Source organism: Prionailurus viverrinus, chromosome B1 (assembly GCF_022837055.1).
Source record: "Prionailurus viverrinus isolate Anna chromosome B1, UM_Priviv_1.0, whole genome shotgun sequence".
NCBI lineage: Eukaryota > Metazoa > Chordata > Mammalia > Carnivora > Felidae > Prionailurus > Prionailurus viverrinus.
In genome coordinates, this window is record NC_062564.1 from 137,937,344 (window position 1) to 138,009,432 (window position 72,089).

The window sequence follows — 72,089 nt, forward strand, 5'->3', positions numbered from 1 at the left end:
AAATTTTACATATCCCTTAAAAGTCTAGCACAAACATAACCTTCTCTGTGAGTGTTTCTCATCCAACCAGTTTGAATGCACCATTCTCTCCTGTGTGTTACAGTGCACAATGGTTCTCAACCCTGACTGCCAGTTGAAAACGCTAAGAGCTTTTTAAAAAGAATGTCCATACTCAGGCCCCTCCTCAAACAACTGAATGAGCATCTCCGAGGGGAGGAGACTAACAGAGACTTTTTTTTTTCTTTAAACTCCCCAGGTAGTGTTAAATATGTACTCAGGACTAAGAACTTCTGCCCTGGCACTTTATGGAGCCAAGACTCCAGCACTCACCCTGAAAGTAAACACTGAATAATTGATTGCAAAAATTAAAAAAAAAAAACCCTTTCCCACGTTTTATCTCATTTTGTGTGCAAAACCGACCTGTGAACTGGGCGTCATTGCCCTATGCTCGGAAAAGAAAGGGAGTGTCAAAGTGCTAGAACTCACAAAGGGTGCCTTTGCGCTTCTTGGTTCTATACTTGGTTTGACCATCTCCCCTGAGTTTAAAACTGGATTCTGTGTTCCCCGCCCATATCCTAACGAGACACCTTGTGCACAGGTGGTGTTCAACCGTGAGTTATCAACACAATAAAAACTGAGTGTCCCTCAGTTACCCAGAGCTCCATAGGGCAGTTTGCCAAATGTCCTCCAGGCAGCGTTCCCAGATAGTAATTTATCTCCTTGTATGTCTAACCCCTTGTTTGCCCCTATCCACATCACCTCACTTGCTTGCTCAAAATGCAGATTCCTGGGCCCCTGGAGATGACATTCAGGACTATCTGTGTGTGTGGTAAAATATACATAACATAAAGTTCACCATCTTCATCATTTTCAATGGTACAGTTCAGTGGCATTAAGTTCATATTGTTGTGCAGCCGGCTTCACTCTACATCTCTAAGACTTTTTCCATCTTTCCAAACTGAAACTCTGCACCCATCAAACAATAACTCCGCGTTCTTTTCTCCCCCAGCCATTGGCAACTTTCATTATTTCCGTCATTATGAACTTAACCACATATAACCACATTAGACACCTCATATAAGTGTCATCACCCAGCATTTGTCTTTTTGTGACTAGATTCATTTAGCATAATGTCTTCAAGGTTCATCCACATTGTATCATATGACAGGATTTCCTTATTTTTTAAGACTAAAAAATATTTCATTTTATGTATATGCCATATTTTTTTAATGCTTTCTTCCATCAAAGGACATCTAGGTTGCTTTCACTTCTTGGCTATTGTGAATAGTCTACGAGGAATATGGATGTGCAAATATCTCCTTGAGATACTGTTTTCAGGGTTTTTTTAATATATACATACCCAGAAGTGGGACTGTTGGATCATATTGTAATTCTATTTTTAAGTGTTTAAGGAAACTCCACGCTGTTTTCGAAAATGGTTGCACCAATTTACATTCCCACCAATAATGTGCAAGGGTTCCAATTTCTCCACATCCTTGCTATTTTCTTTCTTTCTTTTCTTTTTTTTTTTTTTGATATGGGACATCCCGTTAGATGTGAAGCGATATCTCATTGTGGTTTATATTTGCATTTCCCTGATGATTAATGATGTTGAGCATCTTTTGATATATTTGTTGCCCTTCTTTGAAGAAATGTCTATTTAGGTCCTTCATCCATTTTTTAATTGGGTTGTTTGGCTTTTGTTGTCGAGCTGTAGGAATATATCCTGGATATTACCCTTTTAACAGATATATGATTTGTAAATATTTTCTCCTAATTCTATATATAGCCTTTTTACTCTGTTGATTGTTTCTTTTGCTGCACAGAAGTTTTGAAGTTTGATATATTCACATTTGCCTACTTTTACTTTTATTGACTGTGCTTTGGCACAGTGATTCCCAAAAAATCACTCCAGAATACAGTGTTATAATGTATCACATGTTTTCTTCCAGGTGTTTTATAGTTTCAGGTCTTTCATTTTGAGTTAATTTTTTAGTTAAGTTTTGCATATGATGTAAAGTAAGGGTCCAACTTCATTTTTTTGCGTGTGGATATCCAGTTTTCCCAGAACCATTTATTGAAGAGACTATCCTTTCCCCATTGTGATGTCTTGACACTTGTGTTGAAGATAAGTTAACTGCATAAGTAAGAGTTTATTTCTTGGCTCTGTATTCGGTTTTACTGGTCTATATCTCTGTGTTTATGCCAGTCCCGTATTGTTTTGCTTACTGCAGATTTCTAATATGTTTAGAAATCAGAAAGTACAAGGCCTACAGCTTTATTTTTCTTTTTCAAGATTGTCTCACTATTCAGGGTGCTTTGGAATTCCATATGAATTTTAGGATAGATTTTCCTATTTTCCAAAAAAAAAATGTCATTGAAATGGATTTTTATAGGGACAGCATTGAATCTGTGGATCACTTTCAGTAGTATTAACATTTTAACAATATTCAGTCTTCTGATCCATGAACATGGGGTGTCTTTCCATTTATTTGTATCTTTTTAAATTTCTTTCAGCAATGTTTTGTAGTTTTCAATGTACAAGTTCTTTGACTCTTTGGTTAAGTTTATTTCTGAGTATTTTATTACTTTTGATGCCATTTACAATAGTATCATTTTCTTAATGTCCTTTCCAGGTTATTCATTGTTAGCATATAGAAATGCAACTAATTTTTGCATGTGAACATTGTATCCTCCAACTTTGCTGAATTAGCTTCTCAGATCTAACAGTTTTTTGGTGGTGTCTTTATGGTTTTCTACATATAAGATTATGTCATCTTGAATAGGATGATTTTACTTCTTCCTTTCCAATTTTAATGCCTTTAATTCTTTCTCTTGCCTGATTGCTCTGACATATAGTACTATGTTGAACAGAAGTGGTGATAGTGGGCATCCTTGCCTTGTTCCTGAAAGCTTTCAGTTTTTCACCATTGAGTATAATGTTAGCTATGGAATTTTCACATATAGCCTTCATTATGTTCAGGTTATTTCCTTCTAATATTAATTTTTTGAGTAAATGAAAGAGTATTGAATTTTGTCAAATATTTTTCTGCATCAATTGAAGTGAACATGTGGGGGGTTTTCCCTCGTTCTGCTAATATGGTATATTACCTTGACGGATTTGTGTGTTAAACCATCCTTGCATTCCAGAGATAAATCCCCCTTGGTCATAGTATAAAATCCTTTTAATGTGTTATTGAATTCAGTTTGCTAGTACAGTAAAACCTTGGTTTGAGAGCATAATTCATTCTGGAAACATCCCTGTAATCCAAAGTACTCGTATATCAAAGCAAAGTTCAAGAACCATTGGCTCAGTTGTGATCATGTGACATTCAGCATCACATGCTACTTGTATTGCAAGACATTGCTCATTTATCAAGTTGAAATTTATTAGAAATGTTTGCTCAGGGCCCCTGGATGGCTCAGTTGTTAAACATCTGTCTTTGGCTCAGGTCATGATCTTGTGGTTCTTGGGTTTGAGCCCCATATCAGGCTCTCTGCTGTCAGCACAGAGCCCACTTCAGATCCTCTGTCCCCCTCTCTCTCTGCCCCTACCCTGCTCATGCTCACTCTCTCTCTTGCTCCCTCTCTGTCTTGCTCTCAAAAATAAGTAAATAAGCTTAAACATTTTTATAAAAAAGAAACGTTTGCTCATCTTGTGGAACACTCGCAGCACAAGTTATTCACAATCCAAGTTTTTAGTGTATTTTGTTGAAGGTTTTTACATCAGTAGTCATCAGGGATATTCGCCTGAGTTTCTTTTAGTATTTCGTCTGATTTTAATCTCAAGGTAATGCTGGACTCATAAAATGAATTTGGACATGTTCCCTTTTCTTTAATTTTTGAGAATAATTTGAGAAAGATTGGTGTTAATTCTTCTTTAAATATTTGGTAGAATTATCCAATGCAGCCAGTTAGTCCTGGGTTTTTCTTTGTTGGAAGGTTTTTTGGTTTTTTTTTAAGATTTTTTTAAATGTTTATTTATTTTTGAGGAGAGACAGAGTGTGAGTGGGAGAGGAGCAGAGAGAGGGAGACACAGAATCTGAAGCAGGCTCCAGGCTCTGAGCTGTCAGCACAGAGCCTGATGCGGGGCTCGAACTCACAAACCATGAGATCATGACCTAAGCTGAAGTTGGATGTTTACCGACTGAGCCACCCAGGCACCCCCAGGAGGTTTTTGATTACTGATTCAAAACCCTTAGTAATTATAGATTTATTCAGATTTTTAAACTCTTCTTGACTCAGTCTTGGTAGGTTGTATGTTGGCAGGAAGTCATCCATTTCTTTTAGGTTATCAAATTTGTTAGCATATAATTGTTGATAGGAGTCTCAGTCTCTTATGATCCTTTTTATTTCTGTGGTATCAGTTATAATGCCTCCTCTTTTGTTTCTGATTTTTGTTATTTGAGTCTTCTTTCTTTTTTTTCTTAGTTTAGTTAAGGGTTTGTCAATTTTATTGATCTTTAAAAAAACCTCTTAATTTTGTTGATTTTTTTCTATTGTTTTTCTACTCTCTATTTTGTCTATTTCTTCTCTAATCTTTATTATTTCTTCCTTTTGGTAACTTTGACTTAGTTTATTCTTTCCCTAGTTTCTTGAAGTGTAAATAAAGTTAGGTTATTGTTTTGAGATCTTTTTTTTTTAATACAGGCATTTTTCACTGTACAATTTATCTCTTAGCTGTGTTTTGCTACAACCCACAAGTCTTGGTACGTTGTGCTTTTGTTTTCATTTCTCTCAAAATATTTTCTAGTTTCCCTTGTGATTTATTCTCTGACTCACTGGTTCAAGAGCTAACTTCCTAATTTGAGGAGGTGGGGAGATGTTTCTATCTCAACGATTTGAAGGCCAGGGGCAAAGTAGGGCAGAGCTCTCCTTATGCACAGCATGGACTTGAAGACCCAGCCTGTGAGATGCCCAGTTTGGAGAAGGGTCATCAGAACCAGCTGTGGAGACCATGGTGCTTGAGCATCTTGATCACCATCTCCACTTGAGGCTTGTGTTTATTTGTGGTTTTGTGCAGACAGAACTTTGGTTTGTGGTGCAGTGACTATCCCCAGAGCATAGCACAGATGTATCTGTACCTAATCTTGTCCCCAAGCTCAGAGAGAACTAGCCACAGGCAGAGACAGTCCATTTGGTCTCCTATTATTACTTCCTCTACCTACCCTTTCCTTGGAAACCACTGCTCCCTTTTCTTCCCTCTACTCTCTTCCCTCATTCAAAGGCGGGGCGGGGGGGGGGGTGGAGAAAGAGGAAATAATATACCATGTGATTTATATGTATTATCTCATTGAAGCCTCACTAAGTATTACTATCCCCATGTTACAGTTGAGAGAACGAAGGATCCGTTAAGTAACTTGCTCAATCAATGTTAAATAAATAGACAGTTAATAAGAGGAAGAGATTGTGGGTGCCTGGGTGGCTCAGTCAGTTGAGCATCCAACTCTTGATTTTGGTTCAAGTCATGATCTCATGGTTTGTGAGTTTGAGCCCCTATTAGTGCAGAGCTGCTTGGATTCTCTCTCTCTCCCTCTTCTCTGCCTCTCTCTGTCTCTCAAAAAATAAAATAAATGAATTTAAAAAAAGAGGAAGAAATTGGACCTTGAAATAAGTCCTTTTGGATCTAACACCCAGACTCTTCCCATTGTAGCTACCTTCCCATTCATTCAACAAATACCCACTAGGTACCTTCCCTATTTTGCTCAGGGAGCTACAAAGGAAAACAAAATATGGTCCTGGAATCCAAGGAAACCACTGCTAATAGAGAGGACAGATACCAGACCTGTAATTACAAATGCTTTTTTCTTAAGTGCTAAAGAGTTGTAAATACTACGGGAGCACAGAGAAGCAGGGATTCTAGGTTACAAGTAGAGAGAAATCGCACATTTAGGACAGGATTTCACTAGGAAAAAAAAAAAGAGAAGGAAGAAGGACATTTGGGTGGTTTAAAAACATAAATGCCAGATAGGAAATATCTCAGGCTCTGCAGGCTAGACAATCTCTGTTGTAGCCACTCAACTCTGCCACTGTAGCACAAAAGCAGACACAGACAAAAGTAAATGAATAAGCATGGCTGTGCTCTGAGAAAACTTAATTTACGAAAACAAGAAGGCAGATGGATTTTGCCTGGAGGCCATAGATTGCAGACCCCTGAAAAATCAAAAGTGATTAAAGCAGGGAAGTAATCACATTTTCACTCTCAAAAGATCACTCTGGACAATGTAGTGGAAAGAGTTTATGTCTTCCCTATTCTTTCTTCAGAATAGCTCAGAGCAATGTGCACTACAGTGGGCCACAGGCTTTGGATTTTTTTAAATGAGGAGAGTAATGGGTTAGGAAATTTTCACACAACTTTCTCACTCCCTCGTTCTACTCATCTTCCCAATTCCATTTCATCCTATGTATTTTTTTTTTAAGTTATTATTTATTTATTTTTGAGAGAGCAAGGAAGGGGCAGAGAGAGAGAAGGAGTGAGAGAATCCCAAGCAGGCTCCTTGCTGTCAGCTCAGAGCCCAGTGCAGGTCTAAATCTCACAAACTGTGAGATCACGACCTGAGCTGAAACTGAGTCAGACCCCTAACCGACTAAGCCACCCAGTGCCCCTCCTCCTGTGTATTTTTATCTGTCCCCCTTTTGGGTATAAATTTGCCAGATTTAGCAAATGAAAACAGAGGACATCCAGTTCAATTTAGGTTTCAGGTAAATAATAAAATATTTTTTACTATAAGTATGTCTCATGCAATAGTTTGGACATACTTGTGCTAAAAATGTGTTCATTATTTATCTGAAATTCACATTTAACAAGGCTTCGTGTATCTCATCTGGCAATGCTGCCTGGGGGCACCTTTGTTACCCACAACGGCTCCTCCTCTTGGTGGCTGCTGAGCTGAAAGACAGAACCAAGTCAAAGAATAGGAAAAGGAAGTGTTTTATTTGTAACAAGTAAAGGAGATGCTGGGAATATTTCCCAAAGCAGTGTCTCCCTGAACAACAAAATTAGGGAAGTTTTAAGCTAAGGGCGCATACATGTTCATGAAGGGGCTTGAGCAGTGGGGAATTCAGCACGGAATTGGGGCAGAAGTGGTCTTAAGGTGATGGAGTCCAGGCTGAAGTCACGAGCGCTCAGAAGGGTCAGCATCATCAATTCTCTGCTTTTAGTTGGTCTAGTATATGAGTTTTCAAATGGGTTTAGCTCCTACAAAGAGGGCTTAAGAATGTGTGTCCGGCCGATCTTTACTTTGAACCAACACTGAGAGTTTTACCACCGATTTTTTTGTCCCTGATACGATTAGATTATCTCCTATTCTTATATTCTTCCACAAGAGGGCTGGAGGCCTAAATGATTTTTTCTTATGTCAAGAAAGCTATGTGTTGTCTTTCTTTTCTGGGGACCTTTCACTCTTTCTGCCTACACTTTCAGTCTGAGTTGCTCTGAATTTTAACATAAGAGAATGGGGATCAGGGCTAGATTGGGTTGTGAGTGACAGGTATGTGGGCAGCAGCTACACGCAGGTAGGGCCCTGGAGTGAGGCCTAGTACAGAGAGTATCAAGGTAGATTCCAGCCCAGTCCAGAGGTTGAGGGAAGGAGGATGCTGTTGAGAGGTTGCTAACAGGCCTGTGGATGAAGGCTGGGCTGGGAAGTAAAGCAAGGGTAGATGTGGTACCTTTTATAACCCTTTCCATTTAAATAGAGCTTTACCACTTTATAAAAGTGACTCTCACAGGAACCTTGTGAGGAGGGGGCATGAGATTTTATAGTCAATGACCTCACTTAAAAATGATAAAACCAGGGGCGCCTGGGTGGCTCAGTTGGTTGGGTGTCTGACTCTCGACTTTGGCTCAGGTCATCATCTGACAGTTCATGAGATGGGTCGGGCTCTGTGCTGACAGTGCACAGCCTACTTGGGATTCTCTCTCTCTCAAAATAAATAAATAAACACTTTTTTTTAATGATAAAACCAAAGACTCAATATAGGTCAAGCGAGTTCCCTTGGATAACCTAAGTTCATGGCCCAGTTGAGACTTAAATAAGGACTTCAAATAAGGATGAAACTTCACTTTCTCTGCTTTCTGAATGCTTGCTCTATAGTCCAAGAAACGAATAACAACTGTAAGAAGCAACACCAGCCTCAGCAGCTAACATTTACTGAGCATTTGCTATGTGCCAGGCCCTGTTCTAAGCACTTTGTATATTTGACCCACTTATCTCTCACAGTATCTCTATGAAATAGGTATTATCATCCCCATTTAACTGGCGCAGAGAGATCGAGCAACTAGCTCCAGATGAGGCAGTATGAGAATCCAGATCCAGGCATTCCTGTTCAAGAGCCCAAGTACCTGATAAAGACACTCTCCTTAACTACTTCAAACTCCTCTGAACCCTGTCCTCCACTAGGCTTCGACCTCGCCCTCACCCTATCCTTGCTGTGTCTAGTTGTAACAAGAACCTTGCTAAGTCAGTTTAGAGAATCCACCCCCTTGATATCTAATCCCCCTTGATATCTGATCAAATTCCTCACACCCCACCCTCGATATCTCCTCGGCCTGGCCTGTCTTCAGCAGGAATCCCTTAATGTCTTAGCACTTTTCCATGCACTGACCTCTTCAGTCTGCTCACTGGCCGTCAATCCCCAGCCACCTTTGCTGTATTTGGAAGTAAGCCCCCTCCCTCTCCCCTCTTTTCTCTTTTCTTGACACCCATCACAACAGTTCTGAATAAACAGTTCTTACAATTTTGACAAGTATCAGAATAACAAAATTTTTAACTAACCCCTGGGGTGTGCTGCCTCCTCAGGTCAGAGGGCTGAAGACACGAAGAATCACAGGTAGGAGGATGGAAAGCAGGAGTTAGCACAAAATGAGATAAACTGGGTGACAGAGCACCTCATCCGTCCCAGACTCCTCCCTCTCATGCCTTTGCACAGGATGTCACTGAGCTGGCCCCACCACTATTCCCCACACTTCCTCACCCCAAAGTCCTATGCACCCTTCATCACCCTATTTAGATGTCACCAGGTAGAGGTACCCTCCACTTTCCTAGATAGTGTTTAGAACTCCTCTCTGTGAGCAGCGGACTTCTCTCTTACTGCCAGTACTAGAGAACTGTATTGCCATCATTCACAAGCCTGTCTCCCTTAATATGCTGTGAGGGCCATGCCACCTTCAACCCTAAACTCAAAACTTTTTTTAAATTATTTTTTTAATGCTTATTCATTTAAAAATATTTTTTTTAATGTTTTATTTATTTTTGAGACAGAGAGAGACGAGCGTGAGCAGGGGAGGGGCAGAGAGAGAAAGAGACAGACAGACAGACAGACAGAATCTGAAGCAGGCTCAAGGCTCTGAGCTGTCAGCACAGAGCCCGACGTGGGGCTCGAACCCACAAACCACGAGATCATGACCTGAGCTGAAGTCAGACGCTTAACTGACTGAGCCACCCAGGCGCCCCTGTCTTTATTCATTTTTGAGAGGGAGAGCGTGAGCAGGGGAAGGGGCAGAGACAGAGAGAGAGAGAGAGAGTCAGATTTAGGTGTTGCTAAATTCAAGATTTTTTAAAGGATGCCTAATTTCTTGGTGGCTTACACAATAGAAGTTTATTGTGAATTTTAAAGAACAATTACTGATCTGCAGGAGGGCTTTCATGTGGTAATTTAAAAACCCAGGCTCCGGGCTCCTGGGTGGTTCAGTCAGTTAAGCATCTGACCTCAGCTCAGGTCATGGCCTCACAGTTGGTGAGTTCAAGCCCTGCGCTGGGCTCTGTGCTAACAGCTCAGAGCCTGAAGCCTGCTTCGAATTCTGTGTCTCCCTCTCTCTCTGCACCTCCCCCTTCTCTCAAAAATAGATAAACATTAAAAACAAAAAACAAAAAACCCAGACTCCTTTCATCTTGCGGCTCTACCTTCCAGTAAAAGCTTGAAGTTCTCTATATTCAGCAGGAAGATGAGGTAAGGCGATGAAGGGCTGCAGATGCAAGCTGGAGGTAGCTCCCTTCACTTCTGCTCACATCCCGTTGGCCACAACTCGGTCACGTGGCCACAACCTAACTGCAGGGGAGATTGGGAAGTAGAGTCTCACTGTGTCGCCTGGAAAGGGGGACATGGGCAGCAGCCAAACTGCCTAGGTTTGAATTACGGTTCCATTACTTACCAGCTGTGTGACTTTGGACAAGTTACTTAATTTTTCAGCCATAGTTCCATCATCTGTGTAAATGAGAATGATACCTACAGGGCTGAAATAGGAAATAAGTGAGTCAATATACATAAAGTACTTAGGACAGTGTCCAGCATCTAGTAAATGCTGTGTGAAGGTTAACTATTACCAGCATTAATATCCTCTGATCAAAATTCTCCTGCACCTTCCCCTCAGAGCCACAGCAAAAACTGAAGTCTTTACAATGGCCTATGAAACCCTTACATGAGCTGAACCCAGTTATCTCCTGCTTCGCTCATTACGAAAGCCACCCTGACCTCTTTGCTCTTCCTTGAACGTGCCAAGCGCATTCCCACCTCATGCCTTGACATGCAGTCTCTCTGCCCAGAAGGCTCTTCCTGGGTTTCTGAATGGCTTACTATAAAACTCCCTCAGATGTCTGCTCAAATGCCGCTGCCCTGACTACTCTGTCGAAAACTGCTAACAGCCCCCTCCTATACTTCCCATTTCCCTACTATTTCCCTACTACTATCCTCTATTTTTCTGGGCCATCACAAGGGCAGGAGTTTTGCCTGTTTCCTTCCCTTCAGCATCCCTACCACCTACAATAAAGTGTGGCACAGAGTAGGCCCTCAATAACTGTTTATTCAACATTCAATAAATCAGCAAATGAATGAATGGCGATTCTCCACGGACACTCTAACATCTCTGGCCTTACTAAATATCTGTCACATGGCGGGGACTATGATTTCTGTATTGTCAGACATCCAATTCATCTATTAAGCACGTGCAATACACAAACACTCCGAACCAAGGGACAAATAACAAAGAAACTTGTTCTCTTATTTTTTGCTTTCACAGGGATGAATTCCTCCCGGTGTTAGCGTTAACTTTTGCAACTGTGTCTTGTTAGTACTTTCCTGTCAACTTTTTCTATGTGTCAATTTGGGGAAAGAGAGGAATGTAGACAGGAGTCAGTTTTTCAAGATTTGCATCAAGTCAAGCAGCACTTTGTTCCTCACAGCGATGTGAGAGATGGCCCTCCTTTGCTTCAAGTAACACTAACAGAATAGGTGAGAGGTCCGGTATCACTTCTCCACCCAGGGGCTAACTCTAATTCTTGCTTCACACTGAGTGTATTTAAAGACACGCTTCACAGAGTGTGTATTTCCCAGGCTGTGGAAACACTGAAACCGGTTTCAGCTGGTCTGGGTGGAGACTGGACTTGCTACTCACAAGTCTATTGAACCCACCTGTACGGCAACTGAACCTTCCCACAGAACAAAACAAGCTTCAATATGTCTGGCTGCTGCCAACAGCAATTAAGGGCAGGGTCCTGAAACTTCATTTTCAGAGGAAAACAAAGTCTGGGATGCCTTTCACTCCCCCACCCCCACCCCAGCCTCGGCGGGGTTCCTGAGCTTTATTCTCCCAAAGCACCCCTTTGCAATGCTTAGCATTGGAGGTGGTTTATACTTTTCTGTCTCCCCGCACTATAGTCAGCTCAGGAAGGGACCGGCTCTCTTGGGTCACATTTACTACATCATTCTGGATGCGTGGCTCAGTAAGTGCTCAATAAATACGTGTCTTGACCACCAACTGCCTGACAACCTCCCAGATGTGATTAATGCGTAGGGAAATGTAATAGGGCACCATGTTTAATCAGAATACCTGAGTCCCATCCTTGACTCTACCTTTTCTAGCTTTGTGACTCTGGAAAAGTTACCTAGCCTTTTTGAGCCTTTATTTCTTCATCTGCCATCTGCAAAATAAGAATGATAATAATGCTATATACTCCTCTGGGGCGTTTCTAAGAAGCAAATGTGATGACGGCCTTCAGAGTACTCCAGAGACACTCAAAGCACATCAGCCACAATCAGTTTACGTGGGCAACATACTAGCGTTGGTGCTATGAAAGAACTTGGTGGTGGAAAACCAAATGAGAAATTCCTCATTCGCTTTTGCTTCTTAAAGCATTCAGCATCATTGCCCTCGCCTCCTTCGTGAAAAGTTTCTACTGCACCGTCTCCAGGTGTGGTTTTCTCTGTTTCTTCTGCCTTCTTTGAGTCTTCCTGCCATCTTATTGCCTTGCTTTTCTCTTGTGTTCACTCAATATTTCTGGAGGGACTGCCGTGTGCCAAGCACCGGGCTCCCAGCAGGGACCAGAACAGATGTACCGTCTGCTTCACTGGGGTTGTTAAAAAGAAAACCACAGGCCTGAGACAGAGTCACTTATGCCAGGCCAGGTCACCAAACTGAGGCTAAACATTCAACATCACTGCAGTTTCAAATTCCCCCAGAAATGTAATTCTAACAGGTCAGTCGGGAATTTTTTGCCCCAGTGAGGCAACCTGGCCCTCTAGATCCCAGAGAGGAAGATGAGGATAAGGTAATCCACATGATAAAACCCCTGTTCTTGCCCCCTTAAGAAATAACACTTACAGACCAGGTGAAAGGGACCATGCCTGAAACAATTCTGCCTTTTCTTTTTCTCACAACTTCCTTGCCCCAGGAAGTTATTAAAACCTTCATTTTTTTACAACTCCTGAGAGTATCTCTCTACTTACTAGGTGAGGTGCCTGATTCATGAATTGCTTAATAAAGACAATTAGATCTTCAAATTCACTCGGTTGAATTGTGGTTTTCAACAGGGTGCCCCCAATGCTGGAGAGACGGGCGTGCAAGTCACCCAGCGAGAATGGGCCTGCAGTGACAGCTCACAACAGGGGCCCCGGGTCTTGGGGAGACAGGGAAGGCCACTAGGCCCAGATCTGAAGGAGGAGTCTATTCAATCAAATTTTGGAGTCATTTTCAGCAGATTTTGACTTAATTGTCCTTCTTACTGTTTTTATCCTATTGTTGTTTCTATGTATATCATTAATCTTAGCTTTTACCTTTATTAATCCCAATTTCCTGATTTATTTTTCTAAATTTTTAAGATGAGTATTTAGGAACACCTGGGTGGCTCAGTAGGCTGAGTGCCCCATCTGGGCTCAGGTCACGATTTCACAGTTGGTGAGTTCGAGTCCCACATGGGGCTCTGTGCTGTCAGTGCAGAGCCTGGAGCCTGCTTCAGATCCTCTGTCCCCCTCTTTCTCTCTGCCTCTCCCCCGCTCGTGGTGTCTCTCACAAAAATAAAAATAAAACATTAAAAAGAAGATGGGTATTTAGTTCCATTATTTGTTGGTTTCACTTTTGAATCACTAAGGCATTTTAGAGCTCTAAATGTTCCTCTTAGTATTACTTTCAGGGTCCAGCAGGTCTCAATAGAGAGTGGTTTGCTTTTCATTGGTTTCTAAAGAATGAATGAATTCCCTGTTATTTCCTCTTTCATCCAAGACTTACCTAGGAGTGTGTGCCTTCATTTCTGACAATTTAAGGTTTTTCGGTCATCTTCATCATGTATCTATCATTTTTCATTTTTATGAAAAATTTTTCTTTATTTGTGGGATGTAAGAAGTCCTTAGAGGTACTATCTCAAGTTATTTGATTATATGATTCAGTTCATCTGAATAAAGTTTTGGCTAGTATAACATCATATTACTTGTAGAGCTGAATGATTTTTTTTTTTTTTTTACTATTAATTCTGGCTGATTGTGAGAAAGGTATCTTGAAATCTCTCATTATAATTGTATAAAGTTCTCCTTCCTGTCTTTATGTATTTGGCTGCTATGTGCCTTGATGCCTACCTTGACTGTTATATCGGCTGATTTGTGCCTTTTATCACTGCATACGGATGTTCCTTACACTCTAAGTGCTTTTAGCCTGAGGTTCTGCCTTGTCTGACATTAACATTACCTCTCCTGTTTTCCTTTGTCTACATTTGCCCAGTGTCTCTTTGCCTGTCATTTTACTTTCACCTTGTTATCATCTTATTTCAAGTATGAATCGATATGTCCAAAGAGCCATATCTTTGGCATGACCGTTTTTCTAACACTTCAAACTTCAAATGAGCTCATCATTTTCTCCCTAAAGCCCTTTTCTCTTCTTTCTTTTCCATCTCAGTCAGGATGGAAAGCTCTTGTTTTGCTGTCTGTTCTGAAAAGAGTATCCAGATGCTGTCCTGCCAGGCTGTCCCTCCCCTTGCCCAACCCAGGAGCCCTGCCTGGCGTTTCCTTGTGCCCACCCCCAGGATGGGCGTGCGACTGCCACTGGCCAAGTAGACGTCACTTCCCCTAGCCTTAGGGACCCAAACAAATTAATATAGTACAAACGGGTCCCAAAAGATGATGGCTGTTTTTCAAATGAAGCACTTTAGAGCACAGACTTTGAAACCAGACCCCTGGGCTCAAATCCTGGCTCTATCTCCAATTGGTAACTTTGGGCTAGTTACTTAATCTGCCCCAGTTTTCCTGCCTACCTCATTCTTGTGAAAATTATAAGTATCACTATCTGTAAAAATAATTAGAACAGCAGGTGTTTGGCTGGCTCCGTCTGTAGAGTATGTGACTCTTGATCTCAGGGTCATGAGTTCAAGCCTCACATTGGGCATGGAGCCTACTTTAAAAAAAAAGAACAGTGCCTATGATGTAGCATGCAAATGTGGGTGTTAACTCTTGTTATTTTCTCTTGCCCCAGGATCTGGGAGAACAAGCCTGGAGCTGTAGGCAGCCCCCGTGCCACCACAGGGGATGTGAAGTGTGAGTAGGAGTGAAGTCAGCATGAAGAAGAGGAAAGCCAAGGGGAGGACAGATTCAAGCCCTGATCACAGGGTTGAGCCCTGGAACAAGTTGGTCCTAAAGCTGGGTGTACCCAGGATTTTTCAGACATGAGGCAATAAATCCCTTTTTTGTTTAATATTCTGTGACTTGAGGGGTCTGTGGGTGGCTCAGTTGGATAAGCATCTGACTCTTAGTTTCGGCTTAGGTCATGATCTCACCGTTTCGAGAGTTCAAGTCCCACGTCGGGCCCTGCACTAGGCAGTGCAGAGCCTGCTTGGAATTCTCTCTCCTTCTCTCTCTGCCCCTTCCCCATTTGTGTTCTCTCTGACTCTCTGGAACAAATAAATAAATAAATAACTTAAAAAAATATTTTGTGACTTGATTCAAAAAGCCTTAAATGATTCAGCTATCGAGCAGTGTACCAGGCTAGAAAGTTGGGAACAATTTTGGTTTTTCCCTCTCCTCACTGTCCACCTCCTATGTGGCAAGTCCGCACATTCTACGTCCTCAATTTCTTCGCACTATGATTCCTTCTTTCTGCTTCCCTAACTCTGGGTTGAAAAAAGATCATTGATATTTGCAAGCACCCGTTATATACTGATAGACTTCTAGGCCATGTTCATTTTTTAATCCTGACAACAGCCCTGTGAGGAATCTGAAGCACAGAGACAGTGACCAGCCAGTCCCAGGCCACACGCTGAGCCATTGGTGATTCCAACTCCAGAAGCCACACTTAGCAACCACTCTGCCTTCCTGTCTTGATAAACATTTGCTGAATGGCTAACCACAGGAGCCATATCTATAGAATTCACTCCGGGCGTACCCCACATCATATGGGCCAGTGGCTACTTAGTCCTTTTTGAAAATGTCAATGACCCTAAAGCAGTTTGCTCATGTCAGAAGTCACACACACCTGTCCTGACTATTTTTCTCAGGGAATTGGTCATCGACCACTAAATCTACCCATTCTCAGCCCCAAAGCTTGCTGAGCCTGTTTGCAAAGAGAGGAGCAGCAGAAGCTAGGTTGTGGCTGTTCCCCTTCCTTCCATCAATCATGAAAAGACAAACAAATGGCCTGGTGATTTTCTCAGCATGAATTCACACACATGTACACACATGCATGTGTACCAACGATCCAGTCTGCCAGTCCATCTTTAAAATACAGCATTCCATGGAGTCTTTCCTGAAGAGTCCTATAAAACTACGTCTACCTCCATTCCTGGGCTCTTCACATGGTCCATTAGAATATTTTTTGCTTGTCCCCCTCTCAGTTCCTTAAAATCTGCTGAGCTCAGGCTGGGACTTTTGTCTGTACCGAGATGCTCCTCCCACCCCTCTCACGACCGACCGGCTCCTGCTCTTCCTTTGGCTCTGCTTCAGGGAGGCCCTTCCTGCCCCTCCGTCCAAGGTAAGCCCCCCTTCTTCCTATCCCCCCCCCACTTATTGAGAATCTCAGCCCCTTGACAGTTTTCTTTAAGACCCTTAGAACAATGAGTGACTCTTTTGTCCATTTATATGTTTCCTTACGTTTTATTTGTGTTTGCGTGTGTTTCTCTTTTGTCTTTCTCCCTTATTAGAATAAAACCCAACAGGCATCTCAACAGCAGGGCACCTGACTGTTCCTGCTGGGTCCCCTAGTGTTTCACATAGGCCTGATGTGTATAATAAATTCTCAATAAGGATTTGTTGACTGAATGGTAAAAAGGATTAGAGACTAGAACATAGGTCCTGGGAAGTTGATTTCACCCCAATCACAGATGACCTGGTGAGCTTCTTTTAATTGCTTGATTGGCATAAATGGGCAAAATCCCCCAGACCTGGATCCTTCTCCACTTGATAGATTCCTTTTCCTGTTCATGAGCGGCTGGCTTAGACTATAACTCTAAAAACACTTTAATGTTATTCCGCGAGATCCTGAATTACATGCCTTTGCCTGGTGTGGCCCCAACTGTAAAGTCATGCTGATGACAAAGCCCTACCTTCTCCAAAGAGCTCAGCGTCCAGCTGAGGGGCTAGGCAGGTGCAACGTCCAAGGCAGGTGGAGGAGAGGGTAATTAGGGACTGGAGTGGAGTCGTGAGGAAGGGCAGGGATGACAAGGGAGGAGTGAAACACAGCTCTCTAATGCACACCTTTCCCGTGTGCATCCGTCCCTCCCATTATCTCGTTTAATGCTCAATCAACACACTTAATACTTTTACCACCATTTATAGTTAAGAATAGTGGCAAAATGTGGGCCTGGGCTCAGGTTTCACAGTCCCAGATTATCTGCTCCAGGGCTCTTGGCCAAGGCACTCTGTTTCTTTGTCTTTATTAGGAGGATAAAAACAACTAATATATAACTGATACATTCCTCAAAATGAAACAATTCTGTGCTTGGCACATAGCAGGTCCTCAATAAACCACCACCTTTTTTTTTTTTTTAAGAGATCTGCCCACGAGCCACATAGTCAGTGGCCTAGAACTTGATGGCCTCTTGCTTTGTAAAATGCCAAGGATATTTTCTATACGGTCTGTGCAGTGTGTCTACCTTCCCCGGCTGTGAGCTCTTCCAGGACAGGCATGACATCGCCTATCTTTTTTATCAAGTGGCCTATGTGTGCAGTGACTATTGCTCGCATGGTAAGGTTCTGAAATAAGATAGCATTTTATACCGATAGTGTACCCAGCGGTACATGTGAAATGTTAATAGTCTAGGCAAATGTCCCTCGGAGATAAGTGAGCACTCATGAACCCTTTCCCACTTATCTTGTGCCTCCAGGAACAACTCCCTCTGTACATACCTCTAACCTGGGGGAACAGAAAACAGTGTAAGTGATGTGAGTCATTCAAGCTTTATGTTCAAACACCATGACAGAAAGTACAACTCATTAGGGTCACACCAATAGGAATTAAGGACATTTTAACCTTGGCTAAGCTAACACATTTTTAGTCAGCAACCTGGAAGCAATTGAGGTTTTATATAGAGTATTGTGTATTTATGTGCCTCTCTAATGATTCCTTAAGTGAATCATTCCCTCTTCCCTTCCCTCGCCCAATTCCAAAGAGCTGCTGTTTCCTATTAGGATTTTTAGTTAAATCCCTCCTCTTGCTCTCCTCCCTGCTCAGGCCCTCTGCATCCTTCATTCACTATGAAGTTGTGAGATGGACGTCGGTCTCGCTTTTGAGAAACCAGGCTCCAACGCTGGCACCAGACAGGTGGCATCAGCTTGCCACTGACCACATCCCTGCTCTGCCCCCTACCCTTCAAGAGATATTCTCATCCAGCTCCTTAGCTAGGAATGTAAGTCCCAACAACCCAGCCAGATGGAAGGTTACATATCTCTTCAGCATTTCTGAGACCTCAGACCAGCTGCCCAATGCTTACTTTTAAATGCATTTCATGCCCCTTAAATGCCTTGGGGAGTCAATAAATTAGAGAAACCCTAAATAAATAAACAAGCCTTGGATCTTCATAAAACATGGTGTTGTCTAATCATAAATAAATCTCACCATGGTGTCAGGCAAATGTCACAGAAAATAATATAATGAAATTAAATGCAGTGTGTATTTTCTTAAATAGAAGAACATTGACCCCCAAGGCAAAGAGACAATTCCCACAAGATTGCAGTCCCCACCTCCTAATTTTCCCCACCCCTAACCCCTCCCTCTCTGACTCCAGCCCTAAGGCTGAAGCCAACAAAGCAGTCCTGTTCCTGAGGCTTCTCCAGTTTGACCTGGGCTGCTTTCCTCTGTAGTTAATCAGAGTGTGGTAAGTATTATTGCGATACAAAGTGATACATTTCAGTTGTGTAACCTTTTCTCTTTACCATCTTCTTTAAAAAGAAACAAAATTATTAAAAAAATAAGAAACTATAAAGCTAGTAAATTCTTACCATGTAATGAACACAAGCCAGGGCAGAATTGAATGGCAGGTATTCATGTGTCTCACCGAATTTTTTAAAAAAAGCGTATGTCTGCAATATGCAATTGTCTTTTAAATTAAATTTGGCTGTAGTGACTCTTAAGAGCCTAGGTATATCATGACTGTTTCTTTAAAATGTGCTACTAGAAGATACATTTGTATGAGGAGAAAAATATTCTTTATCCTTAAAGAAGAAATCATCATATTACCATTAAGACTCGTGTGTTTAAACATAATATTTTAAATTGCTTCTAGAGAGTTTCTTGTTTTATGATTGGTTTCAGGATTTGCTGTTGGAATTAGTTTTGCTAGTAAGGAGGCACGATTCTGCTTTCCATCATTTTGAGGTTTATCATTACTGTCAGAATTAACTCTAAATGTCTCTGTTTTGTTAGGGGGAAAAAAACCCAATTTTTTTGAAATTGTTGGGATCTGGCCACTTGTTACGTTTCCTGATTTGTAGCATTGTTATTAGCAGTAACACCAAGGCAGCTCTCAGTATTTTCCCTGTCGAGGGAATGATTGGCTTTTCTCACGGGCATGATTTAGAGGAAAAGGAAAAAAGAAACTTTTTTCCCTTCCTCTTATATCCAGCCCCTAAGAAAAGCACATTTGTTATAAATGGTATTTCTGACATCTAGATGTCTAAAGACTTTAAAATTATGTGTATGAAACTTAAAATTTCTATATTCATACATTTTTCATTCAGATGTTTAAAAAAAAAAAATACCCATTGAGTGTCTGCTCTGCTCCAGGCCCTGTGGTGGGATAAAAAGTTGAGTGGAGTTATGTCTCTGACTCCAGAAGAGAAGGACCTGAGAACAGCTTACCTTAAAAATATCCAGGACCAGACAGACATCTTTAAATGTCTTAAATGCACTGAAATATATATGATGTGCTACCTGTCCACACCCTCTCATACGTAAATAAGGGTGAAGTCCAATATCATTATGATTATTTCCCTCAAGGATTACATTTATTTGAGCAGGGAGGCTAAATATTTTTCTAAAATTTTCTCTCATTTATTTTACTTTATTGGCCCAGCTTTATTGGTGCCCTAAGGATGTGCTTCATTTACCTCCTGGTAGGTAACCAACCTTGGGAGCACTTGATGTGTTAGCAAAATGTACAGGAAGCCCAGAGGACTGAGCAGGCATTCCATGGGTGGCTATCAATTTTACCGAGAAATCTGCACTTAACATTGCATTGATGCTCTCTTGGGTTTAACTTGGGGATAGTGAAAATGGAGACAGATGTGGATTTAATGGATGACCCTTTTAGCACACAATGTTTTGGAAGAGTACATCTGGAGGCTTTTGAAAAAAAAAAAAAAACCATTATAATCAAGTGTTTGTATAGTCTGCTGCCTCTTCCCTGAACTAAATTTGTCATCATTTAAGTGTTCCATGGCCACAAGTAACTGTATTCTCATTGAAATTTTGAGACCTATGTATACCAATGAAAGCATTTGCAATGGTTTTGTTGTTTTCTTATAAAGTACTGGATGGGTCCTGCTCAAGTTTTAGATTACTGACACCATCCAAATTCAACAATCTGGAAGTTTTGATTATTGATTTTGTGGCTAAGGACCAGAACTATCTGAGCCTTATTTCCATCACCAGTATGAGTAGTTAGCATTGGGGATAGGGGATAGGGGTGTGGAGGGAGAAATTCTTCCACCCACCCACCATAAAATAGAATTTAAAATCATTTACCAAACTTGACTGTTTACCAAACACATTTTTTTAAAAATAAAGTCTGTTCAAGATGTTCTGTACTGAAGTGGATGCAGCTGTTAGCTGGCTGTATTGACTTACCAGGTAAGGGACCTTAGGCCCACATAATTAAAAAGGACAGGTAACTCCAATTCAAATATGAGTCACAGCAAGATTTAAAATCGAGTGCATGCTTCATAAGTCTTCTAGTTCTTTTAGCCGAACTATTCAGTCTAAGACATCTACAAAGCTACTATACTGTGGATATGACCAGATATCAGATATGCTATACCAGATATGGGGGAGCCAAGCCCTCTGCAAATCCAGGAGATGGTGATACCCTCTTCTCCTTTTGGGATTCCTCTTTGCTGAGCTCCTCATGGAGACAGAGTTCCAGAAAGACTTGAAGAGAGAAACAGAATAAAGGCAAGGCAGGAGTCTGAGGAAACAGACCATTACCTAAGTGAGAAATCTGGTTTTGAGGGATTTCAGGGTCTTTGCATATGAATTAGGACTTTAAAGTTAACTCAAAAATTGATTCAGTCAGTTAATTGTATTTATTTTTTTTTCAAGTTTATTTATTTATTTTGAGGAGAGAGAAAGCATCAGTCATGGAGGGGCAGAAAGAGAGGGAGAGAGAGGATCCCAAGCAGTACTATCAGTACAGAGCTCCATGTGGGGCTTGAACTCATGCACCATGAGACCATGGCCTGAGCCGAAGTCAGATGCTTAACGGACTGAGCCACCCAGGCACCCCTCAATTAATAGTATTTCAACCTTTAATTATGCAGATTGAAATAAATTGTGCGATGAGCTGGAAAAACTCCAACTAAATTGTTTCTTAGAAAGAAAGGCCCTCTCTGCTCTTTTACACCCATCCAAGAGTCATAGTAAGGGTCTTGGCTAATCAGAGAATAACAATCCTGAGCTGGAGCACAATGATTGGATACCACTTCTACAAGAGGTGAACACCTGCTCCCCAAGCGTTAATGAACAGCAAGGGGAGTAACCTTCTCTATACTGTAGGAGAAATGGATTTATCGCTTAATTTAAAAGAATCTTCATTAAAACATGGTCCTGTACATGAATTGGTTTTTGCTGGGCTCAATACAAGGCCATTACATCACAAATCTCGGTAAGGTTAACTTTGTATGGTAGATTTACCAGAGATTTTTTTTCTTTTGATCGTTTTGTGATTGTTAGAGTATCTTCACTGAGCATATTATTTTGGCTACATTTTTATAATTATAGGTATCTGCAGTAAAAATGTAAGTGGTAGGAGAAATTTGAAATTGGGGGGAAATATGTGTTTTATTTTTGTGTAAAAGACTTAAGTGCCACTACTTCAATATTCAAATCATCATTTCGGATGGACTTTCTTTAACACAGTGATTTGCAACCCTCACCACATCTTGGAACCTCCTGGGACACATTAAAAATATCGGTTCCAAGGCCACTAACCCCTTTGCCCAGGCAGTGGTTCCACAGAATCAGAGTGGAGCCAAGTGGTTGGTATTTTTAAAAGGTCAACTCATTACATTATCTAAGATTCCATGTTGCAATTCTTTTATCTCCATAGTACTGACCAGGAAATTGGTTCCCTAAAATTGTACTCCAAGAGTGTTTTACTGCCTTCTTTTATTGTCACAGTGGGTGGGTTTCATTAACACCTGACATAAGCATTTTCCAGGTTCTATGGTACACAACTTTGGGACTTTGATCACTCCTATGGTCACATGCAATTCATCAGCACATGCAAAAGATGTACCTCTTAGTGTGGAGGTTCCTCAGAAAATTAAAAATAGACCTACCCTATGACCCAGCAGTAGCACTGCTAGGAATTTACCCAAGGGATACAGGAGTGCTGATGCATAGGGGCACTTGTACCCCAATGTTTATAGCAGCACTCTCAACAATAGCCAAATTGTGGAAAGAGCCTAAATGTCCATCAACTGATGAATGGATAAAGAAACTGTGGTTTATATACACAATGGAGTACTACGTGGCAATGAGAAAGAGTGAAGTATGGCCCTTTGTAGCAACGTGGATGGAACTGGAGAGTGTGATGCTAAGTGAAATAAGCCATACAGAGAAAGACAGATACCATATGGTTTCACTCTTATGTGGATCTTGAGAAACTTAACAGAAACCCATGGGGGAGGGGAAGGGAAAAAAAAAAAAAGAGGTTAGAGTGGGAGAGAGCCAAAACATAAGAGACTGTTAAAAACTGAGAACTGAGGGTTGATGGGGGGTGGGAGGGAGGGGAGGGTGGGGGATGGGTATTGAGGAGGCACCTGTTGGGATGAGCACTGGGTGTTGTATGGAAACCAATTTGACAATAAATTTCATACATTAAAAAAAGAAAAAAGATGTACCTCTTAACAAAACACTATATGCTTCTTTTAAATGGATCATTCAAATGTCAATTGTATGTAGCCTTTGTTGGCCATTTTTCACTTCTCAGCGTCCCCCCCAGGGAAGGCCTAGAACTGGTGTCTGAGGAAAACACAGGCTTCTCATAAATATGCTTTTAACTTATCTGCACTTTGAGTTAGGATGGCTGTTAACTCAGTCCATGCTACACTAGGGTGGCCTTCTATTCAGGTGTGTGTCTTGACTGCCTCATTTAATTTTGATGACAATACATTTGCCTTAAATGCCTTCCCTTCTGCATCCCTGTTCCTATGCATGATAAGCAACCTTCATGGGGAATCTGAACTCTGGTTCTCACCAAACACTTTTAATTCAGCCCCATTGCTGCCCAATTCTTACCATATCGTAGCTGGTTAAAATACTCATGGAGGGTTGTCCGAGAATATACATCCAGTGTTTCTCTGAACAATCTACCAATTTGATTTTTAATCCTGAATCATCCAGATGATCAGGGGGATAAGTAGTTTGCTGGGATCATTTTAGTTTCTCATAGATTGCTTTCAGTGATTCTACTCCAGCATTGTGCTTTAACCCTATACTAGGAAATAAGTTCATGAAAGTCACTGTTCTATTTATTGTAGAGATTCTGTTAAAGGCTTTGACCACCACATGTCATACATCATCTCCTTTTCGAGGACCTTGATGAGAAATTTCTCTAGGTCTCAATCTGTTCTTATTTTATAGACATGGTCAGTTCCCTAAATGTTTGTGTTCCCTCTTTGCTTTGCCTGATGGGAAACTCAGAATTTTATTTGTAGCCCCTGTCCAGCAATATACAGAAATTTCAAAGCATGTGCTAAATTTGCTTCAGACTTTACTTTCCCTGTGCCCAATTTCTTCATTTTCCATGTTACATCTTGTTATATTTGTAAGTTTGTAAGACCCTCAAATCTTCCTAAGAACAGCATAAGAGTATTAATCAAGAGTTTCTCAGCCTTGACACTATTGGGCCAAATAATTTGTTGTTGGCAGGAAAGGGGGATTAAATGGAGGATTAGGAAGAAAGAATGGGGACTGGAACGCTTGGCCTCTCTCCACTAGACTTCAATAGCAGTTCCTGGTACTGGGGAGGTACCTTGCCCATGACAGATTTATCTCCTACTTTTAGGGAAGAAGGGTGAGAAAAAGAGGTCAAATGACCTTCCAGCCTCTGCCATTTTCTCCAACTCCTTCAGCTTAATACAGTCAACATGCCAACTTGCCATATTTTAGGGTGGTGTATCCTGAACCCCAACACTTAGTATTTTCTAGGCTATGTGCAAGTCACTGTCTTTGGGGGATGCAGATAACTGGAATCCACTTTCACCCTCAGAAAACCTGCAAATGAAAAAACAAAACAAAACAAAATAAAAAATGTAAGTGTTCAGTTTGCACATATCTGAGTGTCATATCTGAAGCTGATATAGCTTCTGATAGCTTCCCCGATGACCCTGGGGAGAAGGAAGTCGAGACACTGTTAATTGGCTTTTAGAGGCAGCCAAGTATCAATAGTGTGGCTCATGCCCAGTGTGCTGACCGCTATGTCCAGTGGGCTCTGTGCCACATCATGAGAGAGTTGAGCAAGGGTGTGTAGGAAGACAGGCAAGTCCAACTTGGAGGATTAGGAACGGCTTCATGGAGGAGGTGGCATTTGACATGAGAGCTTAACGGGTAAGTAGGGAAACAAGGGGAAGGGTCTCACAGCAGGAACAGGGCGGAGGGAATTCCTGAAGAGTGGTGTGCAAAGTGGCCTGAGAAGGGAAGGAAGCGGTAATCAAAGGACTGGAAAAATAGGGTGGATCATTTCCTGAAGGTGACCAGTTTGGGAATGAAAAGGCATTCTTCCCCTAGAACCACTTACGCCTGAGAGCACATTAACAAATTTTAAGATAAAAGTAGAGAAGAAGCTGAATGAATTAGGTCACCGAAGAAGGAGTGTGGGAGAATGACAACAGAGACCTGGGAGGTTCCAATATATCACTGTTCTTTATCCCTGACCTTTGCCCCAGTTCAAGGTTTTAGTAAGAACCTTTACTTCCTTGATGAAAGGAGGATAACGACTCTCCTGGTGTCAGGAAAATTCCCAAGCACAATCAAATAAATAAATATTCCTGAGAGGCTCCTCATTTATGGATTACCAAGCAAGCATGAGGGGCACCTGGGTGGCTCAGGTCATGATCTCACGGTTCATGAGTTCAAGCCTCATGTTGGGCTCTGTGCTGACAGCTCAGAGCCTACAGCCTGCTTCAGATTCTGTGTCTCCCTCTCTCTCTGCCCCTGCCCCACTCGTGCTCACTCACGTGCTCTCTCTCTCTCTCTCTCAAAAATAAACATTAAAAAGAACATTTTTAAAGGATTGCCAAGCATAAGCACCATTTTTAACAAAAGGGAAAATGTTTTGGAGTGGCTTTTTGGTTATAAAAATTATTTAGTTTAGGGGCACCTGGGTGGCTCAGTTAGGTGTCTGACTCTTGTTTTTGGCTCAGGTCATGAGTTCACGGTCAAAGGGGTGGAACCCCACGTTGGGATCTGCACTGATAGTTCAGAGCCTGCTTGGGATTCTTTCTCTCCGTCTCTCTCTGCCCCTCCCCTGCTCACGCTCTCGCTCTCAAAATAAATAAATGTTAAAAATAGACATTATTTAGCTAAAATTAGGAAATGCCATACCTTCAATTATACACAATCATTTTTAATTTTACATTTAACAGAGTTTTCGTTGTTCGGGCTAACATTTCAGAAATGATGCGATTGGTGGTACATCATCCAAGGATCGTACTGTGATACAGACAATGCAGGGTTCTGTAGGCGATCCAGATAACTGACTCCAGATGCAGACTCAGACCCAGGACTAACAGCAGGCCTGTTGTGGCGTTTCTGGGTGCTGGAGAAGCTCAGGGAGGAAGATTCCCTGGAGGAGCAGGATCTGAATGTGTCTGGGGAGGGAGGGAAACCGAGAAGTCAGATACTGGTAAACTTCCTTTCCCCACTCCGAGTCTATAATATGCAGAAGGGATATATCCTCACCTATGGCCTACCATGGAGGCTTCACTAAGTTGTGCAGAATGCCCTCCCCACATCACCCCACCACCCCAGACAGTGACCAAAGGCTTTTTGTTTCCAGATATTATTTAGTTTAAATTCAGAAATGTCATACTTTCAATGATGCATAATCATTTTTAAATTTCCTTATAACTGAGAGTTTCCATAGTTTGGCTAAAATTTCAGAAATGATTTTGTAGGAGATGAAAAATAATTTACCCTCTATGCTTCCAAGTTCTCAACTGGGGCCCCCGAAACAAAATACGGATTAAGAAGAGAAAAAACAGAAGTTTAGTATGCATATATCTCATGTACACGGGAGATATGCAGGAAAATGAATAACTCTCAGAGGTGGCTTAGAATTTGGGCTTACACACCAGCTTTCAGCTAAAGGCACTGGAGAGAAAGTGTAGGGAGAGCCAATTTTGGGGAGGGGAGCGGGTAAACAAGGTTAAGGTTTGTAATGAAGATTTGAGTCCATACTTTTTCCACTGATAAGAGTTTCTTGTGGTACAGAATCATCCCTCTCTTCCTGATAGGAGAAGGGGACACTTACAAATGGAGATTTTCCCTTATAAATGTAAATTTCCCTTATTGGGTAACTTCCTTGTTTTCAGAGCTTCTCCTATGTGTGCTGTCTCTCAAAATAATCAACTAAAAATAACTCTTAAGCCAGAGAGGCATATTTTGGAATGGCATTTTTTGGTCTACACACAACAGGTGCAAAGTCAGAGTCCCCATGTGATGCAGAGACTGCATAATTCTGCTTGAGACGCAGGGGAGTGGGACAACTGGTTCCAGATGCTGATGAGACCCAGCACTAAAAAACAGGACTGCTGGGGGCTGTTTGGGTGCTGGAGAAGCTCCAAGTGACTCAAAGCAGGGGCTTTCCCAATTGAGGTTATTTACTTTGCTTTTCCAGAAATGGGTTGCATACAACCCATGGAATGATCTGGTAGAAAGCTGAGAGCTGGAAGGAGGTAGAGGAGAAAGGCAGGATGGAAACAGAGGGAATGAGGGGACTAGGGAAACTCAAGTCAAGTGACATTCAGCAGTTTGGCGGATCCCAAGAGCATAGCTGAGACTGGTGGAGAGAAATGGAGCCCATGCAGGCCCTGGGCCAATAATTGGACTCCTTCCTAAAGGTAGGACTTGGTCGAATGGAAGAGCATGGACTTCAGTTTTAGCTCACCCACCTGGGAACCTGGCTGCACTGCTCCAAGTATTTGGTTTCAAATTAGGAGAAAAGATTATTATGAAACTAGAATCCCCTCACATACCTAAGATTGCTTAACATGAAATCTGGCAGTAGAAACTGCTCAAGAAATTTCCGTTTCCTTCCCTTATCCATGAATAAACAACTGCATTCCCAGAGGAAATGCTCTTGTAAGAATTTAGATAGAAGTAATAAATCATGACCACCGTTAGTGTCCTTTGGCCTCTCCCACTCTGTGGGGGGTGGGAGACAGCTTCCTGCACAGCCTTAGGGAAGCCTCTTTGTTCTGGCCTCCCTTACACCAATCCCAATCCTGTAAACTGGGAAGCAGGAACTGCCCCCCACCATGGAATTATCTAATTCCAAAATCATTCTCGCAACTGTCCAAATAAATGCAAAATGCCCGGTTAAATTTGAATTTCAATTAATGGATGAAAACCTTTTTAGTGTAAGTATGTCTCAAATATTGCTTGAGTCTTACTTATTCAAATTTAACAGAATCTCCTTTATTAATTTTCCTAAATGCGGCAACCCTGTTCAATCGTTTAGCCCTAATTTCTGCTTTTCTGAGTCTTAGGCCTAGGCTTCTGCTTCCCAGCCTCTGTAGCAACCTATGGGCAAAATGAAAGATGGTGGTACCAACAGGTATTCCAAGGACATGGGGCAAATAGAACTCTCATCCTTTACTGATGGGAGCGTAAATTCCACTACTTCACCATACTGTTTGATACTTTCTACCAACCCTAGGGCCCAGCAATTCTACTCCTAGATGTAGACACAACTGAAATACATACCTGGTCCACCTAAAGATGGGTACAAGAATGTTCATAGCACTGCTATCCCATTTCTAATAGTCCAAACTAGAAACAATACAATGGTAGCGTGGATAAATAAGTTGTGCATATCTATAGGATGATTTATTATATGACAATGAGAATAAGTGAATTATTGCTATACACGACATGGTTGAATCTCACAATCTTAAATTTGAGCAAAAGAAGCCAGACACAGAAGAATAAATAGTGCCTATAATTAAATATACGTAAGGCTCAAAAGCAGGCAAAACGAGGCTCTGGTGTTTAAAGACAAAGTAGGGGCGCCTGGGTGGCGCAGTCGGTTAAGCGTCCGACTTCAGCCAGGTCACGATCTCGCGGTCCGTGAGTTCGAGCCCCGCGTCGGGCTCTGGGCTGATGGCTCGGAGCCTGGAGCCTGTTTCCGATTCTGTGTCTCCCTCTCTCTCTGCCCCTCCCCCGTTCATGCTCTGTCTCTCTCTGTCCCAAAAATAAATAAACATTGAAAAAAAAAAAAAGACAAAGTAGAAGTTGGGCAGAGGGGTATGAGTTCCTAAGAGAGTTCAGGAGGGCTTCTGTGGTGCTGGTAACGTCCTTCTTCTTGAACCAGGCTGTGGTTACAAGGACTGTTCACTGTTAAATTCATCAATCATGCTTATGAGCTCTGTACTTGACTACATGTATATTGCACTTCAATTAGATGTTTACTCAAAGAGTTGAGGTGTGTCCTGATGGGGCTTTTTTCTCTGCAGACCTACATTGTTGGAAACACCTCGTGGAGTACATGTGTGGTTTCCTTATTCACGGAACTATGTGTTAGATCTGTGAGAAAGAACTACAAGACATCTCTCTGCTAAAATTATGTGAAAGACCTAATAGTCAACTTGTTTAAATCTTAGGTATTGGTGTATCCCGGCAATCTGCACAATTCTGGGGTGTGATAGTGTAGGGGTGAATATGATTCAAACTCATTCATGCTTAGAGAGTGTCTGAAATTGAGAACCAGGCCGATCCCTCTACTCTGACCCTAAACGTGTCCCTAAAGTAAAGAAACTGGATCCCAAAGAGTACAGGTGGAGAATTTGTGAAGCATGTCCATATTCAAGAAAAGGTCAAAGAAGCCCAACTGAAAGAACTCTGGACTGACAGTGACAACTGTGGATTGAACAAAAGTTCTTTTTTTTGTTTCTTAATGTTTGTTTATTTATTTATTTTGAGAGAGAGAGAGCAGGGGAGGGGCAGAGAGGGAGAGAGAGAGAGAGAGAGAGAGAGAGAGAGAGAGAGAATCCCAAGCAGGCTCTGAGCTGTCAGTACAGAGCTTAACGCAAGGCTCAAACCTATGAACTATGAGATCATGACCCATGCCGAAATCAAGAATCGGATGCCCAACCAAATGAGCCACCCAGGTGCCCTGACCAAAAGTTATTTTTAAAAAAAAAATTTTTTTTAAATGTTTATTTATTTTTGAGACAGAGAGAGACAGAGCATGAACGGGGGAGGGTCAGAGAGAGAGAGGGAGACTCAGAATCGGAAGCAGGCTCCAGGCTCTGAGCTGTCAGCACAGAGCCCGACGTGGGGCTTGAACTCACGGACCGTGAGATCATGACCTGAGCCGAAGTCAGATGCTTAACCAACTGAGCCACCCAGGCGCCCCCCAAAAGTTATTTTTAAAAGACAATTTTGGGGGCACCTGGGTGGCTCAGTCGGTTAAGTGTCCGACTCTTGGTTTTAGCTCAGGTCATGATCTCACTCACGGTTTCGTGAGTTCAAGCTCCGCATCGGGCTCTGCGCTGGTAGTGTGGATCCTGCTTGGGATTCTCTCTCTGCCCCTTCCCCACTCGCACTGTCTCTGTCTCTCTCAAAATAAACAAATAAACCTAAAAAATAATAAAAAATAAATGAAAGGGCTATTTTGAAGATTATGATTCTGACTTTGGAGCACCTTTAGTGATGGGCAGTAGAAGTTACCTTTTCTTCCTGAGCAGGTCTTGTTTGCTTTGGCTGGCAAGATTATAATCCAAGACTGGTAGAGTCTGTGGAAATAATAATAAAAGCTTTAGAGTCCCAAGAACTGAATTTAAATCCCAGCCCTGCCACTCTGTTACTGCAGACATGTGCCTTTCTGTTTCTTTCCCTTTCATCTGTGGCCTTGTAGAAGAAATGCCCTTGTCTTACAATATATAGGAGAGTGTAAAGGAGGGGTGGGGATTCTACTTGTTTCCCTCCAGGACCAAGTACTCTCTTTTTTTTTTTTTTTTAATTTTTTTTTTTTCAACGTTTATTTATTTTTGGGACAGAGAGAGACAGAGCACGAACAGGGGAGGGGCAGAGAGAGAGGGAGACACAGAATCGGAAACAGGCTCCAGGCTCTGAGCCATCAGCCCAGGGCTGAACTCACAGACCGCGAGATCGTGACCTGGCTGAAGTCGGACGCTTAACCGACTGTGCCACCCAGGCGCCCCCAAGTACTCTCTTTAATGTAACTACTACTCAGGAAGAATTTATCCCATGCCAGCCACCACTCTAAGAGCTTTTCAGATATTATTTAATGCACCTGACAGCTTTGTTACTATGTAGTGTGCATATCCCCATTTCACAGATTCAGGACAATGAGGCACATGGAAGGGAAGTAACTCCCCCATGGTCATTAGCTAGTGGCTGTGGAGCTGGAGTCTGGCCAGTGTCCATGATGGAAACCACTGGATCCTGCTGTCTGGTCCACCTTCCCATCTTTGGGTTTCCATAATGTTTCTTGTGAGGTGTCCCCATGTCTTTTCCCTGAAAGACTGGGAAGAGGGTGCAGGGCAACACTCCATCTTCGAGACAAACCTCATTTCCTCATCTATAAATTAAAGAGGTTGGACTAGTGATCCTGACTTTCCTTGGCTCTGGCATGTAACCTCTCTGCCTCCATTTTCATGTCTGCAGTAGAAAGCGTCTTACCAGCCTTTATTCCCTGAGTGCTTCAGTGTGCTGGGAATATTAAACAGAGCTCAGGGTTAACTAGAGATCAAACACGAACACACTTTGGAAAGTAGAATGCTCCTTGCGAACATCAGCCATTGTTATATTGGCAACATATCACATTCAGGTTTTTTTCCATCTGCTTTCTTGCCACTGAAACTCTCTTTAGATTCTCCCTCATGTATGTGGTAGTTTGCAGTTTTCAAACTTGATCTTACTTGAGCCTGCCAAATACCAGCAATGACTAAAATCCAAACCTTTAGGGGTGCCTGGATGGCTCAGTCAGTTGAGTGTCCAAGTCTTGATTTCGGCTCAGATCTTGATCTCGAGGTTCATGGGTTTCAGCCCCATGTCGGGCTCTGCGCTGACAGTGTGGAGCCTGTTTGGGATTCTCTCTCTCTCTCTCTCTCTCCCTCTCTCTCTGCCCATCCCCCAGCTCTCTCTCTCTCTCTCCAAATAAATAAACTTAAAAAAATAAATAAATAAAATAAAATCCAAGCCTTGAGATTCCTACCCCATTGCTTACTTTATCACCACACTGTCATTAGCCTTCTGGAGCTGTGACCCCACGCACTATCCTTGCTACTTAGCAACGTTTAGTCTAAAATAGACATAGGGGAGCATATGTCAGGTCACTGGCAATACAGGTAGCACAGTGCTTAATAGACATAGTCTATTGACATAGTCTTAGAGATGACTGCAATACAACAAACCATGAGAAAAGTGGTATTATACCCATTTGAAAGATGTTAGGGCACCTGGGTCGCTCAGTCTGTTAAGCATCTGACTCTGGCTCAGAGGTCATGATCTCGCGGTTTGTAGGTTCAAACCCCGTGCTGGGCTCTGTGCTGACAGCTCAGAGCCTGGAGCCTGCTTCGGATTTTGTGTCTCCCTCTCTCTCTGCCCCTCCCCCCGCTCACAAGCTCACACGCTCTCTCTTTCTCTCTCTCAAAAATAAACATTAAAATTAAAAAAAAAAAAAGAATATAGACTTATTGGTATACTTCTTTCTTTAATGATACACATGCAGCAGCCACAGCTATGCATACATTTTGTCTGTAATGATTTTTCCAGTATATATTTTGAAGGTAATGGATAATTCATCCTTGAGGCCAGAAGTATATCTATAGCATTCCATACTGAGCAGCCCACTACCTGCACAATTTATTCACATTCTGTAACTATTTCTTGGATAATAGATTGAGCTCACACTGTGTGCCCGCTCTAATTAGACGGTGGTAGGAAAGGTATCATAATCCTCCTACATAATCAGAGAGGAGAAAGACCTTTGGACCCCAATGAAATATCTATCTAGCCCTGCAGTTTCAACATAGTTCCTAATGTGATTTGACAGTAAATATAGAGCCTTCTCAACCTGGTGGTTTTCCCTTTGTGTCATAAAGCAGGTTCTCGATAATAAATATTAGAGGCACCTTTCCAAGGCAGTCCAAAGTGCCTTGGCTTTTATTATTCCATAAAACCTCCACCCCCACCTTTTGTTTAATTTTTTTTTTTGATGTTCACGTTTGAGAGAGAGAGAGACACACAGAGCGAGCAGGGGAGGAGCAGAGAGAGAGGGAGGCACAGAATCCGAAGCAGGTTCCAGGCTCTGAGCTGTCAGCACAGAGCCCGACACGGGGCTTGAACACACAGACTGAGAGATCATGACCTGAGCCGAGGTTGGACGCTTAACCGACTGATCACCGAGTCAAAACCTCCAGCCCTTTTATAAGGACTCACCTGTTGGGGGAATCAACTGATCACAGCCATGGATTTCAGCATATACAAAATCAATCAGGAAAAAGAGCAGGGCAGAGGAAGGGCTGAGAAGACTGGCAAAGGCTGAGAGAGACCTGTAAATCAGATCTCCATTGCTGTCTGCTTCACAATTGCCTCTTAAAATGTTACTCGCCTAGGGTCCCCCCCCCCAGCTAGTGAATCAGAATCAAGTATAAGTGTTTTGCAGCCAAGCACTAAGGATGAACCTAGTGCACAGCCAGGACTGAGATGCACGGTGGGAGCATCTTTATTTTTTTTAATGTTTATTTTTGAGAGAGAGAGAGAGAGAGAGAGAGAGAGAAAGCGCACAAGCAGGGGAGGGGCAGAGAGAGAGAGGGAGAGGGAGACACAGAATCTGAAGCAGGCTCCAGGCTCTGAGCTGTCAGCACAGAGCCTGATGTGGGGCTCGAATTCACAAACTGTGAGATCGTGACCCCAGCCGAAGTTGGAGGCTTAACCAACTGAGCTACCCAGGTGCCCTGCAAGTGGGAGCATCTTTGACTGGGGCCTTCCCTGACAACATGGAGGAACAGGTGGACAGATAACGGGGCCTTGCACCTGGTTAAGGGAAACGTTGCGGGTGAACAGGGGCCAAGGCTACAGAGCACTGCATATGGTTAGATATGAAGTAGTAAAGAAGAAAGCTTTAACATTAGTCGTTGTGAAACCAAACACATTCTCTCCCTTGAGAGTTCTGACTGGTTAAAGCTCAGGAGACTTCACTTGATCACTTGATGAAATCTGAAAAGTATAGGTACCACTTTGTTCAAGGGACACTATTCCTTAGTGGTTTTTCAACTATTGCATTTTCCTGTGGAAGCTTGAAGCACCACCCCCCTCACCCTTTTTTTTCAGATTCTGGACTGACGATTTCACACAAAAAAAATTAATCATTTTTTGGGGTGGTGGGTAGCTCAGTTGATTAAGTGACCGACTTTGGCTTAGGTCATGATCTCACAGTTCATGGGTTTGAGCCCCACGTCCGGCTGTGTGCTGACAGCTCAGAGCCTGGAGCCTGCTTCAGATACTGTGTCTCCCTCTCTCTCTCTTTGCCCCTCCCCCATTCATTCTCTCTCTCTCTCTCTCTCTCTCTCTCTCTCTCTCTCAAGAATAAATAAACATTTAAAAAAATTAATCGTTTTTTTTAAGTAACCTAAGACATCTGTTAGCTATCAGGACACCACTAGTAATTATGCAATGAGGGCTGACATTAGCTAGAAGCATCTGTGTGATGGCAATTTTTTAGAGAAGTAAAGAACTCTATCTCACAAAGTTCTCTTAAGGAGAAACTGAGATAATGTCTGTGCAGTCGCTTTGGATTCTTTTTATGTTTTTTTATTTATTTTTGAGAGAGAGAGACAGAGACAGAGTATGGGGTGTGGGGCGCACAGAGAGAGGGAGACACAGAATCTGAAGCAGGCTCCAGGTTCTGAGCTGTCAGCATAGAGCCCGACATGGGGCTTAAACCCACAAACTGTGAGATCATGACCTGAGCCGAAGTTGGACGCTTAACCGACTGAGCCACCCAGGCGCCCCTCTGTGCAATAGCTTTGTAAAAGTTATTAGAATTACTATTAAATAAAACACCTCACATGCAAAATAGATATTGGTCAGGATACGGTTGTCTTGAAAAAAGAAGAAAAAAATCCTCTTGCCAATAAAAAGAGAAAAAGATCAGAGAAAGGGGCTACAACCCCCCCCCTCCCCCGCCAGAAAACCTGTGAAAGGAGCCCTCACCCCATCTCCTTGATGTTTCTAATTGCCTAGTATGGGCAATATCTGGAAATGTCTTGTTAAGTCAGTTGAGTGTGGCCACCCCTAATTAGGAGAAATGTGATGAAATGTCTTCTCAACTGGAATCTGCGTGATATCCAACCAATACAGGCAGGCGTTTAATACTTTTTTGGGTTTGTTTTCACAGGCAGTGCCCTTCGGAACTTAGCCTTAAAAATGAATCCCGTTGTTTCACAGCCAGGATATGGGACCGGGGGTGTGATGCATAGTGACTGGCAATCTGGCGTATTTGACTGCTGTGATGACCTGGGGATTTGTAAGTACACATGCTATTGTTCCTCCTCGATTCCCATAATGCAGGTTCCTGACTTAATAAAACTCATCTACTCATCCTGCCATTGAGCTCCTGCTTTATGGTCAACTCAGAAGTCACAAGCTGCAAGCCCGTGGGTGGATTTAGCCGCCAGATATGTTTTGTTTGTCCTGTACACAATGACCTCTCTTCATGCATTACTTTAAAAATACTAGGAAACATATAAAATCAGATTTCACATAAAAATCTGGCCTCCCAATGTAGATTTCCAGCTTCTCTTGGAAATCTTGGAAAATATGGAGAGATGAGCCTTCAGCACATATGGTGGGGGTCTGCTGCTGCTTAGCATGAGCTAATCCCACTGAAGGAGATTCTCATTCTAGTTTGCCATATGTATTTATGTCCACCATTGTCTATTCTGTGTTTTTTGTCTCAATCTATTTCACTCATTTTAGCTGTGCGACCTTGAGTTTGTGATCCTTGCTTAGATCGATCACCTTTTGCAATTTTCCACCTCTTAGTATCACCATGTTCTTGACATATCGGTCTGGTTTGTCTTCTATTTACTTCTCCTTTTACCTACAATGCCGTCCTGTGTTTCCCAGCTTTCAGTGATGTTCTTGCGACTCTTGTCATCGTTCCATTTCAGGAAGCCTTGCAGGTTTTTAGCTTTACTGAAATCTAATTCTTTTCTACAATGAAACACACTGTTTATGTGAGAAACCTTTTCTTATTTCAGAGTCTCATGCCGTATGGGTTGCAGACATCCTCTGTGGGGCTCATCTTTCCATTGTGTGTGAGAAATAGCCTCCTTTTTTGTATGTGATGGAAGTTCCACCAGGTTCTTTGGAGATAGCCTTTTGCTTAAAAACAATCAATCAAGAAACCACAGACTCTCTTACCATACCAGAACTCCACCCCAGAACTTTTCAAAACAGATTTTTACTCAAAGCATATTTGAGAACAGTTTCCTGTTTGTTTCCATTTTCTTTTTTTTTTCTTTTTTCTTTTTTTTCAACATTTATTCATTTTTGAGACAGAGAGAGACAGAGCATGAACGGGGGAGGGTCAGACAGAGAGGGAGACACAGAATCTGAAACAGACTCCAGGCTCTGAGCTGTCAGCACAGAGCCCGACGCGGGGCTCGAATTCAGAGCGAGATCATGACCTGAGCTGAAGTCGGATGCTTAACCGACTGAGCCACCCAGGTCCCCCTGTTTCTATTTTCTTAAGCCCTTTCTCTGCCTTACAGAGACTCTTTACAGTGAAATTGCGCTCAACTTTTTAAACTACCAATACACATATCCCTTAATTCCTGCTTGCTTCCATCCACATGATGAAGACAGTGCCCTCCTTTTGCCTGAATGACCACCTAGAAACCATTTCTGCTCTTTGTAATGATTTCTTTACTCAGTGTTTTCTGCCCCTAAACACCCTCCCATGGTTTTTCCACGGCTTCTCAGACATCCTGACGCCACAAACTTCCTCTGCAAGCGTGACCGAATGTAACAAGGGCAGGGAAGAGAGATAATGGGAACAATCTCAGACTGGCAAGGCAGGAGCTTTTGCAATTAAATCTGACCCGGTAATAATGACTCACAAATTATCCCCAGTTCCTGGAGAGCCGGCTCTAGAAGCAAGACACTGAGAGCCAGGTGACAACATTGTTTCCTCTGAGTCCCCATTAAAGTCATTTCCTGAGCCAACATCTTTTTGAAAGAGGTGTGATTTCATTGAAAGCATGGTGACTTTCACTAACTCTTCTATGTGGCTTCCCCCGCTTCCTCCCCGCACCCAGGCCTCTGTGGGACCTTCTTTCCCCTATGCCTTTCCTGTCAGATCGCCTCTGACATGAACGAATGCTGTCTGTGCGGAGCGAGTGTCGCCATGAGGACCTTGTATCGGACGCGATATGGCATCCCGGTAAGTCACCCGTGTGCACGGTGAGGCGTGAGCCCAGATACCAGAGGGCTCCCTTCAGTCTGACCACAACTGTGTGATTGCCCACCTTGCCTTCATGGCTTGGCCCTGATCTTTTCTCCACTCCTGTCCTAAATGTGTCAAGTGATTACCAGGGGCTGTGCTGCCACGGACACCATGGAACAAATTAGTACCACAATCTTAAATTGTTCCAGTAGGTATGTCCCTGAAACAGTTGCTGGAGGTGAGTAGGTGAGGAGCGGAGGGCCCTTAGCCTCTCCTGGCTTTACTCAGAGTCAGACATAGGACCCTACAAATCTGCAGGCTGAGCCACAGTTAGAAAGCCGTGGGGAGAAATGGGGGTGTAGTGGATCCCTTCACATCTGGCACGTCTGCCTTCTAAGCCAGTGTTCATTCATTCAAAAGTGATTATTGAGCATCTGGACCCTGGCTAAGTCCTATCGTATTCATTCATTCAACAGGGATTTATCCCGTACATGGGACATGCCGATTCCAGAAGCTAGAGACACCTCAGTGAACAAAGCAAATCAAAAGCCCTGTCTGCGTGTAGCTTACATCCTTTTTCTTCTTATGTTTTTGAGAGCTTTATTTGCACATAGTTTCAGACTTAAAGAAAAGTTGCAGAAATAATACAACAACAAAAAAGAAATAATACAAAGAATTCCTGAATACCCTTCACCCACATTCCCCCAATACTAAAATCTTGCCACCTTTGCTTTATTTACTCTTTCCTCTACCTCTCTGTCCATTCTATTTTATTTTTTCCAAAACATTGAGAGGAAATTACAAACTTGATGTCCTATTACCTGTGTTACAACATGTATTTCTTAATAGCAAGGACGTTCATTTATATAACCATAACATAATGATCAAAATCAGGAATTTAACACTGATACAACACTATCAGCTAATATGTGGATCTTATTTAAACTTTACCAATTAACCCAATTAACATTCTTTGGATGAGAAGAAAATCAATCTGGAATCACACATTTGTTCAACTGTCATTCCTAGTTAGTCTCCTACAATAGGGAATAGTTTCTCACTCTTTCCCTGTCTTTTTTTCCTCCCAAGTACAGATCAGTTATTTTGTAGACTACCCCTCAATTTGGTGTGTCAAATTTGTCTTCACAGTTAGACAGGTTTTACACTTTGGCAGAACCTCCACAGAACTGACCCAATATGTGCTGTGCTTCATGTCAAGAGGCACATGACATCGGTGTATCCCATTATGGTTGTTTAGTTTGATTACTTAGTTAAGATATAGCGTCTGCTAGGATTCTCGACGGTAATGTTGCCTTTTTCCCCTCTATAATGTGTAAGCACCTTGGTGAGAGATATAAATATTTTATTCCTCATCAAACCTTCATCCACAAGGAATAATAGCCATTGACGATTCTCGCCTGGATCAATTGTTACTACGATGGCTGTCAATGGCAGAGCTCACATTCTAATAGGAGAAGATGGCCACAGTGTAACTAAGTAAACACTTTATAGCGTGCTGATGAGCGGTACAGAAAAAATAAAGCCAAGATGAGAAATAAAGAGTGTTGAAGCATTCTAATTTTATTTTATTTTCAGCATCATAAAATGTATTTTCATCTAAACAAGGTTTATCCCAGGAATGCAAAGATGGTTCAGTATCAGAATACTCTATTTATAGACTCAAAAAGAAAAGCCATATGATCATCTCAACTGATGCCGAAAAAAGCATTCAACACAATTCAATACTCATCCACATTTTTAGAAAGGGAGTTCTAATTTTAAGTATGGTTATCAGGGAAGGCCTTGGTACAAAAGTAAAGACCTAAAAGGATGAGAAGCTGACCCACCTGGGGGTCTTCAGCCAGGCAGAGGGAAGGGCACCACCAAAGACTTTTAAAGTAGAGTTTATCTGGAATGTTCCAGAAACTGCAAGGGGCTAGGGAGGTAGGTATAGAGAGAGTGAGGGGGTGAGGGTAGGATGTCATAGAAAAAGATGACATCAGAGCAAGAGTTAGAACTTCTAGGGCCTTGAAGACCATTATAAGAACTTTAGCTGTTACTCTGAGTGAGCAGAGAAGCCATTGAAATGTGTTTTAAACAAAGAAGTGACATGATGGATTTTTTTCCTGAAAACTTAGCCTCTGCCCCAATCACTGCTCCCATAGAAACGGGAGCAAGTTCTTAATCTCCCTACGCCTCAGCCCCCTCACTGATTGAATGGTCATAATGATACCTCCCCTTGGTGGTGTAGTAAGAGTCATGTGAAATAATGTATGGACAATGTATATACTATCTATAGCACAGGATCTGGCAATTAATAAGTGCTCAGTAGGGGCGCCTGGGTGGCTCAGTAGTTTGGGCGGCCGGCTACAGATGATCTCGCGGTCTGTGAGTTTGAGCCCCGCGTTGGGCCCTGTGCTGAGAGCTCAGAGCCTGGAGCTTGCTTCGGATTCTGTGTCTCCCTCTCTCTGCCTCTGCCCTGCTTGCTCTCTCTGTGTCTCTGTCTCTCTCTCAAAAATAATAAACATTGGGGCGCATTAGTGGCTCGGCCGGTTAAGCGTCCAACTTTGGCTCAGGTCATGATCTCACAGTTGAGTTCGAGCCCCGCGTCTGGCTCTGGGCTGACGGCTCAGAGCCTGGAGCCTGTTTCAGATTCTGTGTCTCCCTCTCTCTCTGACCCTCCCCCGTTCATGCTCTGTCTCAAAAATAAGTAAACGTTAAAAAAAAATTTTTTTTAAGTAATAATAAACATTAAAAAAAATTTTTTTTAAATAAGTGCTTGGTAAACAACTACTTTTACTTCTGTTCTTTTCTTCGAGAATCGCTCAGCTGTTTCACAGGGCAGAGGTGTGTTCAGAGCCTGACTCATTTCTCCTGCGTGCTTGCTCAGCTGCCTGGCTTGCTCAGCAGCTGCAAGTGAGGCTGCTCTCATTCATGCTATTCTCTTTTTTTTTTTTTTAATTTTTTTTTTCAATGCTTATTTATTTTTGGGACAGAGAGAGACAGAGCATGAACGGGGGAGGGGCAGAGAGAGAGGGAGACACAGAATCGGAAACAGGCTCCAGGCTCTGAGCCATCAGCCCAGAGCCCGACGCAGGGCTTGAACTCACAGACCGCGAGATCGTGACCTGGCTGAAGTCGGACGCTTAACCGACTGCGCCACCCAGGCGCCCCCATTCATGCTATTCTTAAGGCAGCATAACACACAGAGGTTCTTAATTTTGTGCCCTGACCGTGAACTTCCTGAATTGCATGCAAAGTGTCATTCATATGTACTTATGTATATGGTGTGAGGGTAAGATTCTCAAAGCAACCCAAAACCTCAACATGGAATATAGGAAGGGGAACTTAGCTGGATCCTGGAGATAAGGGGTTGGGAAACACTCAACATATAGCAAACTGTTTGGCTCTCTGCTAAGTCATTTGGTGGCATCAATTTTCTCATCTGTCATGAGGAAGTTGTGCAAGATGATTCCTAGTTCTAGGATTCTAGGATAAGGTATGGTTCCTCGATGTACAATGAAGCAATATATTTATAGACAGTGTATCTCTATTTCCTCCTTAGAACAGACCTAAAAATAATTCCCTGGACTGATTTGTATCATTCAGGCTCTCTGCTTTGTTTCTCTTTCATATCTATGCAAACTTTTATGGGGCTGGTACAATGCAGCCTCTCTGATCTGCGCGCCCCCCCCCCCCCCCCTGCTTCATGGACACAGTCAAGAAAGCATCCCTTTGGCCAGGGCATAAGAGAGAAGGAGGAAGAAAAGAAAGAAACAACCACTGATTGTACTACTACTTGCTGGGATATTATTTTGATGTATATTTACTCATTTACTACTTGCAAACTCCTGTGGTACAGGGATTGTTACCTCCCTTTATAGATATGGAAACCATATATATGAGAAAATGAGAAAGGCTTAAGGTCATAGAACATGTGAATGTTGGAATTGTTCACCCAGTGTCTCCTGCACCAGAATAGGAGTCCTTTCAAGGGCATGTCTCCCAGAAGGTCATTGAGGACCCAACTGGACCCTTCCATTGAGAAGGCCCCCAAATCCTTGCAAAGTACTCCATACCATGGTTTGCCAAACAATATTCATTACTTTCTTCTTTTCCTGATAATTTGCGTATCTCCTTTTCTCCTAACACCCCCCTTTGCAGAACTTGAGAGAGGTCAATGAAATTGGCCAGAGGGATGCAGTGTGGGGGGGCCTGGGCTGGCACTACTTGCAAGCTACAGAAAATTTGTGCATTTCACAATCGGCTTTAAAGGGAAGCATTTTAGAAGAGATGACAGAGGACTCGGGCTATAGTTGTAAACTGCAGATCATTTGACATAGTGTCACAAGGGCACTGGCTTGAAAAAAGAAAGACCAAGAGCTGCCACCAATTTGTTATGTGATCTGAACAAGTCATTTAGCTTCACTTGGTCATCAGAAAAATGAGGATAATGTCACAGAATTCTCATGATAAAGCAGTAACATACAATGTACCTTTTTTTAATGTTTATTTTCTTGATTTTGAGAGAGAGAGCAAAAGCAGGGGAGGGTCAGAAAGAGAGAGAGAGAGAAAGAGAGAGAGAGAGAATCCCAAGCAGGCTTCATGCTCAGCTCAGAGCCCAACACGGGACTCAAACCCAAGAACCATGAGACCATGACCTGAGCTGAAATTAAAAGTCAGACACTTAACCGACTGAGCCACCCAGATGCCCCCAATGTACCTTTTAAAGAGTTTTGAAAAACTATACAAATGCAAGGAATTGTGTGAATGTATTTATGGGATATATGTCGACCCACTGTTTGTTTTTCCACAGGGATCTATTTGCAGTGATTTCCTATGGCTGGGATGTTTCCCTCATTGCACCCTTTGCCAACTCAAGCGAGATATTGAGAAAAGAAAAGCAATGAATGCTTTCTAAAAAGGGCTTACAACTTGGTAAGTTGTTGGGAATTCTTTGATTTAGGAGTAACAAAACAAATTCTCAGTAACATCTTTTATTTCCTTGGTCTTCTCTCACAAACACATGAAACATCCCTTACAAAATGGGGGACAAATGATTTTTAATTGCCAGGCCACACCAACAGTCGGTAGTCAGCTTCCATGGTTTGACAGGGCTAAATCTGATAGGATAACAACGAATTCTGGGATTTTTTTAGGTTGTCTGCCACAGGAGGGGTGGCTGTGTGATGCACCAAGTGAGCATGCCACATATCAACCACGTATATCTTAACTAGACCATGACTTAAGGTAGTAGAGATATGTATGCGACCAGACCTTCATTTCCCTAAGTATGGTTCCTAGATCTACTGTTACCAACAGTAACCAGTTGAGGTGTTATACTAAACGTGACTGCATAATGTGCCTAGTTCTGTGTTCTTGATGACATCAGAATGTTAATATAACAATCCTTCCTCCAAAGTGATGGGAAGCTAGTTTTTAGTCTCTATAAGTGTGGACAATTCACCCAGTTATGCCAAATTCCCAAAGCCCCCACTATGAAGAAGAGTTACTGACTTTTTCGTGACTATGTTATCAGAATTGGGTAGCTGCTCATTTACCTGGTTTCCTAAGCTCCCCTACTCACATTTTTAATCTTCTGAGTTCCTGTTTCTCTCAGGCAAGCAGGTAATAGTTTACTTGTCCTGTCTTTCAATCTCTTATTGCCAGTCCCCGTGGAATTTGCAATTAATGTTTAGTTTTCACGTGGAAATGGCTATTATCTATAAAATCCTATCTCCCAAGAGGCCTTTGAGAATGTTTGATTAGGATGGTACATTCATGTGCATAATAAGTTGTCACTGGCCCAATCTGTCCTTTTTTAGTTATTTTGCCACATGCTCCACAAAACAATGTCCTCTCCATGAGCATTTTAGTTCATTTCATGTTGCATTTTCATACCATTTTAGTATCCGAGCATTTGTCTCCCAATTGCTTTCAACCCTCAATGACTGAAATGCAGAGTCAAGATGGGGCGTTTTCTTATCATCCCTCTTCCTCCTTTACCTGCTGAGAATTGACTATTATCTCTCTTTCCAAGCAGTGACGTTTGTTAAAAGGCCTGTGTTAATAACTTGACTCAGAACCTGATGCCAAAGTAGCCCTAAGGGAAGGAGGATGTGACAGTTTACTGGTATAGTCATCTGGTCAATGAAAAAGATTGTTTAGTGTTCTCTGCCCTTTGGAGACTCTTCACTTGGCATGGTTGATGATTCATTGACATTTGATAACAGAAATTAACTCTGGCAATCTACAGAGTATTCTGTTGGTTCCCTCAACCACCTAGTGACAGTGCCTGACACTCATTAGGCACTTAATAAATATTGTGGAAGAATAACTCAATGCAACTTTCAAGCAAGGAAGCATAATGAGGCCCTCACCTAGGAGATTCATGTGAATCTTAACTGGTGATTGTGATTCTTTCTAATAGATTGTACTGAACCAGGGACCATGATTTGATGTAAATTTTAAATATGTAGCAATTTGGCAGTAGGGTTGGGGTGGAACAGAAGTTTTGATTTTTGGAACAAGATAATATAAAGAAAGAAACTGATAAGTCCTGATTTGTTCATTCATTCTCTCTTTTCTTTTCTTTTCTTTCCTTTTTTTTTTTTTCCCCTGATTTCTACAGGTTGTATTCACAATGTGGTGAAAGAAATGCTGGAATGACACACTGCACCTGCTGTGCTATCTCACCCCAAATCTTAGAAACTAATTCAACTAATCATATGGCTTCCAATGGCTTCAAGACCTTTTTAATTTCCAGTTTATTCCAAAAGAAGTATATTTCCCATGCTGTTCTCTAAAATGACTGCTATTAAAAAATGAACATCCTCCACATTTCTTGTGTCTTTAAATATAACTTCATGAAAAATTCAATATGATTTTTAAAAAAATGAACCCAAGTTTGTTAAAATGTTAAAGTTGAATGATGGGTACATGGAGAGTCTTTTTTTTTTCTTTCTTTTTTTAATTTTGAAAGGCTTTTTTTTAAGTATAGTTGACACAAAGATTCTTTTTTTAAATGTTTATTTTTATTTATTTTCTTTGGGGGGGGGGGGAATGAGTGGGGGAGGGGCAGAGAAAGAGGAGAGAGAGAATCCCAAGCAGGCACCATGCCCAGTGCAAAGCCTGATGTGAGTCTCCATCCCACAACTGCAAGATCGTGACCTGAGCCAATAACAAGAGTCAGATGCTTAACCTATTGAGCTACCCAGGCACCCACCCAACACATCAAATATTTATCCTACTCTTCTTTCATATATATATATATATGCTTGAAAATGTCCAGAATAAAAAGTGTTTTAAATGTTGTCAAGTGAAAAGCTTTCCTAATTGTAGACTTTCCCACCACTGGCAGACAAGGTGTCACCCTGTGCAATCTCTCACCCCAAAAAAGTGTGGTATTTTGATTCACCTTAGGCTTCCTTTGGTTGCTAAGATGGCATCTGGCACTTCCATACTTTACTTAAAGTAAATACACTCCAGGAGTATTTGCTGAGCAATGTAGAGTTTACTGTAGGTTATACGAACCAAAGAGAGGATTTCTGTCATAAGCCACATAGCAGATCTTCTAATTGAAATTGCTATCAGACATTTCTATCCTCCCTAAGGTCTTATGCAGCAAGCCAGCCACAGGAGCTTCACGTACATTTTTTTCTTTCTGTTTTCTCCACAGGTTAATGTGGCATTTTAAAAACCTGAGATAGAATTGATATACGATATTGTATTAGTTTTAGATGTACAATATTATGGTTTGATACATGAATGCACTGCATACACATACATATTGCAAAATGATCACTACAATAAGTCTAGCTTATTAACATCCATCACTGAACATAGTCACAATTTTTTTTCTTGTATTGAGAACTCTTAAGATTACTCTCTTAGCAACTTTCCAATAGCAATACTTTACGATATGCAACACCACACTATACATTACATCCCCATGACATATTTCTTTTATAACTGGAAGTTTGTACCTTTGACTCCCTGTCCCACCATGCCTACTTCTGACAACCACCTATCTGTTCTAAGAGTTCAGGTCGTTTGTTTTAGATTTCACACATAGGCAACACCATCCAGTGTTTATCTTTTACTGTCTGACTTAACACTTAGCTTAATGCCCTCAAGGTCCATCCACTACTGTCATAAATAGGATTGCCTTCGGGGCGCCTGGGTGGCGCAGTCGGTTAAGCGTCCGACTTCAGCCAGGTCACGATCTCGCGGTCCGTGAGTTCGAGCCCTGCGTCAGGCTCTGGGTGGATGGCTTGGAGCCTGGAGCCTGTTTCAGATTCTGTGTCTCCCTCTCTCTCTGCCCCGCCCCTGTTCATGCTCTGTCTCTCTCTGTCCCAAAAATAAATAAACGTTGAAAAAAAAATTAAAAAAAAAATAAAAAATTGTTAAAAAAAAATAGGATTGCCTTCTTTTTTATGGCTGGGAAATATATATATATCTCACATCTTTATCCATTGGTCCTTCAGTGAACACTTAGGTGTTTCCATGTCTTGGCCACTGTAAATAATGCTGCAGTGAATGTCGGGTCAGTCCACATACCTTTTTTTTTTTTTTTAAGTTTATTTCTTTATTTTGAGAGAGAGAGAGAATCCCAAGCTGGCTTCATACTGTTAGCGCAGAACCTGATGTGGGGCTTGAACTACAAGTGAGATCATGACCTGAGCCAAAATCAAGAGCCAGATGCTTAAACAACTGAGCCACCCAGGCACCCCAGTCCACTTACCTTTCTTACGCAAAGCAATTTAGTTCTATCTCGGCTTTCTAGTCTAGGAACCACAGCCCCAAAGGTGCAGGATGAGGGTGGAATTCTTAAACAAAAAATGTTTTCCAGATTGCTTATTGGAAAATTACAACATACTTCATATGTGTTGTATATAAAAGTCATGATAAATAGGAGTTTTCTTGTAATCTTTGCTAGAACTGAGAAGTGTTATTATTTAGATTCATTCTCCCACTCCTTGACATCATGTTTCTTCTGGGCACTCCAAATGCCTAAGGCTGCCTTGCATCAAGCTCCTTCCTTTAAACCAAACCCTCCTTAAATGCTACAAGAGGCTAGAAATTGCTAATACCAAGGAGCAGCAACTCCTTTGAAGAAGATGGGGTTTGGGGGGCGCCTGGGTGGCGCAGTCGGTTAAGCGTCCGACTTCAGCCAGGTCACAATCTCGCGGTCGGTGAGTTCGAGCCCCGCGTCGGGCTCTGGGCTGATGGCTCAGAGCCTGGAGCCTGTTTCCGATTCTGTGTCTCCCTCTCTGCCCCTCGCCCGTTCATGCTCTGTCTCTCTCTGTCCCAAAAATAAAATAAAAACGTTGAAAAAGAAAAAAAAAAGAAGATGGGGTTTGGAAGGGAGACATGTAAATGATTTACAAATTGACAAAGCAAAGAATAGCAGAAGATAATTTTTCTCAACTTCCAGGGTACAAAATGATTATCCGTACATTCCCCCCTCCCATGGATGCGGCATCAGAGTCAGCTGCGCCTGCTTAGTGACTTGAACAACTAGAGTCATTTCTTCTACTCAATGGTCTACAATTTGGGGCAGAATCCCCCATCTCTGCTCATGCTGTATGACCTGGGGTGGCTGGCCTGGGGCTGGACGATCCCTTTTAGATGATGTACTCACTTTGCCTCTTGGCTAGTGGTTCAGCCAGGGCTTGAGCCTAGGGGCCTGGGTTGCTCTCCATATTAGCCAAGAGGCTGCTTGGATCGCCTCACAGTATGTTTGTTGGGTGTCCAGGGTAAGAATCGCAAAAGAACGTTATGGAAGTGCACATTTCTATGACCTAGCTTCAGAGGTCAGACAGCATCACCTCTGCCGAACTCTTTTGGTTGAGGCAGTTGCAAAGGTCCACCCAGGTCGAAAGGAGAGGGGACATAGAACCTAACTCTCAGTGTATTGTGGCAAGGTCCTTGAAGAGTAAAAGGGAGAGGAGATATTGTTGCAGCCCTTTCCGGAAAGTACAATCTGCCACAGATGTTGTGAGGGGCTCTGTGTTGTGTTTCTTGGTATCGGACCTGTAATCCACCTATTCTCAGTAAAGCCCCTCTTCCAGGGTGGCAGGAGAGGGACGGCCAGCTGCCCAGTTCAGGCTGCCAGTTACAGTGGCATAAATTCTGCAACACCAGCTAAGTCTTTCTGGCGACATGAAAAGGTTTCCAGGGCATAAACGTGGTTGAAGCTTGTAACAAGAGCCTACTCATCCAGAGATTCTGATTCACACCTGTGCTGGGATGCAGGCGTCCAATTTTTCAAAATAGCAAGTATTTCTGATGCAGGTCATCTCTCTGCCATGAGATCAGTACTTTTCCCTGTGGGTCATAATGAGGAGTTCTAGTGCAGTAACTCAGGTATGAAACATGCTTGCAGGGCCAGGAGTTGAAGTTATGAGCTGGGAGACATTGCTTTATCTGCCCCTTCCCTTCCGCTTCCTCTCCACTTTGTTTTAATTTCCATTTCTGCTCTGACCTCTGCATCCCAGCAACCTGGTTCCCTTAGGGATACGGCCTCTGTTCTATTTTGGGAGTAGGACAAAGCACAATGGAACGAGTCATTCTTTGCATTTCCCATCTAAGCCTCCTGTTAATCAGCCTGGTTTTCTCCACCCCCCATAGAATATCCAGGTTTCAGAGGCCAATTATCCTACAGTAGCTGCTTTCAGAGTTTTGGGATCTTCTCCTGGGGGAGGTGTTGTTGTGGCGTCCTCTGACTGGACAATGCCGGGCGGCAAGATGGCGGCTTAGGAGGACGCTGGGCTCACCGCACGTCCTGCTGATCACTTAGATTCCATCTACATCTGCCTAAATAACCCAGAAAACCGCCAGAGGATTAGCAGAACGGAGTCGCCGGAGCCAAACGCAGACGAGAGGCCCACGGAAGAGGGTAGGAAGGGCGGCGAGGCGGTGCGCGCTCCACGGACTGGCGGGAGGGAGCCGGGGCGGAGGGGCGGCTCGCCGGCCAAACACAGCCACCGAGTCTGGCTTGCAAAAGCGGAGGGGCCTGACGGACTGTGTTCCCACAACAAGCGCGACTTAGCGTCTGGGAGGTCATAAGTTAACAGCTCTGCTCCGAAAGCGGGAAGGCTGGAGGACAAAGGGAGGGAGAGCTGCTGAGCCCCCTGACAACAGAGCTCAGTTTGGTGGGGAACAAAGGCGCTCACCAGCGCCATCTCCCCCGCCCATCCCCCAGCCGAAATCCCAAAGAGAACCTGTTCCTGCCGGGGAACTTGCTCGCTCCGCGCAAACACCCAACTCTGCGCTTCGGCGGAGCCAAACCTCCGGCAGCGGATCTGACTCCCTCCCGCTGCCACAGGGCCCCTCCTGAAGTGGATCACCTAAGGAGAAGCGATCTAAGCCTGCCCCTCCTGCCCCCGTGCACCTTGCCTACCCACCCCAGCTAATACGCCAGATCCCCAGCATCACAAGCCTGGCAGGGTGCAAGTAGCCCAGACGAGCCACACCACCCCACAGTGAATCCCGCCCCTAGGAGAGGGGAAGAGAAGGCACACACCAGTCTGACCGTGGCCCCAGCGGTGGGCTGGGGACAGACATCAGGTCTGACTGCGGCCCCGCCCACCAACTCCAGTTATACACTACAGCACAGGGGAAGTGCCCTGCAGGTCCGCACCACTCCAGGGACTATCCAAAATGACCAAGCGGAAGAATTCCCCTCAGAAGAATCTCCAGGAAATAACAACAGCTAATGAGCTGATCAAAAAGGATTTAAATAATATAACAGAAAGTGAATTTAGAATAATAGTCATAAAATTAATCGCTGGGCTTGAAAACAGTATACAGGACAGCAGAGAATCTCTTGCTACAGAGATCAAGGGACTAAGGAACAGTCACGAGGAGCTGAAAAACGCTTTAAACGAAATGCATAACAAAATGGAAACCACCACAGCTCGGCTTGAAGAGGCAGAGGAGAGAATAGGTGAACTAGAAGATAAAGTTATGGAAAAAGAGGAAGCTGAGAAAAAGAGAGATAAAAAAATCCAGGAGTATGAGGGGAAAATTAGAGAACTAAGTGATACACTAAAAAGAAATAATATACGCATAATTGGTATCCCAGAGGAGGAAGAGAGAGGGAAAGGTGCTGAAGGGGTACTTGAAGAAATCATAGCTGAGAACTTCCCTGAACTGGGGAAGGAAAAAGGCATTGAAATCCAAGAGGCACAGAGAACTCCCTTCAGACGTAACTTGAATCGATCTTCTGCACGACATATCATAGTGAAACTGGCAAAATACAAGGATAAAGAGAAAATTCTGAAAGCAGCAAGGGGTAAGCGTGCCCTCACATATAAAGGGAGACCTATAAGACTCGTGACTGATCTCTCTTTTGAAACTTGGCAGGCCAGAAAGAATTGGCACGAGATTTTCAGGGTGCTAGACAGAAAAAATATGCAGCCGAGAATCCTTTATCCAGCAAGTCTGTCATTTAGAATAGAAGGAGAGATAAAGGTCTTCCCAAACAAACAAAAACTGAAGGAATTTGTCACCACTAAACCAGCCCTACAAGAGATCCTAAGGGGGACCCTGTGAGACAAAGTCCCAGAGACATCACTACAAGCATAAAACATACAGACATCACAATGACTCTAAACCCGTATCTTTCTATAATAACACTGAATGTAAATGGATTAAATGCGCCAACCAAAAGACATAGGGTATCAGAATGGATAAAAAAACAAGACCCATCTATTTGCTGTCTACAAGAGACTCATTTTAGACCTGAGGACACCTTTAGATTGAGAGTGAGGGGATGGAGAACTATTTATCATGCGACTGGAAGCCAAATGACTGGACAATGCCCCTCAGACACTTCTGACTGGGAGTCATTGTTGAGGTCATCTTAAAGCCTGATGCAATTGTCCCCTAAGCTTTGCCTTTACTCAGTTCTGATTCTGGCTTTTGTGTAATCTCCACTCCAGAAGTAATAGATAAATCCCATTCTGCCACAAATTTCCATAGAGCAGCAGGTTCTGAATCTGCTCCTAGTCTTTTTTCCAAAGTGTTTTGTTGTGGTAAAATACACATAACATAAAATTTATCACTTTCAATTGTACAGCTCAGGGGTTTTAACTACATCCATATTGTTGTACAGCCATCACATCATCCATCTTCACCGTCCCCCTTGTAAAGCTGAAACTCTGTAAACTCCATACCCATTAAGAACTAACTCCCCAATACAATGTCCCTCAGTCCATGGCAGTCACCTCAAGATTCGATCCTCAAGATTCATCCATGTTGTACATATTCCAGAATTTTACTCCTTTTTAAGGCTGAATAATATTCCATTGTATACATAGACCACATTTTCCTTATCCTTTCTTAGGTCAATGGACACTTGATTTGCTTCCACATTTTAGCTATTTTGAATAACACTTATATAAACAGGGGTGTCCAAATATGTCTTCAAGACCCTGCTTTCAATTCTTTTGGATATATACCCAGATAAGGTTTTGCTGGATCACGTGGTAATTCTATGTTTAATTCCTTGAAAAACTGCCCTTATTTTCCATAGTGGCTATAGCATTTCACACTCCCACCAACAGGGCACAAGAGTTTTAATTTCTTTTTTTAACGTTTATTTTTGAGACAGAGAGACAGATCATGAACGGGGGAGGGGCAGAGAGAGAGGGAGACACAGAATTGGAAGCAGGCTCCAGGCTCTGAGCCATCAGCCCAGAGCCAGACGCAGGGCTCGAACTCACGGACCGCGAGATGGTGACCTGAGGCGAAGTCGGACACTCAACCAACTGAGCCACCCAGGCGCCCCGAGTTTTAATTTCTTTATATGCTCACTAACACTTCCTATTCTCTCTTTTCTTTGATAGTAGCCATCCTATTGGGTGTGAAGTACTATCCCATTGTAGTTTTGATGTGTGTCTTTCCCTAATGGTCAATGGTGTTGAGCATCTCTTCCTAGGCTTATTTGCCATTTATATATCTTCTTTGGAGAAATAGCTTCAAGTTCTTTGACCATTTTTGAATTGTGTTGTTTATTTTTTTAATGTTGAGTTTTAGTTGTTCCTTATATATTCTGGACATTAGTCTCTTGTTAGATATGATTTGTAAATATGTTCTCCTATTCTGCAGGTTGCCTTTTTTTGTTCATGTAATTCTTGTCTGGGTGGGAAGACAGATTCCTGGTGCTTACTACTCTGCGCTCCAAGGCTCACCTGAGTTTAGTCACAAACACTGTGAATGGGAAAAGGAACCATGCTCCATAAATTCAGTTCTTATAACACCACAAAAACCCCACTGAGCATTGGCCTTATTCATTTGCCAAGAGAGGAGAGAAGGCAATAATAACATAGCCATGTATGTAGCCAGAGATCTGTTTATCATTTGGAATAAAAATAAGTAACAAGGGATATACTCAGGAGCAGTGAAGCCTGACTGCCTGGTGGACTTTGTCTGCAAAGTAATCCCTTGGATGGGTTCCTTTATTGGTTTCAAGAATTTTTGGCTGGTGGTAGGGAAGAGAATTCAATTGTGAAAGATGTCAGAGTGAGAACTGAATGTCTGCACCTGGAGGTGGATCCAGACTGCTCCTTTCATCACAAAACCACAACCCTCAGAGAGGGACTAGCAGAATAATACACCCTTGAACTGGGGCCATGGGCAGATGGATGACCATGTGATTTCAGCAGAAACAGCAAGCACCTTCTCTGAAAGCCACACAGCAAGCACATAGTATAAACTTAAGGATAAGCAAGGAAACTTAGGAATAATTCAAGGGGCCCCCTGGTGGCTCAGTTGATTAAGCTTCCAACTTTGGCTCAGGTTATGATCTCACAGTTCATGAGTTCAGGCCCCACTTCAGGCTCTGCGCTGAGGGCATGGAGCTTACTTTGGATTCTCTGTCTCCCTCTCTCTCTCTGCCCCTCCCCCACCCATACTCTTTTTCCAAAATAAATAAATAAACATTTAAAAAATTCATTCAATGCTACGTATTGTTTTCAGAAATAAACCTCAATACAGAAGTGTTTAATGGGAAAAATGAAAGCAGGCACTGAGCAATCCTATCCTTCTCTTAAAGCCTTTTTCCCCATTTGTTCTTCTCCCCCAACTCAGAGACGGCCAAAATTTGTCTTCTTCTCTCCCTTTTCTTCATGGCGTCTTATGAAAAACATCCCCCTGGTGTACTCTCTCCCCTGCCCACCATGTCTCCCAAACTACTACCAGGGGACCAACTTCTAGATTATTAAGCAGCATATTTAACATCCTAATCTGATCTGTTTGCCTTTGGACAACTTCATCAAAGTCCAGATGCTCCCAAAGACAGTAGGGGGGATAGTAAAGGGGGACATTGTCAGGAAAACTGGTCTTATATAACTATGCCCCAAAATGTTCATCTCACTGTTCATCATTTTGTTTTTATTGATTGAAACAAAATAGAGAAATGTTTATCTGAGTGTCTGAGGTGGATGTATCTCTAGTTTTAAATCTGAGAAGAGAAACCAGTATGTTTTCCCCTAAATTACTATCCCTTTATGTTCCTTTAGTCCCTATTCTAGCACTATCCCAGTCCACCCACTTTCAGAATACAATGCATACCAAGTCTTTTCAGTCTGGCCTATACCAACCCAGGAATGGCTGGTGAGGGGAAGAACTTCCTGTTTTGTGTGTTCAGGTTCAGATATGACTACTAAGGTACTTATATTTGAAACCATACTCATTAGGTGCTTCTGAGCACTCTAGATCTGCATGTTAAAGATATGCTTTTAAAACATCTGATGATTAGCTCAAATAAAGAAACTACCTTTTCTTCCTAAGACTTAAAATGAAATTGTTTCTCCCAGAACAAAAGAAGTATCTTCCCTACAAATTTGCAATTTTCACTGAATGCACAAGATATAATTTCTGGCAGTTAAAGGATAGGCATTTTTTTTAAGTTTATTTATTTATTTTGAAAGACAGAGAGAGAGAGAGAGAGAGAGAGGGCATGAATGGGAGAGAGGCAGAGAGAGGGAGAGAGAGAATCCCAAGCAGGCTCTGTACTGTCAGTGCAGAGCCCAATGCAGGGCTCAAAATCACCAACCATGAGATCATGACCTGAGATGAAACTAAGAAACCTGACTGAGCCAACCAGAAGCCCCAAAGATGGCCATTTTTTAAATGTTTCTAGCCTTTAAGAATATGTAGGTCCAAACTCTGAGAGACCCAATGAGGAAAACTGTACAGTGATGGATTTTATTGGTGGTGGAGGGTGGGGGGGGTGGACTTTTCCCTTCTTGAATGGCCTAATAATTAAATTGACATAGATTAAGAGAAGAAAAACAAATTTAATTTCATATATACATGAGCTCTTAAAAATGTGAGACTCAAAGAAGTGACCAAAAGCAGGCAGCTTTTATACTTTTTAGACAAAACAACAACAACAATACATTTGTGAAGAACTGACACGACTAACATACACCCCCCAGACTTACTGTGAAAAAGGCCTATCCACTTGAGCTGGAGCTTTAGTCAAGAGACAGGCATCAGGTTTACCACACATTGAGAGACTACAAAAGTGCTCTGAGGGAATATAGGTCAGGGGAATGCAATTTCTGAGCTCTCATTTGGCTTCACTATAGCTCATCTCCCAGAAAGGAGTTCACTAGTCTAGAGCCCCAAATTTTGCAATTGTCACTAACTTGACACTTCCAGGTCATTTTGTCTAGATATTAGCACAGACTATAATTATAGTCTCACAAGACTATATATATTTGCATACCTTAACAACTGCTGCTTGAGGGTCTAGCTTCCAACCAGCCTGAAACTGGGTGCTAACTAAGATCCGTCCTTCCAAAACACTCACAGGTCTCAGCACATCTTCATCAATTGGAACTTATCAAGAATAAATCAGACTGCTTAGACAATCACAAAAGTTTGAGAGTCATCAAGGAGATAGGGCAAGGTAAAACAGTTTTATCTCCTAAGGCCACTCCTGCAAGACTAGGAGAGATAGCCATTTTGCCTAATACATAAAAACAAACACAGGAGTCAAAGCAAAATGAGGAAATAAAGAAATATGTCCCAAATGAAAGAACAAGATAAATTTCCAGAGAAGGGGGAAACCCTAATGAAACAGAAATAAGTAATTTACTTAATAAAGCATTCAAAGTAATGGTCATAATTATGCTCACCAAACTCAAGAAGAATGGATGAACACAATCAGAACTTCAACAAAAAGAAAATATAAGAAAGTACCAAAGAGAAGTCACAGAACTGAAGAATACAATAATCAAACTGAAGAATAAAGTACAGAGGTTCAACAACAGACTAAGTGAAGCAGAAGATATAATCAGTGAGCTAGAAGATAGGGCAGTGGAACTCACCCATTAGAGAGTAACAGCAACAAAAAAGAATTTTTAAAAGTGAAGATAGGTTAAGGGACCTATAGAACAGCATCAAGCAGAATCATATTTTCATTATAAGGGTTTCAGAAGAAGAGAGAAAGAAAGAGACAGAAAATGTATTTGAAGAAATAATGGCTAGGGGCGCCTGGGTGGCTCAGTGGTTAAGCGTCCAACTTCAGCTCAGGTCATGAACTCATGGTTCATGTGTTCGAGCCCCGCATGAGACTCCGTGGTGACAGCTCAGAGCCTGGAGCCTGCTTCAGATTCTGTGACTCCCTCTCTCTCTCTGCCCCTCCCCCACTCATGCTCTCTCTCTCTCTCTCTCTCTCTCTCAAAAAATAAATAAATGTTAAAAAAAATTTTTAATTAAAAAAAAAAAAAAGAAATAATGGCTAAAAACTTTCTCAACCTAAGAAAGGAAACATAAGTCTGGATCCAGGAAGTTCAGAAAGTTCCAAAGAAGATGAACCCAAAGGTACCCATGCCAAGGCACATTATAATGTTACAAAATGTTGAAAGTGAAGGATAAGGAGAGAAGCTTTTTTTTTTAAGGTTTATTTCTTTTGAGAGAGAGAGAGAGCACAAGTAAGGGAGGGGCAGAGAGAGAGGGAAAGAGAGAAAGAGAGAAAGAGAATCCCAAGCAGGGGCCATGCTGTCAAGACAACCTGACACAGGCTCGATCCCACAAACTGTGAGATTATAACCTAAGTGAAAATCAAGAGTCAGATGCTCAACCAACTGAGCCACCAGATACCCCTAAAGAGAGAATCTTTAAAGCAGCAAGGGAAAAGAAACTTGTTACATCCAAGAGAAGCACCTAAGGTTTTCAGCATATTTCTCAACAGAAACTTTGAAGGCCAGAAGGAAGTAGATGATATATTCAAAGTGCTGAAATGAAAAAAATGTCCAACCAAGAATAGTCTACCAAACAAGGTTATCCTTCAAAATTGAAGGAGAGATAAAGAGCTTTCAAGACAAACAAAAGCTAAAGGAGTTCCTCAACACTAAACTAGCCTTACAGGAAATGTTAAATGGACTTCTTCAACCTGAAAAGAAAGGGTAGTGATTACTAATCAGAAAAAAGTACAGAAGTAAATTCTTACTAGTAAAGGTAAATATGTAGTAAAGGTAGCAGATTAATCACTTATAAAGCTATATAAAGGTTAAAAGAAAAAAGTAGTAAAAATAATTATAATAATTAGTTAAGAGATACACAAAATAAAAAGGTGTAAAATATGCCATCAAATACATAGAATATAGAGGATAAATAAAAATGTAGAATTTTAGAATGTTTTCAAACTTAACTTGCTATCAACTTAAAAAAGATTGTTATATATGAGCCTAATAGTAACCACAAAGCAAAAACCCATAGTAGATTCACAAGAGATAAAGAGAAAGGAATCTAAGCATAACATTATAGAAAGTCATCAAACCATAAAGGAAGTAACCAAAGAAAGAAAAAATGAAGAGAAAGTTACTACAAAACAGTCAAAAAAACAATTAACAAAATGGTAATAAGTACATACCTATCAACAATTAAATGTAAGAAACAATTAAATGTAAGTGGACTAAGTTCTCCATCAAGACAGAAAATGTCTGAATGGATTAAAAAAAAAAGACTCATCTATATGCTGCCTACAGGATACTCATTTCAGATGTAAGGACGCACACAGACTGAAAGTGAAGAAATAGAAAAAGATACCTCATACAAATGGAAATCAAAAGAAAGCTCAGGGTAGCTATACTAATATCAGACAAAATGGATTTTAAAACAAATACTTTAATAAAAGACAAATATGGGCATTACATAATGATAAAGATCAATCCAGCAAGAAGATACAACATTTGTACATATGTATGCAACCAACATAGGAGCACCTAAATATATAAAGCAAATACTAACAGATCTAAAGGGAGAAATTGACAGCATTGCAATAGTAGTAAAGGACTTTAATATCCAGGTAATGTCAATGGATTAGTCATCCAGACTGAAAATTAATAAGGAAACATCAACCTTAAACAACACATTAGACCAGATGGACTTAATAGATGTATACAGAGCATTCCATCTAAAAGCAGATGGATACACATTCGCCTCAAGTGCACATGGAGCATTCTCCAGTTTATATCACATGTTAGGCCACAAAACAAGTCTCAATAAATTTAAGAATATTAAAATCATATCAAGCATCTTTTCCAATCACAATGGTATGAAACTAGAAATCAATTATAAGGAGAAAATTGAAAAAATCACAAATATGTAGAAATCAAACAACAATGCTATTGAACAATCATTGGGTCAATGAAGAAATAAAAAATAAATTAAAAAATAGTTTGAGACAAATGAAAATGTAAGTAAAATATATCAAAATGAGTGGGATGCAGCAACAACAGTTGTTAGAGGCAAGTTCACAGCAATACAGGTCTACCTCAAGAAAAGAAATCACAGACAATCTAATTTTACACCTAAAGAGACTAGAAAAAGAAAAACAAATAAATCCTGAAATTATTATTATAGAGGGAATAATAAAGAATAGAGCAGAAATAATTGAAATAGAGACTAAAAATACGTAGAAAAATCAGTTAAACTAAGAGCTGGTTCTTTGAAACAATTAACAAAATTGACAAATCTTTAACTAGACTCCCTAAGGAAAAAAGAGAGGGTTCAAATAAATAAAATCAGACAAGAAAGAGACGTTACAACAGATATCAAAGAAATGCAAAAGGTTATGAGACTACTATAAACAATTATATGTCAACAAATTTGACAACGAAGAAAAATTAGATACATTCTTAGAAACATATGCTCCTCCAAGACTGAATCATGAAAAAATAGAAAATCTAAATAGACCAATTACTAGTCAGGAAATTGAATCAGGAATCAAAAATCTCCCAACAAACAAAAGTTCAGGACCAAACAGCTTCACTGGTGAATTCCACCAAACATTCAAAGCTTTAATACTGATCCTCCTCAAATTCTTCCAAAAACTAAAGGGGAGAGAATGTTTCAAAACTTATGAGGGGTGCCTGGGTGGCTCAGTCAATTAAGCATCTGACTTTTGGTTTCAACTCAGGTCACGGTCTCACTGACAGTGTGGAGCCTGCTTGGGAATCTCTCTCTCTCTCTCTCTCTCTCTCTCTCTCTCTCTCTCTCTGCTGCACCCCTGCTTATGCTCTGTCTCTCTCTCTCAAAATAAATAAACTTAAAAAAAATTTTATTGAAACTTATTTTATGAGGTAAGCATTACCCTCACATCAAAACCAGAAAAGGACACCATAAAAAAAAGAAAAGAAAAAAAAAGAAAATTATAGGCCAATATTCCTGATGAACACAGATGCAAACATCCTTAACAAAATATTAACAAATTGATTCAACAATTTTTTAAAAGGATCATACACTATGATCAAATGGGATTTATTCCAGGGATACAAAAATGGTTCAACATTCACAATTCAATCAAAATGATACACCACTTTAACAAAATGAAGGCTAAAAATCATGCGATCATCTCAATAGAAGCAGAAAAAGCATTCAACAAACTTTAATGTCCATTAATGATAAAAACTCTCAACAAAGTGGATATAGATGGAACATACCTCAACCTAATGAAGACCATATAAGACATGCTCACAATTAACATCATACGCAATGGTGAAAAGCTAACGCTTTTCCCTTAAGATCAGGTACAAGACAACTATACCCGCTCTCGCCACTTTTATTCAACATAGTATTGGAAATCCTAGACGAAGCCATTAGGCAGAAAAAAAAAATAATAAAAGGCATCCAAATAGGAAAGGAAGAAGTACAGCTATCATTTATTGAGAATGACATGATTTTATACATAGAAAACCCAAAAGACATCATCAAAAAACTGTTAGAACGATTGGAACTAATAAGCAAATTCAGTAAAGTTGCAGGATACAAAAATCAATACACAAAAATCTGTTGTGTTTTTATACACTAATGATAAACTATCAGAAAAGAAAAATTGAGAAAACAATTTCCTTTACAATTGCATCAAAAAGAATAAAATCCCTAAGAGTAAATTTAACCGAGGTGAAAGAACTATACACTGAAAACTATAAGACATTAATGAAAGAAACTGAAAAAGACACACATAAATGGGAAAATATTCTGTGCTCATGGTTTAGAATTAGTATTGTGAAAATGTCCATATTACTCAAAGCAATCTATGAACTCAGTGCAATCCTGTCAAAATTGCAATAACACTTTTCACAGAAATAAAACAAACAATTCTAAAATTTGTATGGAATTATAAAAGATCTTGAAAAGCCAAAGCAATTCTAAAAAAGAACAAAGCTAAAAGCATCGTGCCCTCTGATTTCAAACTACTACAAAACTATGGTAATCAAAATACTATGGTATTGGCACAAAAACAGATACATAGATGAATGGAACAAAATAGCCCAGAAATAAACCCATGGATATATGGTCAATTAATTTACCAAAAAAGGAGGTTAGAGTATATACTGGGGAAAAGACAATCTCTTTGACAAATGGTGCTAGAAAAACTGTACAGCCATAGGCAAAAAAGTGAACCTGGACGACTATCTTAAACTATACACAAAAATTACTCAAAATGAATTAAAGACTTGAATTTAAGACTAGAAACCATAAATTTCCTAGAGGAAAATATCGGTGATAAGTTCCTTCATATTGGTCTTAACAATATCTTTTTGGATCTGACTCCAGAAACAATGGCAACAAAAGCAGAAATAAATAAGTGGGACTACATTGGGGCGTCTGGGTGGCTCTGTCAGTTAAGTGTCCGACTTCAGCTCAGGTCACGATCTCAGTTCATGAGTTCGAGCCCCATACTGGGCTCTGTGCTTACAGCTCAGAGCCTGGAGCCTGCTGAAGATTCTGTGTCTCCTTCTCTCCCTGACCCTGCCTCACTCCTGCTCTGTCTCTGTCTCTCAAAAATAAAAATAAAAATAAAAATAAAAAAATAAATATATACATACATACATAAGACTACATCAAACTAGAAAGTTTCTCCACAGTGAAGTAAACCACCCACAAAATTAAAAGACAATCTACTGAATGGGAGTAGATATTTGAAAATCAGGGGCCCCTGGGTGGGTCAGTCAGTTAAATGTCCGACTTCGGCTCAGGTCATGATCTTGCATTTCTTGAGTTCAAGCTCCACCTTGGACTCTGTGCTGACAGCTCAAAGCCTGGAGACTGCTTCAGATTCTGTGTCTCCCTCTTTCTCTGCCCCCCCCCCACACTAGTGCTCGCTCTCTCTCTCTCTCTCTCAAAAAATAAACAAACACTTAAAAAATTTAAGTATAATGAAAATCATATATCCAATAAGGAGTTAATATCCAAAATATATAAAGAATGCATACGACTCAAAAACAAAAAAAAAAACAATCAAATTTAAAAAATGGGTAGAGGAACTGAATAGACATTTTCCAAAGAAGACATACAGATGGCCAACAGACATATGCAAAGATGCTCAACATCACTAATCATCAGGGATGTGCAAATCAAAACCACAGTGAAATATCACCTCACACCTGGAAGAATGGCTCTTATCAAAAAGACACACAAAAAAAATCTGGTGAGGGTGTGGAGAAAAGGGAACTCTGTGCACTGTTAGTGGGAATGTAAATCGATGCAGCCACTATGGAAAACAGTATGAAGTTGGCCCTTTAAAAAAAAAAAAAAAAGACCAACAACAAAAACAGTATGGAAGTTTCTCAAAAAAAAAAAAAAATCCACCATATGATCCACTTCTGGGTATCTATTCATAGAAAATAAAAACATTAGTTTAGAAATATATAACCACCTCTATGTTTATTGCAGCATTATTTACAATAGACAGGGCATGAAAACAATCCAAGTTTCCATCAGTGAATGAATAAATAAAGAAGATGTGGTATACGGGCACCAGGCTGGTTCAATTGGTGGGGCATGTGACTCTTGATCTCTTGTAAGTTCAAGCCCCATGTTGGGTGTAGAGATTATTTAAAAATAAAATCTTTTAAAAAAAGAAAAAAGCAGAAGAGATGTGGTATATATATACAATGGAATACTATTCTGCTATAAAAAAGAGAATGAAATCTTACCATTCGCAACGTGGATGGATCTTGAGTACATTATGCTAAGTGAAACAAGTCAGACAGAGAAAGACAAACACGATACAATTTCACTTATTTCTAGAATCTAAAAAACAAAACAAATGAACAAAGAAAACAAAACTCATAGATACAGAGATTGGTGGTTGCCACAGGGATGAAGAATTAGGGGGTGAATGAAATGTATGAAGGGATTCAAGAGGTACAAACTTCTAGTAATAAATAGGTCATGGTGATATAATGTACAGCATGGGAACAATAGTCTATAATATTCTATCACAAATTTGAATGTTGATAAGAAAGTAAATCTTTTTTTCTTTTTTTATTAAATATAATTTATTGTCAAATTGGTTTCCATACAACACCTATACTCATCCCAACAGATGCCCTCCTCAATGCCCATTACCCACTTTCGCCTCTTCCTCACCCCCATCAACCCTCAGTTTCTTCTCAGTATTCAAGAGTCAATAAGAAAGTAAATCTTAAAAGTTCTCATCACAGGGGAAAAAAAACTGTTATAAAGAAAAATAAGTAGAAGCTTCAAAGAAAAAAAATGCCTGACTCACCAGCTAACTAATTCAGTGACCTTTGGCAATTTGCTTAACCTCTCTGCCTGGCAGTTTCATCACTAATAAAATGAAGTTAAACATATGCTTCCTGGGGCGCCTGGGTGGCTCAGTCAGCTAAGGGTCTGTCTCTTGATTTCAGCTCAGGTCATGATCCCAGGATCCTGGGACAGAGCCCCGCACCTGTCTCTCTCTCTCCCTTTGCCCCTCTCCCCTGTTCACACGTGCACACTATTTTTTTCTCTCTCTCCCTAAAATTAAAAAAAAAAGTGCTTCATCATAGGGTTATTACAGAACTAAATTAGTTAACAATTGTTGAGCAATTAGAAAAGTGCCTAGCAGTTAATAAGAGGTTAATAAATGGATAAAAGAAATTGAAGCTTGGCTATGCCCTTAACAATATTCACATAATCACGATAATGTTAACATTGACTTTTTAACTATTGAGATTTCAACCATTAAAATTGTTAACCATTAACAAATTATTTAATTATGGGCACAGAACAGGATGTAAGTTTTATCAACTTTGAAAATATACAAGTAAAAGTACAGATTTACAGAAGTTGGGAGGTAGCAATGAGGAGGTGAGCAAAGGGCATGGTACGGACACTGCTCTTCTCATGTTATAAATGGGATAACAAGGGGCACCTGGGTGGCTCAGTTGGTTAAGTGTCCGACTCTTGATTTCGGCTCAGGTCATGATCTCATGGTTTGTGAGATCAAGCCCCCTGTCAGGCTCTGCACTGTCAATGAGAGCCTGCTTGGGGTTCTCTCTCCCTCTCTCTCTGCCCCTCTCACATTTGCTGTCTCTCTCTTTCTCAAAATAAATAAACTTGAAAAAAAATAAAAAAGAAATCAAGGGATACTTTTTAAAGTAGACAGAACCAAAAATAGAGGTTTATATATAGCATTTAAAATTATAAAGGAATTGAGGTGGGAACTAAAAATAGAGCTGGTGCTACATTGAGAAAGAGGAGGAAGGGGAGTGCTATAAACTCTTAATCCTCCTCCATCATGCCAAGTCATAGATAATGCCTAAAATTATTCATCAAGACACAACAGTTATATTATTCAGAGATACAGAGATAAACCCCAGGAAACCTAAAAACAGAAACAAAAATAATTGAGTTAAAATTACTTCTCTCTGTGGAGCAGGACTTCAACAATAGAAGGGTAGAGCAGGAAGCTGTTGCTTTTCATTATAAAACCTTCTATATTATTTGAAAACTTCTAGTTATTTGCTTATACTACTTTGAAGAAAAATGAAAACTCAAAAAAATACACATTTATAGTTTTTCTTGAGACAATGTTACAATTGTGAAGTTCTTAAGTGATTACTATAATTAGCCATCATTGGCATTTAAAAATTTTTTTTACTTCTCCAGGATTAAATTTCTCTTATAAAATAAGGTAGTTAATGAGATGGAAAACACAGCATATGGAATATAGTCAATAATACTGTAATAACTTTGTATGGTGACAGATGGTAACTATACTTAACTGTGGTGAGTATTTTGTAATGCATATAATCGTCAAGTCACTATGTTGTACACCTGAAACTAATATAATATTATATGTCTGGGAATGTAAGCTGGTGAAGCCACTCTGGAAAACAGTATAGAGCTTCCTCCAAAAACTAAAAATAGAACTACCCTGTGACCCAGCAATTGCACTACTAGGCATTTATCCAAGGGATACAGTTGTGCTGTTTTGAAGGGACACATGCATCCCCATGTTTATAGCAGCACTATCAACAATAGCCAAAGTATGGAAAGAGCCTCAATGTCCACTGATGGATGTATGGATAAAGAAGATGTGGTATATATATATATATATATATATATATATATATACACACAATGGAGTATTACTCGGCATCAAAAAGAATGAAATCTTGCCATTTGCAACTATGTGGATGGAACTGGAGGGTATTATGCTAAGTGAAATTAGTCAGTCAGAGAAAGACAAAAATCATATGACTCATTCATATGAAGCCTTTAAGAGACAAAACAGATGAACGTAAGGGAAGGGAAACAAAAATAATACAAAAACAGGGAGGGGGACAAAGCATAAGAGACTCATAAATATGGAGAACAAACAGAGGGTTACTGGAAGGGGTGTGGGAGGGGGGATGGGCTAAATGGGTAAGGGGCATTAAGGAATCTACTCCTGAAATCATTATTGCACTATATGCTAACTAATTTGGATGTAAATTTAAAAAAATAAAAAGTTAAATTAAAAAAATTAAAAAAATAAATTGATAATAAAATAAAATTTTTAAATTTTTAAAATAAAATTAAAAAAATAAATAAATAAAAATGAATTAAAAAAAGAAATTAAATACTCATACATGTTGCAACATGTCTGAACTTTCAAAACATTATGCTAAATGAAAAAAGTCAGTCACAAAGACCACACATTATATGATTCCATTTGTATGAAATGTTCAGAACAGGGAAATCTACAAAGATATAAAGCAGATTAGTGGTTGCTTAGGCCTGGGAGAGGGAGATTAGGCAATAGGGGGCTGATAGCTAAAGGGCATGAGGTTTCTTTTTGAGGTAATGAAAATGTTCTAAAATTGACTGTGGTAATGTTTGTGCATATCAGTGAATATAACAAAAAACACGGAATTGCACACTTTAAATGAATTATATCTCAATATACTAATTATATCTCAATAAAGCTGTTTAAAAAATAAAAAATATAAATATTATATGTCAACTATACATGAATTTTAGGCTGGAATGTTAAACAAAAATGTTTAAGATTGAAGGGGTACAAATTACTTGCCTTCCTAGAGAGCCCACAAGCTTTGGTCTCTCACTGTTTTAATTCTATATTCTTTTTTCCCCCAAAATTGGCAGTTTTGCAGAATCATTAGTTTTCTAATGCCTTCAGAAGTTTCCACAATAGTCACAATTTCTCATATACACCTTAGTTTTCTTTCCTGATTGGCAGGGGGAGGAAGCTAAGAGGAATCAGGAAGACTCCTTGATATTCGGGATGAAGTTTAAGATCTCATGGGGCGCCTGGGTGGCGCAGTCGGTTAAGCGTCCGACTTCAGCCAGGTCACGATCTCGCGGTCCGTGAGTTCGAGCCCCGCGTCGGGCTCTGGGCTGATGGCTCAGAGCCTGGAGCCTGTTTCGATTCTGTGTCTCCCTCTCTCTCTGCCCCTCCCCCGTTCATGCTCTGTCTCTCTCTGTCCCAAAAATAAATAAACGTTGAAAAAAAAAAAAAAAAAAAGATCTCTTGAGGGTCCACAGACTCAGTAACAGAACCGAGTCCAATAGTCTTAGAATACAACAGTGGTATAATGCCCATAAACCCGGAAAAACACAGCTAAGATCCCAGGTTCCGACTAAGCCATTACACAGGGACCAAGAGACACACTGGGGCCACTATGCCTTCTTCCCCACACTTCTCCCAGGTTCCAGGCAAGCCTGAGCCATCATAGGTTGAACCTTTGCTGCTCCCACCTATAGAGAGGAATCTCATCTTTTTATATGATTTTTGTCTACCTAGACCCATGTGACCACTTACTATTTCTGAGAATGCCAGTCTGCAGTAAAAAAGAACAAAAATGAAATACTTGGTTTTGGTTATTTCTTTTTTTGGGGGGGGGGATTGGTTATTTCTAAAGATTATTTATATCCCTACTCTCAGGCTCTTGTTTCTTTTTTTGTTTCTTTTGTTTTGGTTTGGTTTGGTTTGGGGAAGAAGGCAGGTAAGTGGGTTCTATTACCTGTAGCCTAGACGTGGTCCCTGCCAAATGAGAGTTATGAAATTTCATGCAGAAAGCCCAGCCTACCTACAGGTCTGTAGCTATTGAGCATGGAGCCTGTTCCCCCAAGAAATGGAAAGTGTTTCATCAAGATACACACCAGGATTTTAGTCTGCAATGAGGAGCTCTGCAATAAAGATATAGTTTGCCCAGAGGAAAACAATCTCACAACCTTTTCCATATAACCTACTCATTACCATAAAACCATATCCCTGGGTATAACCTTCTGGGACTGTATTTCCACCAAAGATTGACCAGTTGCTGGCATGGGCTAGAAGTGAATGAGGAACTCACGACAGAAATAGATTTCCACAGAAACTAGTTTTATAATACTTATCTTTTCCTTTACCAATTGAGTTGTAAATCATTAGGTCTTTGTTCATTTCATGTTCCTTCCCACTGAGGGAATGTTTGGTTAGGGAAAGAATTATGTGACCTGGACTACTTCTCTGCACCATGCTTCTTGTTAAAGCTGGTTCCTCAGCATTTAGAGGATATAGACTCTGTGGTCTTCCATTCCAAGTAAGCTTTATTATGTGTATTTAGTTTGCATGATTTAACTAAAAAACAAGGGAATATATGCCAAAATGATCTTTGCCATCAGTTCTTTTAGGATATTACTTCATCTGGATAAATGCCATGATTTCCAACAATGTTTATAGCAATGGGCCCAGTGTACAAGCAAAGGAAATTAAGATTCATTTGCACATGACTTTATAAAAGCCTGTCAAGGAATATAAATGTTCTGCTCTCATTCACATCTGGAGATGTTTAGGCTTTCTATAAAAATATTTATGTAATGGATTGGGCGCCTGGGTGGCGCAGTCGGTTAAGCGTCCGACTTCAGCCAGGTCACGATCTCGCGGTCCGTGAGTTCGAGCCCCGCGTCAGGCTCTGGGCTGATGGCTCAGAGCCTGGAGCCTGTTTCCGATTCTGTGTCTCCCTCTCTCTGCCCCTCCCCCGTTCATGCTCTGGCTCTCTCTGTCCCCAAAAAAATAAATAAACGTTGAAAAAAAAACCTTAAAAAAAAAAATATATATTTATGTAATGGACAACTTTCTGGCTAGAAGAATATTAATGATTTCACAAGAATCTTTGTGATTTCACAAACAACTCGTTCTTTGTTTGATATGAATGATTTAGCTCTAGTAATTCCAGGTGCTGATTATAAAAAGGTATGAATTGAATGCAGAGTTTAGCTCCATCTGTTAATTATCTTTTTAAATATGGAAGTAAAAGATGAGGGGCACCTGGCTGGCTCAATTGATAGAGCATGTGACTCTTGATCTTGGGGTTGTAAGTTCAAGCCCCATGTTGGGTGTAGAGATTACTTAAAAAAATTACATTAAAGGCCAAGATGGAGGAGCACCATGGAAATTCCCTGCTACTTTCATCCGTGAAATGCAGTTACATCAGCACCAAACAATTTTTCACACCTAGAAAAGTGATCTGAGGACTAACATATCTGCATAACTTGAGCCTCAGAACTCAGCAGGTAGACGGTGTGGAGAGGTGAACTAGGGGAGATAGAAACCGCAGAGGGTGGGGAGTTGTTTTTGTTTGAGGAGAGAAGATGGAGACAGAGGGGAGAGTATAAGAAAACCACTCCCCCCCAAAATGTAGCTGGAGAGAAAGGATGGAAACACCCACAAGGAACTGAATAAGAAAGGGAGAAAAAAGAAAGGAGAAGGGGGAGGTGTCAGTACCATTAGGGCTCTATAAACAGGCTCTATAAACTGCGGAATTAGAAACTCCACAGCTCGATACCTGGAGGTGCTCTGGCAGGAAGGACGAATCCCCAAAAGCAGACAGCGAGGTCTGAGGGGTCCTCGGTCACATGGGGAGAGGCGGTTTTCCTGCTGGGAGGACACTTGTTAGAGGCCATGCAGTCTACCGACAGGAAAAGATCCCAGAAGACTCCAGATTACAGTCATTTTTGCTGGTATTGGAACAAAGACGCTAGGGAGTGGTGAAGCCTGGGGACAGATGTGTGTTGAGATTTACTATAGTCCCTGAATGGCTGATGCTACATGATCATGTGAAAATTTTCTGGGCAGGATGGCACCAGCCAAAGTCTCTGGGCCTCTGCAGCAGCACAGTCTCATGACGATTTGTTTTCAAGTCTCATGACGACTCCCAGGAATGAGCCAGCATCCGCCCATAGCCTGGTGAGACCCTCCCCCAGAGGGTTGGAGCTGGTTCAAGCTGCAGGACCCTCAGAAGTGAGGGGTTTGGAAACAAAGCCCCATCTAAGATAAAATTCAGGAGGGAGGGGCTACTTGGCAGGCTGACAGCTTGGTTGTGGACAGTGGAGAAGCAGGGATTGGACAGAGACTGGAGGCAAGGAGGGGTGCTTGATTGCTGGTTGGCAAGAGTACAGAGTTCTGATACTAGAGAGGAACTTTGAAGATGGCGGCTTAGGAGGACGCTGGGCTCACCGCACGACCTGCTGATCACTTAGATTCCATCTACACCTCCCTAAATAACCCAGAAAACCGCCAGAGGATTAGCAGAACGGAGTCGCCGGAGCCAAACACAGACGAGAGGCCCACGGAAGAGGGTAGGAAGGGCGGCGAGGCGGTGCGCGCTCCACGGACTGGCGGGAGGGAGCCGGGGCGGAGGGGCGGCTCGCCGGCCAAGCAGAGCCCCCGAGTCTGGCTTGCAAAAGCGGAGGGGCCTGACGGACTGTGTTCCCACAACAAGCGCGACTTAGCGTCTGGGAGGTCATAAGTGAACAGCTCTGCTCGGAAAGCGGGAAGGCTGGAGGACAAAGGGAGGGAGAGCTGCTGAGCCCCCTGACAACAGAGCTCAGTTTGGTGGGGAACAAAGGCGCTCACCAGCGCCATCTCCCCCGCCCATCCCCCAGCTGAAATCCCAAAGGGAACCGGTTCCTGCCAGGGAACTTGCTCGCTCCGCGCAAACACCCAACTCTGCGCTTCTGCGGAGCCAAACCTCCGGCAGCGGATCTGACTCCCTCCCGCTGCCACAGGGCCCCTCCTGAAGTGGATCACCTAAGGAGAAGCGATCTAAGCCTGCCCCTCCTGCCCCCGAGCACCTTGCCTACCCACCCCAGCTAATACGCCAGATCCCCAGCATCACAAGCCTGGCAGGGTGCAAGTAGCCCAGACGAGCCACACCACCCCACAGTGAATCCCGCCCCTAGGAGAGGGGAAGAGAAGGCACACACCAGTCTGACTGTGGCCCCAGTGGTGGGCTGGGGGCAGATATCAGGTCTGACTGCGGCCCCGCCCACCAACTCCAGTTATACACCACAGCACAGGGGAAGTGCCCTGCAGGTCCTCACCACACCAGGGACTATCCAAAATGACCAAGCGGAAGAATTCCCCTCAGAAGAATCTCCAGGAAATAACAACAGCTAATGAGCTGATCAAAAAGGATTTAAATAATATAACAGAAAGTGAATTTAGAATAATAGTCATAAAATTAATCGCTGGGCTTGAAAACAGTATACAGGACAGCAGAGAATCTCTTGCTACAGAGATCAAGGGACTAAGGAACAGTCACGAGGAGCTGAAAAACGCTTTAAACGAAATGCATAACAAAATGGAAACCACCACAGCTCGGCTTGAAGAGGCAGAGGAGAGAATAGGTGAACTAGAAGATAAAGTTATGGAAAAAGAGGAAGCTGAGAAAAAGAGAGATAAAAAAATCCAGGAGTATGAGGGGAAAATTAGAGAACTAAGTGATACACTAAAAAGAAATAATATACGCATAATTGGTATCCCAGAGGAGGAAGAGAGAGGGAAAGGTGCTGAAGGGGTACTTGAAGAAATCATAGCTGAGAACTTCCCTGAACTGGGGAAGGAAAAAGGCATTGAAATCCAAGAGGCACAGAGAACTCCCTTCAGACGTAACTTGAATCGATCTTCTGCACGACATATCATAGTGAAACTGGCAAAATACAAGGATAAAGAGAAAATTCTGAAAGCAGCAAGGGGTAAACGTGCCCTCACATATAAAGGGAGACCTATAAGACTCGTGACTGATCTCTCTTTTGAAACTTGGCAGGCCAGAAAGAATTGGCACGAGATTTTCAGGGTGCTAGACAGAAAAAATATGCAGCCGAGAATCCTTTATCCAGCAAGTCTGTCATTTAGAATAGAAGGAGAGATAAAGGTCTTCCCAAACAAACAAAAACTGAAGGAATTTGTCACCACTAAACCAGCCCTACAAGAGATCCTAAGGGGGACCCTGTGAGACAAAGTCCCAGAGACATCACTACAAGCATAAAACATACAGACATCACAATGACTCTAAACCCGTATCTTTCTATAATAACACTGAATGTAAATGGATTAAATGCGCCAACCAAAAGACATAGGGTATCAGAATGGATAAAAAAACAAGACCCATCTATTTGCTGTCTACAAGAGACTCATTTTAGACCTGAGGACACCTTTAGATTGAGAGTGAGGGGATGGAGAACTATTTATCATGCGACTGGAAGCCAAAAGAAAGCTGGAGTAGCCATACTTATATCAGACAAACTAGACTTTAAATTAAAGGCTGTAACAAGAGATGAAGAAGGACATTATATAATAGTTACAGGGTCTATCCATCAGGAAGAGCTAACAATTATAAATGTCTATGCGCCGAATACCGGAGCCCCCAAATATATAAAACAATTACTCATAAACATAAGCAACCTTATTGATAAGAATGTGGTAATTGCAGGGGACTTTAACACCCCACTTACAGAAATGGATAGATCATCTAGACATACGGTCAATAAAGAAACAAGGGCCCTGAATGAGACATTGGATCAGATGGACTTGACAGATATATTTAGAACTCTGCATCCCAAAGCAACAGAATATACTTTCTTCTCGAGTGCACATGGAACATTCTCCAAGATAGATCATATACTGGGTCACAAAACAGCCCTTCATAAGTTTACAAGAATTGAAATTATACCATGCTTACTTTCAGACCACAATGCTATGAAGCTTGAAATCAACCACAGAAAAAAGTCTGGAAAACCTCCAAAAGCATGGAGGTTAAAGCACACCCTACTAACGAATGAGTGGGTCAACCAGGCAATTAGAGAAGAAATTAAAAAATATATGGAAACAAACGAAAATGAAAATACAACAATCCAAACGCCTTGGGACGCAGCAAAGGCAGTCATGAGAGGAAAATACACTGCCATCCAGGCCTATCTCAAGAAACAAGAAAAATCCCAAATACAAACTCTAACAGCACACCTAAAGGAAATAGAAGCAGAACAGCAAAGGCAGCCTAAACCCAGCAGAAGAAGAGAAATAATAAAGATCAGAGCAGAAATAAACAATATAGAATCTAAAAAAACTGTAGAACAGATCAATGAAACCAAGAGTTGGTTTTTTGAAAAAATAAACAAAATTGACAAACCTCTAGCCAGGCTTCTCAAAAAGAAAAGGGAGATGACCCAAATAGATAAAATCATGAATGAAAATGGAATTATTACAACCAATCCCTCAGAGATACAAACAATTATCAGGGAATACTATGAAAAATTATATGCCAACAAATTGGACAACCTGGAAGAAATGGACAAATTCCTGAACACCCACACTCTTCCAAAACTCAATCAGGAGGAAATAGAAAGCTTGAACAGACCCATAACCAGCGAAGAAATTGAATCGGTTATCAAAAATCTCCCAACAAATAAGAGTCCAGGACCAGATGGCTTCCCAGGGGAGTTCTACCAGACGTTTAAAGCAGAGATAATACCTATCCTTCTCAAGCTATTCCAAGAAATAGAAAGGGAAGGAAAACTTCCAGACTCATTCTATGAAGCCAGTATTTGATTCCTAAACCAGACAGAGACCCAGTAAAAAAAGAGAACTACAGGCCAATATCCCTGATGAATATGGATGCAAAAATTCTCAATAAGATACTAGCAAATCGAATTCAACGGCATATAAAAAGAATTATTCACCATGATCAAGTGGGATTCATTCCTGGGATGCAGGGCTGGTTCAACATTCGCAAATCAATCAACGTGATACATCACATTAACAAAAAAAAAGAGAAGAACCATATGATCCTGTCAATCGATGCAGAAAAGGCCTTCGACAAAATCCAGCACCCTTTCTTAATAAAAACCTTGAGAAAGTCGGGATAGAAGGAACATACTTAAAGATCATAAAAGCCATTTATGAAAAGCCCACAGCTAACATCATCCTCAATGGGGAAAAACTGAGAGCTTTTTCCCTGAGATCAGGAACACGACAAGGATGCCCACCCTCACCGCTGCTGTTTAACATAGTGCTGGAAGTTCTAGCATCAGCAATCAGACAACAAAAGGAAATCAAAGGCATCAAAATTGGCAAAGATGAAGTCAAGCTTTCGCTTTTTGCAGATGACATGATATTATACATGGAAAATCCAATAGACTCCACCAAAAGTCTGCTAGAACTGATACAGGAATTCAGCAAAGTTGCAGGATACAAAATCAATGTACAGAAATCAGTTGCATTCTTATACACTAACAATGAAGCAACAGAAAGGCAAATAAAGAAACTGATCCCATTCACAATTGCACCAAGAAGCATAAAATACTTAGGAATAAATCTAACCAAAGATGTAAAGGATCTGTATGCTGAAAACTATAGAAAGCTTATGAAGGCAATTGAAGAAGATTTAAAGAAATGGAAAGACATTCCCTGCTCATGGATTGGAAAAATAAATATTGTCAAAATGTCAATACTACCCAAAGCTATCTACACATTCAATGCAATCCCAATCAAAATTGCACCAGCATTCTTCTCGAAACTAGAACAAGTAATCCTAAAATTCATATGGAACCACAAAAGGCCCCGAATAGCCAAAGGAATTTTGAAGAAGAAGACCAAAGCAGGAGGCATCACAATCCCAGACTTTAGCCTCCACTGCAAAGCTGTCATCATCAAGACAGCATGGTATTGGCACAAAAACAGACACATAGACCAATGGAATAGAATAGAAACCCCAGAACTAGACCCACAAACGTATGGCCAACTCATCTTTGACAAAGCAGGAAAGAACATCCAATGGAAAAAAGACAGCCTCTTTAACAAATGGTGCTGGGAGAACTGGACAGCAACATGCAGAAGGTTGAAACTAGACCACTTTCTCACACCATTCACAAAAATAAACTCAAAATGGATAAAGGACCTAAATGTGAGACAGGAAACCATCAAAACCTTAGAGGAGAAAGCAGGAAAAGACCTCTCTGACCTCAGCCTTAGCAATCTCTTACTCGACACATCCCCAAAGGCAAGGGAATTAAAAGCAAAAGTGAATTACTGGGACCTGATGAAGATAAAAAGCTTCTGCACAGCCAAGGAAACAACCAACAAAACTAAAAGGCAACCAACGGAATGGGAAAAGATATTCGCAAATGACATATCGGACAAAGGGCTAGTATCCAAAATCTATAAAGAGCTCACCAAACTCCACACCCGAAAAACAAATAACCCAGTGAAGAAACGGGCAGAAAACATGAATAGACACTTCTCTAAAGAAGACATCCGGATGGCCAACAGGCACATGAAAAGATGTTCAGCGTCGCTCCTTATCAGGGAAATACAATTCAAAACCACACTCAGGTATCACCTCACGCCAGTCAGAGTGGCCAAAATGAACAAATCAGGAGACTATAGATGTTGGAGAGGATGTG

At 41.4% G+C, this 72,089-nt stretch overlaps 1 protein-coding gene and 1 non-coding gene across 5 annotated transcripts; both read left to right on the top strand.

Moving 5' to 3' along the window:
- The first annotated feature begins 15,990 nt into the window (after nucleotides 1-15,990).
- On the top strand, nucleotides 15,991-43,445 carry LOC125164203 (placenta-specific gene 8 protein-like). 4 transcript variants are annotated; one of them, XM_047856784.1, is made up of 6 exons: nucleotides 16,163-16,222; nucleotides 17,921-18,095; nucleotides 34,554-34,682; nucleotides 36,478-36,602; nucleotides 41,422-41,543; nucleotides 43,237-43,445. In XM_047856784.1, the coding sequence occupies exons 3-5, from the start codon at nucleotides 34,583-34,585 to the stop codon at nucleotides 41,524-41,526; spliced, it is 330 nt and encodes a 109-aa protein (XP_047712740.1). In that variant the 5' UTR covers nucleotides 16,163-16,222; nucleotides 17,921-18,095; nucleotides 34,554-34,582; the 3' UTR covers nucleotides 41,527-41,543; nucleotides 43,237-43,445. The 4 variants fall into 4 exon arrangements, with proteins under 4 accessions (XP_047712741.1, XP_047712739.1, XP_047712740.1 ...); XM_047856782.1 differs by lacking the exon at nucleotides 16,163-16,222 and adding an exon at nucleotides 18,474-18,563 and having other exon boundaries at nucleotides 18,077-18,095; XM_047856783.1 differs by lacking the exon at nucleotides 17,921-18,095 and having other exon boundaries at nucleotides 16,087-16,222.
- Nucleotides 28,605-28,737, top strand: LOC125165090 (small nucleolar RNA SNORA18). The gene has a single exon (XR_007151976.1). It is a non-coding gene; the product is annotated as a small nucleolar RNA SNORA18 (small nucleolar RNA).
- Nucleotides 43,446-72,089: the final 28,644 nt, after the last annotated feature.

Excerpts from the sequence above, each read along its gene's own strand:
- LOC125164203 (XM_047856783.1), top strand. The coding sequence starts at position 34,583 with ATGAATCCCGTTGTTTCACAGCCAGGATATGGGACCGGGGGTGTGATG. Across the intron at positions 34,683-36,477 it reads CTGTGATGACCTGGGGATTT|GCCTCTGTGGGACCTTCTTT; the intron begins GTAAGTACACAT and ends CCCCGCACCCAG. Across the intron at positions 36,603-41,421 it reads GGACGCGATATGGCATCCCG|GGATCTATTTGCAGTGATTT; the intron begins GTAAGTCACCCG and ends GTTTTTCCACAG.